Below are 72089 nucleotides of genomic sequence, written 5' to 3' on the forward strand. Positions count from 1 at the left end.
CTGAGGGACTGGGATTAGAGGCGTTTGCTTCTCCTGCAGTTCTCATGAGACCTGCAGGAAAGGGAAATCCTCTCCTGGCTCCATGTGTCACCTCCAACCCCATATTTTCCTGACTCTGTGCAAGAGGAATCTCCTTGGTGTTCCTCAGTGGTCTCCAGCCATGGGGAACCAGGATTTTGGGAACCACCTCCTGAGTCAACCCAGGGCTGGCCACAGTGCATCCAGCTGCCCTCTCCAGCATCCCCACACTGAAATGTGTAGCCTCGCTGCCCTGCTCAGTCTTTGGCTTAGGCTTTGTGGGGCCTGGCTGAGCTCCGAATTAAGTCAGCAGGTATTTTTATATTACAACTTTGATTTTTTTGGTGCTCTCATTTAGCTGTTTATTAAGACACTTAATGCAAATGTAGGCACTCAAGTTATGCTTACGCATTGTCTAGATCTGTACTTCTCACTTGAAAATGTGTTGATGTAAATTACTGGCATCTTTCTACATCTCTGATAGCACTGCCTTACACAACCAGGTCCCCGGGGTTCTGCTTAAGCCTGGTGTTCCAGATGTGGTATAAAAATAACTACATTTTAAAGCTCTGCCTTTGTAATTTAGCCCACTAGCGTGATTGTCCAGCTATGGCTTATAGCAGGAAACCCTCAGTAAAAAACCCCACACTAAACAGAGATTCGTAGTGGCATGCTCTAGTCTTCTCTCGTTCAAACAAGGAGAGTGAGAAATGTGTTACCAGTGTGAAACGAAGGCGGATGGAAGTGTTTGATTATTGCTTCCTGGCATTTTGCGAGTGTCCTGTGTCATGCTTGTTCTTGTTAATTTTTATTCAGTATAAAAGAAACATGACAAACTATGCACAAACACCTTATTACAAGGTAATAATTTACCATCTGATGCTAAGATTCTTAAAAATTTCAGAAAACTCTTGAGAATATTATACTTTCTTAACTGGTAGCAGCTTAATGTATTTCCTTAGGGTAAATGACTTTTCATTTCTGATGTTAAGAGAAACTTCTCTGGAAATCTTTCTCACTAGCTAGAAGCAAATACTTTGCAATGCTTTATTATAATTGAGCATCCATATTGTTCAGTGTACAAAAAAAAAAAAAAAAAAAAGACTTACAAAAAATACCCTATCAACCCTATCAATACTAAAAATGATTAATAGGAAAGCATCACTCCCTTAAAATGCTTCACCATATTTGCAGTGCAAAAGGCAAGTTAGATTTTGGAGTCACACAAAATTTACATTAGTTTTTGGTGCTACTGTGCTCTGCTCTATCTTATTTTATACGCACTCCTATCACTCTCTAATTGCTTTCCAATTGTTCAGTAAGGGACCTAATTGATGTGATTTGTTTTTTCTTACCCTTTCCCTTTTATGTGTGCAATGGAGTATTTTGGTTGGGTTGATTTTCTTTAGGATACACAAAACTATGTATTGACATTGGAGAAAAGAGGGAGAGAAAGTGTACCTCGCACTTGGGGCAGAGAGCTGTGAGGCTGAACGTCTCCAGTCCCTGTGGGACTCTCTACTCCTGGAGCAACTGGTCTCTCTGACTTCCAAGGATGCTGAATCGAGCCCTTTCCAAGAGCTGCATTTGGGTCAGCATATTTAGGTTTTCACATGAGTCTAACAATTAAATAGCTCAAACCCTCCTGCCTCCATGAGATAGTATCCTACCTCTGCAGTTAAAATCTTTCTAGAGAACCAAAGCAGCACAGATTTAAGTCAATTCAGAGCAGCTTTAATTAAAACTCAATTAAACTGATTCAGATTTAAACACCCAGGAGGTACATGCACAATCCACACTTAATTACCGTAAGACAGCCTAATGTCCTCTTCCGTGCTTACGGGTGGTGGGCTCGTGTTTGGAGGGTGACGAGGAGGGCTGCGGGGTGCAGAGTTCTGCCGGACTGCTCGAGCCCTCCGCTCCCTTCTCCCCTCATCCGCCGCTCCCCAGCCCTCCCCACCCTCTCCCTGCACCTTGCTGAGGCTCAGCGGCCCTGGGCGAGCAGCTGCAGAGCGTAGGGAAGGCAGGCGGGGAGCCCGCTGCCACCCCAGCAGGGCCACTGCCGTGCCGCTGAGAAGAAGCTGCTTGTATGGTCGCAGGGGCAGGGGAGGCTGGCGGTGCCCGGCACTGCCTGCAGCCATATGGCTGCTCCAGGGGCTCCCTGGCACAGTCCCCAGCAAATCCTCTTAGTTCAGCTTCACCCTCTTTCTTGCCTCTTTGATGTCGGTTTTGCCTTGGTCCCTGCTCTAGCCTCAATTCCCACCGCAAGCTTTCGTGGTCAGACGGTGGTTGTGCCCCCGGAGCTCTGACGGCCCAACCACAGCTCAAGGACAGGACATTGCAGTTACGTCTGCTCTCTGCACAGGGTCCTGCCTGGTGGCGAGGCAACAGCCATAAAATGGCCCACGGTCCTGCCATTAAACCCTCTTGCTCCCCAAACCCAAGCGGGTGCGTCCAAACTACCTTGCCCGCTGCTCTGATGTCTGTCAATCAGAGCCACCTAATTGGGATGAACTAGCCTAAGCAGAGCAAAAAGGGCATTTTGTAACGAGGGGCACTGCCTGGCAGCAAAGACCAGGCATGAAGAACCTAAATCTGCTGCTAACATTGATTCTCCTCTTCAATATCTCAGTAAGGTATCTGTTTGTCTCCATGTGTCACAGGCAGACAATAAACACAAACCTACTTTCCTAAGGCTGTTACAAGGATTTTTTTTTAAAATATAGATCAAGAAAACGAAAAGCAGTAAATAAAATGTTCTTATATAGAGTGGAAGTCGGTGCACAGCCTTATGTACCACACTAACAACAGGTTGTTGCAATTTATTCTGTTCCTCAAAATCTAGGTAAGAAAACAAAATCCCTGCTGATGCCTTTTCAGACTTGAAGCAGCACGATAAAAAAACATCTGCTAAAGTTAATGCCTGCATTTGCATAGATTACATGTGACAATCCAGCACACAACAGGGTGTCCTGCCATGTAGACAACGAGACACAAGGGTGATGCACTTCTTTGGCGTTTATTGCCAGAAGTCAGCTACACTCCTACAATAATAGCGTCAGCTCATTTCCAGGAGGACTTTGGCTAACAGCGCCAGAGAAGATTACTGATTCCCTCTTGCTTTCCAAGCTGAAAGGTGTAGGGCTCTTCCCTGCCAACTGTGGAGGAGAGGTGGAGGAGGGAAAACAGCTTTCGTGACGGCACCCAGCAAAACCCCTCGGCTCTGGAGTGGTGGGGGGAAGGAGCCCGATTCTGCTGGGCTCAGGCTGAGTGAGGCTGAGCCCCGGCCCCTGGCAGCACGGGTGACGCAGGGTGGCTGTGCACAGCCCTGCAATCCGCCAGGCTGAGGGAGGGCCGGTGCCTGTCGTGGGACATCATGGCTGGATGCCATGTGGAGTTGGAGGGGAAAAAATGGTTCCTTTGTGTCTTCAGCACAGTGGTTGAGTTTTATGGCATCGTCTTGTTATTCTTGCAGTGTTGGCTATGGAAAAATACAAGATGACAATTTATATCCCAAGGCAAACTGGCTCTGATACGGTGCTACTCCTTTTCGTTTTGCTTAATTGGGCTAAGAGAAAAAGACATCAGCTGCAATGGTGGGAATGAAAAATGCCTTTGCTTGTCCTGGTTTTGGCAGCAATCAGCCTGACAAGGGATTATCAATTGATCTGAGATAAGTGTTAGTGAAGGATGCAGTTTCTTGTCCATTTATACCCTTTACTATTTCATAGATACAATTGCACTTCAAAAAAACTAATACAGAGAGTTATTTTGAGAGAAAGGAAACTCTTAGGCATGTTTAAGTTAGACCAGAGTGTGAAAAGGAGAAGAATATCTCTGAAAAAAATGCTTTGGGACTTCTATGTGTTTAGATATGTATATGTGCATGCGCATGTGTGTCACGAAGTGAGCAAGTAAAAAGAGAGACTGGGCATAGCCATGTGTTTTTGAAAAAAATCAGGTCATTTTCTCCAACTTGTGTCTTCCGAGACTGCAGATCTGACAGTCACAGGACGCTTCCTTCTGGCCTGGTAATCCACGAGTTCAGGCAAAGCTCTGCGACCACCTGTCAGCCTATTTTCATGAAGCTCCATGGAGGAACTCCACGAAAGGTCTTGACTATCCCATTTGATACATATGACATCTTTTGGATTGGCGCATGGTTTTTCCATTGGGTTTTGCTGGAAGTGGGGGATGATGTACCCTGGCCAGGACAGAAGAGAAATGGGCTTTCCCCAACCAGCCAGTGACACCAGACAAACCTGTGCTGCTGGTTTCCAGTTTGCTCACCCCTGGCCCCGATCCAGCACCATGGAGCTTGGCGGGAGTTTTGCAGTTGTCCTCGGTAGATGCCGAATTCAGCTATGGTGTGTGGAAACACCGCTGAGGAGAGACCTCCAGGTCCCAAGGGGCCGCGGGATGCTTGCTCTGCATCCCAGGTACCCTACCAGCCAACTCAAAGGGCCTAACCCTACATTTCTTACACGATCCTTGTGCAAATCATGCTTCTCTGGAAACCTGTTTTGTCCGAGCAAGAAGAGCAGGAGTGGAAGCCCCAGCGATTATTCCTCTTGGTACTAATCTATTCTTAAACTGAACTGTACACTTTTGATATTTTAGTAAAACTGTCATAAATCAACACCCACTGCTTCGTTTTTCTTAGCGATGAAAAAAAAAAGGAAAAAGATAAAACTGAAAAGCTGTCCTTTAGCTGACATTCAGTTAGAATTGATCGAGCGATCTGCTGTCAGAGCAACAGCTCTTGTCAAAAATAGCCCTTCGGAAAAAAACCAACCCCTCTGGTGTCATTTGTATCACATGTACCACACAATGCTCTTTCGTGAGAGCGGGGCGTCAGAAACCAATATTAAAAAGAGATCAGTGGAAGTGCCGTGTGGGAAATGAATCACGTGCTTCTCTACAAGCTACCAGCGTCGCTACGACTGCCTCCAACTAACGAGCTCACTGATGTGTATCGAGGCATCATTTTTAGAAAGAACAAGCGGAGTCAGGCTCCTTTAGAAACTCCCGCAGCTCTGAGGGACTGATACAACCAAAATCCAGGCTGCACCAAGCCCTTCCCACGGTGTCAGTCCAAGTCCCGCAAAATCCCAACCATCTTAGTAGCTCCCCTGGTGCAAGAAATAGGCATCGCCACGTGCACATACATTGAGCAATGCGCATGCTTGCATTAGAGATGATGGAAAATGTTTTATTTCTGTGTAACAATGTTTTCCCCAAATGGGAAAACTGAAAGCTGAAAAATGTTGGCTGGTATATTTGGGAAAAGGAGGAAATAACTTAAAATCCACGCATGCTGAAACATTTGGAGAGGGGCTGTTTTGAGCAAACTTACGTGTTTTTCTCTGAACATTGAACTTGGGCTCAGAGCTTTTAGGATAAGATTTACCTCATCCAGCCTTAAGCTGACAGGTCAAACAAACTGCACCCTAAGAATACCTGTCTTTTGCCATGTTAGCGACAGGGGATTTAAGCTAACTAGCTGAGATGCTGCTGTTTACCCTGCAGCTGGTTAAAGCCCGGGGAGATGAAACCTAGCCTTTGGTTTGAAACAGATGGAAACCAGTGGTTCCTGCAGGTTTGCAAGGCATGTCCTAGTTTTGTATAGCATCTTATATTTAACCCTTTTGGGAGCTGCTGGGACATACCCTATTTCAAATACAAATTATATAGTGTCTGTCTGCTTAAGAGCAGCTCATATAGGAGTAGTTGTAGTTTTGGGGGTCCTGAAAAAAAATCCTGACAGTGAATTCTGTCATTAGTTTTGGAAACTTGTCATAATGAAAAGCATGATTATTTCTCTCTTCTCCCATCATGGCCCAGATTTAGCCCCAAAGCTTTTCAGTAATTCCCTCGCAGCCTGTGCTCAGGTTTATTTTCCGTCTTTTGCATTTGGCCTCTGAGTCCTTTCACCTGAGCGGAAAGATTCCCACGTGCTGCCACGGTGCTGGCACCCAACCGCTCCGACTGATGTTCTGCCCAGGAGCTGGTTGCTTTATACACAGTGAAATGAGGGGAAAGAAGGAAAGTGAGACAGAGCCCTCCTGAAATCAAATTAATAATGTATCTATCAGTAATTGCAATGAAAGGACTTTTTTTTTTTTTTTTTTAACCTGCAGCAGCTGAATCTAGCAATAGCCTTGCTGGTCAATTGGAGAAGTATTTCTTATTTTAAAAAAAAAGCACAAGTAATATGATCACATCTATCTAGGTGGAGGGAGCCTATTTAGGGAGGCTGAATCTTTAATTAAGATCGATTCTGACTTTTACATCCACTAATTAGAAATATTTCTGCTGAAGTCAACCAAAAGGTCTGAGATAGTACAAGGGGGAGGAAAAAACTCAGGCATTCCCAATACGATGAAAGTTTTTTGAATGCTTACCTCTCAGTAAAAGTGTTCTTATCCTCCAAAAATCATTCTCAACTATTTGAAAAACACATTCTGACCCAGTATTCCCCATTGTCCCCCTCATCTGCTTATACTCTTGTTTGGGCTTTTCACTAAAGGTAGTGGAGAAGACCCTTCCCTCCTGTCAGGTCTGCTGGCACTGAACAGCCAGGATTTTATTTTCATTTGTTTTCAAAGTAAAAAATACTTAACTAGTACAATTAGAAATTAAAAAAAGTTATCATGTCTAAGGTATTGCAAACATCAAAAGAAGAAAGTGAATGGCTGTATATCCACATAAATCCCCCATATTTACAGGATTTTTTTTAACATTTCTCTTTTCGGTTCAATATATGAAAGAAAATAAACTCTCCACATTTCCAGTAATTACAGTGCAAGTAAATCTGGGATTGGGTTGGGTTAATTCTTAGAGGTTCTAGCTACGATGTTACAGCAGGATTAATCTAGAGGGTTTGGGGTTTTTTTGATGCAGAGGGCTAGGGCACTAACATATTATTAATTAGAAGTAAATCTGTCCCTTGGGGGACTACATGCACTGCCTGCATTTTTAATTTGGATTTAGCTTTAAGACAAATGATGGATATTTTCCCCCTTTCAGTTCCTCAGTTGCTTCCTTATTTCTCTGTAATTCTTTTATTTTGCATTGGGAAGAACAGTTGGATAACACAGAGATCGTACGCAGACAAGAAAAAATAGCTGAACTGGAAAACATTCAATAATTTTCTTTTGGGCCAAACTCGTGTTTTGCTTCACTTTGGGAGGGTTACCGTTATTTTCCTATTTTGTTCTTTGAAACAGTAAAACAAGCCATTTATACAGAAAAGTTGTTTCAACAACCAAAAAACCCTACAAAAATCTTGAAGAAAATACTGTAACTTCATCCTTTCTCAGCTCAGATTGATTACTTGGTTTCAGAAACTTCACGATTGGTTTGCTCAACCTGAACATCCATTTCTTCCTGAACGTTGTTTTTTTGGTTGTTTTTTTTTCCCCTATAAAATTGCACCCAGAAGGGATGCTGGGGCTGAGCGAGAGTAATAAAAGGAAACCTCACAGTGGCGACAGGATTCCTTTCACATGCAAAGGTGTAGCTGGCCTTTGCTGCAAGGATATTACCGGTGAGAACAAGAAGTATTCCTCCTCATGAACTCCTCACTAGCAGGTCTCTGGTCTGATACAGTCTTCTAGGCTCATGAAATGGGACTTCTTCACATTTTGGCTAGACTGGACCAGTGTTTAAATACGTGACAAGCCAGTGGTTGTTTTGTCTTTCCTCCACATTTATGCTGCAGAAGGGCATGATCATTTACCTGTTCAAGGATCTGCACCTCTGCTCTCATTTGGTGTGATTTCTTGGAGATTTAGAAGACATTCTGGTTACTTCAATTGCACAGTTCTGCAGCGAGCACTTCCAAATTCTGTAAGTTTGTGGGGTTCAGACATAATTTTCTGAGAATAGAGTCCAGGTCTCTATTTTGAGAAACAGGTCTTGTTCTGCTCACTGTATACTTCCCAGTACTGCAGCTCTTCAGCCAATAAACCAAAGTAATGACAGTTTATTATCTCCCAGGAGATTGGAGATATACCTTACAGGGACATGTGCATCTCCCAGTCATGATGATCTTTGCTATCTGTACATTACACTGATACCAGATTTTCCCAGTGAGTTTTTCATGTGTTAATGGGGCAGCTTCTGGTGAGCACGAAGCCTGTGCGGAGATGGCAGTCTGATAGAGTGTAGGAAACTCACTTTATCCCTCATCTGCTTGCCACTCTTTATTTTTCCATCCATATATTGCATTTTTTAGATTCTTTTAAGAACCTTTTCCCCGAGACATCCCCAAGTTGGAGCTGCCTGAGAGAGAGTTGTCAGCAGGCTCTGGGCACGCTGAACTGCACATTTATGCTCTTTATGTCTCTGCAGCTGGGGAGAGTTTGATTTGCAGAAAAGGACCTGGGAAAACAGAGGGAGGAGTAACAAAGCAAATGCCCCCCAGTTGGTCCTAGCTGCTGCAGCATGGGCTGGAGAGGGAAAAAGGAAATATGCAGTATTGGAGGACACGGATCTGTTTGTTGGGAGGCAAATGCAAACAAGTGGCACAAGTTAGGAATCCAGATGCTTTTCCCCTGTACCTGTACGGGCAGACACTTCCCACTGATATGTGTTACAGCAAGAAGGCTCATATGGAAAACAAGAGGGATTCTTTAATCCCCCGTTTCTTTTTCTGAGTTTTCTTTTGCTGTTTTTAGCTGTTCACTTTTTTTTAAGTCCCAGTGGTTCCCTAAGCAGATCTTAAGGTATCAACAGACATCTGACATTACTTATGTCTTCCTTAATGAGCCCATTGATTTTGTAATCCGGCAAACAGCATCTCTTCCATTTCCTGATACTGTAACGCATTGAAGAATTTATCTGTGCAGTAGCACACTTAACTATGTAAGAAGAAACTGCAGTGTTTGAAGTAACTTTTCAGGTAGTGGGTCTGTTCTCCCTCTGGGCCTCCCTATACTCATCCTTAAATTCTAGACCCCGGCATGGTAATTATCTATGGCTTTTTAAAAGCCTACTGACTTTCTCCCATCACCAGCTGGGGTCTAGATGCAGACAGTGTGCCGGCCAAAGTGTTGCAATTCACTTTCTGCAATTTAGATTCACTGCTTATCATTAGGAAGAGCTACTAGTTTTAAATTGATGTAGCATCTTCGAGCCCCATGAATTATATATACACTATAGTATATGTGATGGTAGAAACACAGCTATAGAGAATGCTAACAACAACAAAAAAGGTAAAGAACTGCAGCAGAAAATGGGTAAACTCTGGCTTAAAACTGAACATATCCTGGGTACTATATTGAGAGGGCTGCTCCCGACTCTCTGGAGTCACTGAAGCTACTTAGAAATGAAGCATGAAGTGAAAAATTCCTGCAGAGATTTTCAGACACTGCTGTCCTGTCACCCTGTGCTCGGTGCTCCCATTCAGCACGTGAGGGATCCTTGAAACACCAAAAAACTCTGGGGCTTCCATCAAAATGAGGGACAAGATGGTTTGCTAGCTGTCACTTCCATCACTAATTCATACTCGGTGAATCCTAGGATTTTTATTCCGTATTCATTCTGTGCCATATACTGCAGTCTCCGGGGAAGCTGAGAGCGCCTGCCTGGTGTGTCGCTGGGGAAAAGCAGGGTGAGGCTGTGCTGGCTGGTTTGTAATTATTGCTGCTGCTGCTGCTGCTGTTTCAGGGGACGCTCCAGCTGCGGGGATGCCCCGTGGCTCCAGCACTCTGTAGGGAATGAGGCTGGGACAGGACTGCAGCACCTGTGGGTCACTGGAGAAGGCACCCTCGGCTGAAATGAAGCAAAGCAGTGGCTTCCTGAGGATCACAGCACAGGTCAGTGGTGGAGCCAAGGCTGGGAGCTGGACTGGCAGTCTGTGACAGGAACTTTCAGCAAGCAGCCCAAAAAAGGTGTAGGGTATGTCCAAGGAACAAGAAGAGGATAGCCAACAACTCAAAGTCCTTAATTTCTATAAAAAAGTGTATACCTGTAAATGATACATGTATTTTAAATTACCTTTTCTGAATAATTTTGTTATATAGTGTTTCTTGTCTGTTTTTCTTCATTCATATTGATTCTAAAGATGAAAAAAAAAAGACTTTTGAAAACATTTTTTCCACAGACCCTTTTTGATATCCCCTTCAGCTGGAATAAACCTGCTGGTGTGGCTGTGCCATGCAGCTCGGCACGGGATCTCTTCCACCGTGCCAGATGCCCCTCGGGCTAAGCCAGGTCGGGGGGATGCGGTAGAAACAGCTCTCCCACCACAGCTGCTCGGCTGCCCATTGCCTGCAGGTCACCAGGAGCTCCCAGCTGACTCTGGAGTCTCTCTGTGCTTTTAAATCAGAGCTCCTCACTTGTTTTCACTTTGCAAGGTGTCTGTCAGCCTTTCTTCCCCCTTGCCAGGAAGGCAGAGTTATGACATTTTTTCACTGTCAGAAGCTGACTTCCATTTCAGACCTACAGAGATGAAGGGAAGCCAGAAAGAAATCCCTACCATAATTCAGGGAACTGAGTTTTAAACTTCTGAGAAAACCAGTAAGTAGTAGGTATTGCTTACACAGGCTTTGCACAAGCTGCCTAGAATGTAAAACCAGAAAGAATTAAAAAGGACCGCATGGAAGAAAATATCTCTGGCTCCTTTTCATCCAGCTCCTCACCATCCTTTCCCAGAAACCACCCTCGCTCACCTCGGAAGGTGGTTCACACAGCTGATCCCGTATCCCTTGGCAATGTTAAAAAAATAACACCGTACCACTTGCTTCCAGGAGAAATCCCAGCTGAAAGCAGGGGGAACCAAAAGGCCAAGGGAACGCCACTCAACTCGCAGTGTGAAGTTCCCATTGCATGTGACGACATGGGCACAACGGATGGGGCAGAGAATGTTTTCTCCCATCCTCCTTGATTGTACAGCACTCCAGTGTCCAAACATCCCTAGCTGTAAGAGCTATTTTGCGTGAATATAACCATCTCTCAGCGTTGCTCTTCTTCACTTAGAAGTTGGTGAATGTTTTGTCTAAAGCCTGTTGAGCCCTGCAAGGGCAGGTTGACCAAAGCATGTCATGAGTTCATGATGAATCCATAGATGTCTTCAGGTTAAAACAAAATAATAAAATAAAAAAGAAAAGAAAATATGGGAATGTTTCATTTGTCACTTTCAAAATTCAATGCTTTAATATTTCATTTTAGAATGACTATCCATTTCCGGAGGTACTTCAAGATTATTTAAATAATGTTTTAAAATGTGCAAAAAAGATCGAAACCAAATGTGTAGGAAAAAAACATCAATTTGTCAAAACATTTCTAAAGTAGTAATTTCAGGTTAACCTCAAGTAACTTTCCTCCATTAACACCTGGATTTTAAGTTGACTGAAAAACAAGCTGAAAGTCTACCCTTTCCGTCATGGCTGCAGGTATTCACACAAAAAGAAAGATAGCACAATAGCTTGTCTGTTCCATACAGGTGTGAAGCATTAAGTCATCTGTTCTCTGCCTTTTGTATCTCTGTGTCTCCTTCCTTTGGACTCAAGGCTTGTGAGAAGAATTGGTGAAATGTAGCAAAGCACCAGAATGAAAGTACAAAGATTGGTAAGTTCAGCCATGTGGCCAAGTCTTACTTATTGGCATTTTTGCCCACTTTTTCCCAAGATAACATGACCAAGTTCTGTTCTTTCAAATTTCCAAAGGATGCCCGCCTCTGTGTATTTGCATTTGTACAAAAGCATTTGGTATTTTCTCCTTTTTATCAAATTTCCTTCATCTGTCTAAAAGAGCAGAAATAATACTACCAAGTGATGAGGGAACTCATGACGTCACACAATAGATGGAGGCACAGTCAAGGTGAGCAACTTACACCTATGGGTTGAGGTTCTGCTGTGACCTCCTGTCTCCACGGCTTCTGGGTGCTGGGCATGTTTATGGAGTGCACTCTGTGCAATGTAACTCACTCCTTCTCCTCCAGCCAAAGTCTTGGCTCCTGTCTTGTCTGGCCTTTCCTCTGTCTCTTGCAGAAGGCAGGAGAGACCTGTAAGTTGAATGATGTGCTCATATTGCTCTTATTGAACGCTTGTAATTGTGAATGCAAATGGCACTTTTTATACACGAACAGAAAAAGGACTAAATTCACTGGATAAATTATTCACAACAGATAATTCAACCTGCTCTCATGGGAGAGTGCAATGAATGTCTGATGATGTTAAAAAAAATTCCCACAACTAATTCCTCCAACCAGTGAAGTCAATGGCAAAACCTTTTACTGACTTCAAAGGGAGCGGAACCTAGCCCCAAGCCAGAGGGCCCACATATGACTTCTCTTTAGTGGTTCTCACTTGCATTTAGACCTAAAACCCAGACAAGCGTTTCTGTTTTGAGGAGCCCAGACTAATGCTGTATAGCAGAGTCAGGCTGCCAGGGTACATGCATTACTACAGCTCTGGCTGAAAGCAGGTCTGCAGCCGAAATAACCTGGCCCCAAGAGAGCCACGGTAGAGGTGTTGTCTAGCGAGTCTGGAGCTCAGGGCAGGTTAATTTAGCCAGGTTTGGCTCTTTTGGAGAAAAGGAGGTTGAGGGGCAACCTCATGGCTCTCTGCAGCTTCCTGAGGAGGGGAACTGCAAAAAGAGCTGCTGAGCTCTTCTCCCTGGTACTCAGTGACAGGACACGTGGGAATGGCACAGAGCTGCACCAGGGGAGGTTCAGACCGGACATTAGGAAGCATTTCTTTACCAAGAAGGTGGTCAAACACTGGAACAGGCTTCCTAGAGAGGTGGTCAATGCCCCAAGCCTGTCAGTGTTTAAGGGTCATTTGGACAATGCCCTTAACAACATGATTTAACTTTCCATCAGTGCTGAAGTGGTCAGATGATGGTTGTAGGTCCCTCCCAACTGAACTACTCCATTCCATTCCATTCCATTCCATTCCATTCCATTCTATTCTATTTTGCATCTGGGATAGATTTGCAGCCAGTGAGGGGATTTGTGGACAGGGTGCCACTGGCCACCCCAACATGGCAGTGGTGCTGGCCATCATCCCCAGTGGCAGCACATCATGGCCATGCTTTGGGTGCCATGATGGCGTGCAGGGGATGCAGGGCCTGGGAAAAGGCTTGTGTGGGGGCTGCCACCAGGCTCCCCCTCCCTGGCAGGGGAGGCGAGCAGAATGAGGGCTGGGCTGTGCCCCAGCTCGTGCCACTGATCCCCTCCGGTCACCGATGGGGACATGAGGCCTCGGGCACTGGCGAGAAACAGGGACATGGGGACTATGTGAGTCGTCCTGGTGAGGCGGGAGAGGAGGAAGTGAGGAAGGGAAGCGAGGCTGGCATCCCTCACCTCTGCCCCCCGGGGGTACGGACCTCCTGGGGTCAGCCTGGGTGTCCCATGTTTCCACCCGTCCGTCCCTGTGCATCGTCACCTGCCGAATGTCGTGTGTCCCCCCACCCCACCGCCCCCCGCGTTCCCTCGGCGCTGCTGGTGCGTCGCTGCATTTCGCATCGCATGGTTTTAATCACGCAACGTCCGTGGTCTAAAGCGCTGCGTGACTGTGCCGGGAGGACACAGAAGCGAAGTGAGCCGCTCCTGTAAATGAAAGCTGAGCCCTGCCTGCCCGGGTTCCCCTGTGCGGAGCCGCCGCCCCCGCGCGGGGCACCCGAGGACCCGGGTTTGGGTGGCAGAGGGGAAGAAGAGGCGGCGCGAAGCGGCGGCGGGGCTGGGCCGGGCTGCAGCCGGGTGAGGAGAGCGGGCCCGCTCGCCGCCACCGCGGCCGGGCCCCCTTGGGGACGCTCGGCGGGCGTCGGGACGGCGCGGCCCTCGCCCCCCACGCGGGGCGCCTCCCCCGGCGGCAGGCAGCAGGCAGCGCGCGCTGACACGGCCCTGCCCACGCGTGGGGCGTGGGGGAGCGGCCGCAGGAGGAGAGGGGTTAAGTTATATAAGCCCCTCCGGGGAGGGGTGGAGGCAGGGGCGCTGCCGGCGGAGCTGCGGCGGCTCAGGTTGATTCAGAGTGGGCGACGGCGGCCTGGCGCAGGCCCGCGGCGGAGGAAAAGCGGCTTATCCCCCCTCCGGGTTGCCATGGAGACGGGCGGGCGGCGGCGGCGGCGGCGGGGCTGTCAGTGAGGGATCGCACCGGGCACCGGGGCGGCGGCGGCGGCGGCGGAGGGGAGGCCGCGGCGGCGGCAGCGGCGGCGGCGGCGGCAGCGGCAGACATGGACTCGCACTGCGACTGTGCCGAGCCTCCGGCCGCCGAGCAGCCGTCGGGGAAGATTAACAAAACCGCCTTCAAACTGTTCAAGAGGAGGAAATCCGGGGGCACCATGCCGAGCATCTTCGGGGTGAGGAGCAAAGGCGGGGAGGGGAAGGGCGCCAGCAAAGCGGGGATGGTGCGGAGTCGGACGCACGACGGCTTGGCCGACGCCGTGCTGGAGAGCAGCAAGAAGGAGGAACCGGGCGGCGGCGACCCGCAGAGCAAGGAGGCACAGGGCCGCCCGGCCGGCAGCCTCGGCGTCTCCGCCGGCAGCTCGGTGGCCAAGTCTCACAGCTTCTTCTCCCTGCTGCGGAAGAACGGCAGGCCGGAGAACGGCAAGGCGGAGAGCGCGGATCAGCGGGCTGGCGGCAGACAAAAGAAGGGGCTGAAAGGGATCTTCAGCAGCATGCGATGGCATAAAAAGGACAAAAATGGCAAGGAGGAGAGGGGGGAAACCTCGGAGATCCAGTCCGGGCTTATTATGCCGGGGTCTCTGACTGCCAGCCTGGAGTGCATCAAAGAGGAGACGCCAAAACCTTTGTCTGAAACTCCCAACAGCGCAGGAGACATCGGGCTGGAATCGCCGCGGGAGAAGCGCAGCGGCGAGGCGCACGCCTCGGCTGAGAAGCCCGAAGCGGGAGGTGGGGAGCCTCGGGACAGCAGCCCCCCGCCCCGGGAGGACCCTGCCGCTGCTGGAAGGCGACCCGAGGAGCTCAGCCACGAGCGACCAGACCCGGGCGCCGGAGAGGTTGGGACTGCGAAGGATGCGGCCATAACAGGTGACATTCCAATAACGACTATCCCCCCTGTTGAACCTCACTGTGATAGCGGTCAAGAGACGGCAGCCGCCCCTGACCCTTCCTCTATTGATCCACCCTCAGAACAATCGATTGATCGTATTTGTTTGATGTTTGCTGACGTGACTTCACTGAAAAGCTTTGACTCTCTTACAGGCTGCGGAGATATTATTGCGGACCATGAGGAGGATGTGGGCAGCGGGAGTGGCGGCTGCGAGAAGAGCACCCCTGGGGCCGGCAAGCTGGGTGCCTCCAAGAAGCACCCCACCATGGTGGCCTACCAGGGAGGAGGGGAGGAGATGGCCAGCCCGGACCAGGTGGACGACACCTACCTGCAGGAGTTCTGGGATATGCTGTCGCAGACGGAGGAGACCCAGACAGAAGGAGGAGGAGGGACAAAGAAGCCCGAGGGGTTGAAGGAGAGCCGAGGTACCGAGGGGGCCCAGAACAGGGCAGCGGTGAAACGTGGTGGCCTCCACCAAATCCCCATTCACCTCAACCACAAAGAGGAGCAGAAGGGCAGGGAGAAGGAGCAGCATGAAGGAGTCCCAAACAGCGACGAGGGCTACTGGGATTCCACCACCCCTGGTCCTGAGGAAGATAGTTCCACGAGCATCCAGAAGGAGACCATTCCTAGGGACAGCTACAGCGGGGATGCTCTCTATGACCTCTACACTGAGCCAGATGAGAACCCACCAGCGGGGCCTGCAGATGAAGAGGTCACCTGCATGCCACGCTCCAAGCCCGTGTCTCCAATAACGACCACATGCTCACTAAAAACACCCTCAAGCACAGTGAAGGACTCCAAGATACCCATCAGCATTAAACACCTTTCGTCGCATCCTGCCAGCCATGGAGCAGACACCAGTAACAGCCATCACGTCGCACACCATCACCTGGCCAAAAGCGAGATGCACAGAACAAAAATCCCTGTCTCTAAAGTGCTGGTACGCCGTGTCAGTAACAGGGGCTTAGCAGGGACAACGGTGAAAGCTGCCATGTACCAGGACAGTGCCAAAAAGTAGTTGAATAAGAGGTGGAGACAAAGACGGACAGCAGGGTCGGTATGTGAAAGGAGACCACAGATAATGAATTAGTTTTGCATCACCTGAAGAAAGGCACCTGAAAGGCTTACTTCACTGTACTCCATGGTCCTGCACTTCTGAATCCCTTCTTACTAGACTGTATGGTGATATAGAAAGTCAACTTCTTTTTGAGCACTTTTTTTTACATTTGTACCTTTTTTCTGCAGCACTAAACACTGGGGAGGTTCATTTTTACATGCCTTTTTGGAAGCAGGACTTGGATTATGAACCTAAATGAGCATCCTTCCTCATGCAAAGCAGTGCCATGAGTTCTTCAAGGGAACAGAGTTACAAAAGGATCGACATGAGAGGTTCTCCAATACACTTACCTTCTAATCATTTCTGGGGGAGGAGTGGAGGGTGGGCGCCTGGCTCGGAAAACGATGTTTGCTCTACAAGATGTTGGAAAAAAAACCAAGCAAAAAACAACCAACCTAACAGGTATTTTACCTGCTGTAGGAACGAGAGCACTGCTCAGCAGCAGACTTGATTGACTTGTGTGCAGTAGCTAACTAAGGAGTTAGGTGGACTTGTCTAACAGGAAAACATATGTTTGTTTGTCTGCCTGTCTGTCTGGTTGGTTTTGATCTGGTCTAATGTAAATGGGTAACGGAGACACCTGACATAGATTCAGGTGTTTACATCAATACTTGTCCGATAATGCATACAGTCAGGTTCAGGGAAACATTTTACTAAATGCCAATATATACACACAGTTCACATTTATACAATAACTTGCTTGCCATGTGTAAATATATACATATTTTAGCAGATTTACTCAATGCTACAGATTTTTTATAAAAAAACCCCACCCGTCTGTATTATCTAAAGTTTACGCAAGAGTTAGTTTTTATAGGTAGATAATTTTAGAGTTCTAAAATGATAGAACTTTGTGTAAGTACCTTAAATTAGAGCAAAACTCTGTTTTGTATGGGCTCATGCATCCCCAGATAAGTAAGTCTGAAGTGCTGATTTTATTCCAGTGGCACATTCCGTGTGTCAGAGCTGAGGTTCTGACAGCATTGCCACTGCAAACCCCTATTTTCAGGGGTTTAGACAAAGTTGCTCTGGGCTTAAACCTTACAGAGAAGGAACCCAGGAAAGAAACATGTTTTTTAATTATTATTTTTTAAAATATATAAAATTAGTTTTTGACTATTTAAAGAAAGTTTGGGTTCTTGTTGCTTTTTATTTTCATTCTTAATAACGTCAGAATAATTTTACTTTAAGAGAGAAAAAGAAATATGCTAAGCTAGTGGTACATAAAATGGTCTGATGAGCTTGGATCTTATGAGATTATGTGTTAATGGCCAGGACATTTTTGAATAGTGGCTACTGTACATGGGCATTGACAACATTTCAAAGAAATTTAATAGGGTTTTAATGTGCCTGAGGACATATTTTTATGATACACTGAAAAAGCTCCAAAAATCACTGAAGTCTAAAGGTATATGTTATGTATTTACAAAATATTTTGGTATAAGTATTTAATCATCAGACCACAGTTAATATAAAATATATGCTCCAGTGTATCTGAAAAATAATATACATTTTGAAAATATACATGTCTATATTATGCAGAGAATCCTAAATTCACATCAAGGAAGCTAATGGGTCTGATCTTACATAGCAGTTGGTTTTATTGTCTCTTAAATTGAAAGAAAAAAGGAAAATAAATATACAGAATATACATTTGAAGGATATTAAGGTTATAGATAAACCATAAAAAGCCAGGAAATTAAATAATAAGAAAGAATTGTATATATGTATAATACATGTCGTTCACTGGGGAAATGACCTTACAGTCACAAGGGTAAAACTGGCATCTAGTTCTGAAATTACTGCAGGATTTAATACCGAACTGCAACGCCCCAGTGAACAGGGAGAAAGTGTTAGTTTTCCTGATCAGTCCCTGTTTTCATGGTTTGCATAAGAACCTTAATACACTTCAAAGAAGATTATTTTATATGTTTCATTTCTAACATATATGTGTGTGGTTTTCTACATGCTTGCTCGCACAGATGTGTTGTACATATGCATGTGTAGTCAGAACGTACCTCCTCCTAGAGTCCACGCACCCGGGCGAAGGTGCACACTCGTGCACACTCGCACTTGTGAACATGGCCATGTGTGCGTGCTCCCACGTACAGGCTGAGGGGACGTGCTGTAGATCTGGCGGTGATTTCCTTTGCCTGAGAAAGGGATTTGCATTTGGCCTGACTCTGCTTGTGCATTTTAGAAAGTTAAAGCTGAAATACCCTCAAAAGGATGAATGTATAGAACATGGAATATTATCCTGGTCCTCAGCCCTAAACATAACATTCCTTTTTGTGTTCTTTTGTTTTCGTTTGACTGTAAGGGACACATCTTTCCTTGCATGACAGCTCTGCAGGAAAATCATAGTTCCCCATTTTTGTTGTAAGGACAAATTGTGCAGAGAGATTCTATAGGGTACTGGAAGTTGAGAGGGAGGGAGGATGTGATGAGCTTGGGGCAGTACCGTAAAAACTGGAAGTAGTGAGTACAGGTAGTAGGAGTAAACCCCTAGAAGGTATCAGCTACCATCTCTATAGGACTCGTGTGGCCAATTATTCATCATACGCGTTTTGTTTGCATTGTGGCATGTCTGTATTGAGAAACCAATAGAGTGACATTAGACTAGCTCCCTCTCACGTAATGACTAACACGAATCATCATTAAAATGCTTTGGCTTCCCTTCGTTTTTCTCTCTCTCTCCTTTGTTTTCTGCCCCGTTTTTCCTCCGTCCTCTGCATGCTCCGCGGTGCTAACCCCTGGTGCGGAGCGGGGAGCCCCGGGCTGGCAGTCGAGCGCGGGTTGGGAGGGTGGCCGCGCTGCCTGCCGAGGCCAGGTGCTCCTCAGTCACTCTCTCGAGCTTTCTATCGCATACCCAGCGTAAGTACATTTTGCAAATCTCTTGGTGGTTCGTTTGGCTGCTTGCTATGTACATATTTTAAGGACAATCATATCCTTAAAAGGAAAATGGGAAAGTAGCTTGTAGTAGGGCGTCAGTATTTTGAATCATTGCGACGTACTGACGTTGATTCAGGGTAATGGTTGTGTGAGAGTAAAAATACAATTTAATGCTCAAATTAACTTTGTATTTATAAAACTCACTTTTGTCTTTAAGCCATCTATGTTTTTTATTTCGAAAAGTAACAGAATATTTAATATTTACTAGGGCTTTCAATTTTCATAGAAATATATTTGTATAACTCCACACAATGCCTAAAACAATCATTGGAAGGAGGTTCAAAGGCTTTCTTTAGACCTATATTTAATTCCTTAAAGATCCCTGTAAAATACTGTGAGATGCCTAAGAACAAACAGTTAATGGCTTGCTGGATTTAAAGGCTGAGACCGAAAGAGGTAATAGTCCTGAGGCATTCTGTGGTGGTTTGCATTCTTATTTATGTTACCCTGTTCAAGCATATATTTTCCTTGGCTTTGGTAGGTGTCAAGGTAGAAATGGTGTTCTGAGTCCCAAAGGTAACATTCCCAATGCTGTCATCATTTTGATTTTCTTAAAGAATACTTTTCTTTCATTGTTTTATTTGTTATTTTGTGGTCTGAATGATGCTTTGTAATTACCAGCTTGTATGTCGTTCATAAAGGATTTTATAGATCAGGACTTGGCATTTAGTTACATGTACTCTTTGTGCTTTCAGGTCACTACTGGTAAATTTTGTATGTTCTTAGGCTATTTCTATATATTACGTAGTGTTTTATAGCTATCTACAGTGATTTCAGTGGTATACATTCCTGTCCTATATATCAGCATAAAAGATTTCCTTTCGGTAGCATGAAGTGATGTTTTTGTGGACTCCTTTTGTCATGATAGGAGTTAAGTTTCCTGTACTATATGTGTGGCCTGCAACAGACATAAAGGGACTTATTTTCTCTGTAGTGCGTATGCATTTTGCTCTTGCCAGTAATAGGACTCAAACACACGTAGTAGATTTCAGAAGAAATTCCATGACTAGAATAAGAAAAATCTATGTTCAGTCTTATTCCATCAATCACCAGCATTTTCTTCATCCACTGTGAATATCCTCACCGCCATTCAGGGTAGTAGAGGACTGAATTTTAAAAATTACATAGATGTACACTATGAAAATTAATTCACTGATTATTTTTTAATGAATCTTACTAAATTATTTATCTAAGCTAAGTGAATATTGCACCAAAGTCTTCAAAACGTCTGATACAGATGGCATTTTCAGTAAGATGCTATAAGCGTGGATGAGCCAAATTAACAGGCTTTGCTTAGCAAAGCAAAACCTTGTTGTTTCTTAATTTTGTAGTACTGACTGAGCTTGCAGATCAAAGGGAGCCATTGATTCTGCTACATGGCCATGCTCGGAGGTTTTTTTTTTTTCCCCTGCTCTAATGGACTACTTTCAGAAAAGACTTTTCAGCAAGATAATGGTATGAAAGGGACAGTTCACAGTAACAATAGCCACTTACAAGGCAGATGGTTATCTAACAGCCACAATGGGGGACTCTAAGCAAGGTGGCCTGAAAATTTATTTTCATAGTTATTGATATGAAAGGCTGAGGCTTCTGTCTTGAAAAACAAATTGACACCGACTCAGAGATGCTGCAGAAATGAGTCTTGGCAGAGTTTACATGTGACAGCTTCTGCAGGGTTTGTTGGTTGGGGTTTTTTTTATTATTTTGGCTGGTTTGTTTGGTTTTTTTTCTTTTGCTTTGTTTATGTTTTCATTGCGATGACATAACCCCACGTGTCCGAGCAGAATTGCACAGCAACTGACTTTTCTGAGATTCAATGGCAAGAACACACTGTCAGTTTTCTTCAGTGGCCTGGGACTGGTTCCCGCTGAACATCCCTCCCTTCCACTGAGGGATGGGAGGGATGGGATGACGGGATTCCCTTGTCATGAGTTCATGTGCTGTTTACTGTGAGCAGGAGGTATCTGAATCTGTCTTGCTGTTTGTGTTCAGGGGACAGTTTATTTTGAATTTGACTCACAGGCATTTTTTAGCTCATCATTAGCTCACATCTTGTCTTCCTTGTGAGCATCTCAGCTAGGAATGGTCAGCATTGATTTGGTGTATCCTAGGTCCATTTCATGTAGAGCCAAATGCAAGAACTTGTCATATGCAAAGGAGTAAGTGCTATAACCACTCGAGCCACGTCCTGGGGGCCTTTATTCCTGCAAAAGCAGGTTGGTAAAGCTCTTCCTGCCTTAGAGGGCTTCTCCATCCAAAACAGTACTATTCCCTGGGACCCCTCTTTTTTTTCTCTCTGTCTCTCATTCCCTCTCAGCCATACTGCAGTTGCTTGGGAAACAGATTTTTGATCTAGCCTTTCAGGACTAGAAAGAGAAGCTGCTGCCAGTGTGTTCTTCAGGAGGTCTTTGCTCCTACTTCTTGGTCTTGAAAAAATCAATTCACCTTCAGAGCAAGCGGCAAAGATATTTAAAATGGAGATCTCTGCTGTGTGATCTCATACATGTGGGCGAGGATGTTGAGTAGTATTTTGCATAGAGTGGAATGTGTCCCTCCAGTTTCCTGTTGTGGACAATTTAGCAAATCTGGCAAGGAAGTATTGTCACCCTTGTAGGAAGGCCCAGAAGCTGTTTGTTATGGAGACTGTGCCCAGATTATCTTTGGTAGGAATTGCTCTTCTTATTCCTTTCTGTACATACTTAACTAGAACCAAAGTTGTAGTGGAGAGAGGAAAAGGTTATGTATTTCACAGGGCGAGCAGTTTAAACTGCTAGGCTGAAAGGCTTCTTGTAGCAATGGCTAAAAGAAGAAGATTGCTTTGCCTACTTTAACATCACATCCAAGCAATGCTCTGCAATAGAAGCTAATCTGGCTATGGCCACAAAGTTAGAAAACTGGCATTTGCCAACATGACAATCTCTTTCCAAGGTCCAGTTCTGCTGTCACAAAGCTTCCACTGACACCGGTAAGAACTGGCAAAGGTCCTTAATCTCTTAAATTTAAGGAAATAGGAAGTGTTTCTTGAATAAGTCTTCCCTTTTTTTCAAAGATTAACATTATTCAGGTGATTGTGCAGTCTTTTATATTACTGTAGTAGTATTTTCACTGATCTGAATGCAAAACATGTCTTTCCATTGTTTTTCCATCTTAACAAGCAGCCACTCCCGCACATAACTCTAGTGCTCAGCATGTTTAAATTACAGCTAACACAATCACTGCCTTCCTTAATTTAACTTGTGGTGGCAAAAGCAGGACCAGATCCTTTCCAGAGTGCTAAAACCCCTGCTTATTGTGTCATTTTTCATGTTTTTTGATATGGTAACTAATGATGCCTTCCTTTAATTATTACACAGCCACATTTTAAATCCATTTTTAGGGAAGAACAGTATGTAGGGACTGAATGGTAAGATCTTCAACAGATTTTTATTATTTTGGATGATCTTGCATCAAAACAGTTGCTATTTCAGTATCAGGTTGTTTCCATGGGCTTTTTATGCAGATGCATTCGAAGCTTTGAACATAATGTGCTCGTAAAAGAAAATTGGCTACATCTGCTTTGAATTAATCCTGACCTTAAAATGTAAAAGCTACACATCTGGTGATGTTTCTTGGTTAATGGCAGCAAAGGGGAAGGTTGGCCCCAACTCACCTGTGCCCTGTGGACTGGGGGAGCAAGGCACTGTCACTGGGAGAATTGGCTGGCTGACCTTGCCATGTGGTCCTGGCAGAGGGGTGTGGGGTGTCACCATGTGGAGGTGTCTGCCAGAGTAGACAGCAGCAGGAAAAGCCAGGGTGGTGATGGTGCTGTGCTGGGAGGGCTGATAGAGTGACTGGGAGATGGGATGAAAGCGAGGGCTGGACCTCCTTTCCTTGTGGAAAAAGAGAGTTAAACATACACCTATAAAACCTGGCTCATGTTTGTCTTGCACTGATGCTCGGATTGCTCACACTGAGTCAGGAGCCAGATTGTGTGAGTCTGGGGGTGCTGAAGCCAGTGCTCCTGCCGGTGGACTGCGGTGTGAGTGCTCTCATCAGCACCTGAGCAGTGCCTTTCGTTTCTGAAGGCACTTTTAGCAGAGAGACTTCACAAATCCCCTGTAGCCCAGCACCGACCTGTGGCATCTCACTGCTCTTCCATCCTCATTTTGCCAGGGGGATGCGAAGACCCAAGCCCTTGGCAGGGGGGTGAGCACTGGCTGCACCCTTGCAGCCCAAGGGCAACTGGGGAGAGTGTGAGACACGCTGTGCAGCAGCAGCACCAAGTCCTAGGTAGAGTGGGAGTAACTTTCTGGGAGTAACGTGGCTTGATATAAGCAATGTTATCCTGCTTTTCAAAAGAGCAAGCAAGATTAAAGCTGTTGCTTTTGTGTAAAACTGAAGTAAATCCTCTGCCATGGGACAGATTGCAACAGCTGGGCAATATCTCGGTCCACCAGTATTCCCTCTGAAATCAGTGGATCTGTTAGCGGTGTCAATTGAGTGAAGATCCCATAATTTGGCCCCATCTGAATTGTCCTTGCTGTGTTTGTCAGCAGAGTCTGTCTCAGAAAAGCTCTAGTGTGGAGGCTTGTGGCCCTGTTGAAATGGGGGATAAGGTATGAATATGGTTGGTGGAAAATGAAGCCTCAGTAAGTCCAGAAAACACAGCATGGCTTCAGTCTTTTATCGCAGCCCAACTCTGCTTAAATACCGTGGTGTTGCTGAGGAAAACGTAGCAGGGATTGCTCCACACTGCATCTGTCAGACCGATGCTCTCGGGGTTTCCTACGTGCTGAAAGGGACAGATGTGTCCTGTTAGAAGTCGCTTAACCTGTTTCTGTAAGACGTGTTATAGCTGACAGATCACTGTTAATTACAATTTTCCCTTGTATTTTTTGTGTCAGCCACCTCCAGTAAGGTAGCATATGACCTATTCAAGATAACAAGCGAGTAAAGCCAGAACTCCCCGCTCTTCTTATCTAAATGGGTTGCTAATAATCTGGCGAGTCTGTGTGCACCAACTTTTTCTGAGTGAAAGCTCACAACAGTCCAGGGGGTGTTTTTATAACAGACTGTTAGACACACTTTGCTCCTTTCCACTTCTACAAACTTGGATGAGTATGTGTCTCCTCAAATCACTGTATTCTTAACGTATTTACAACCTAACTGATAGCAATAGATGTCTTTCTTCCCCGGCAGTTCACAAGGATATACTAATCAGTGTTTATTATATTTTTAATTCTGTAAATATTTATTTTGGTACTCTGTGTATTTATTGGCACTGATTCTGGTGTTTGCTTATGTGTCATTGTAAATGTTGATGGTTTCAATAGTCTTGCTTCTAATGAATGTAAGGAACTCAGACTAACTGCACTTTTCTTCCATTCAAAAATCTTACAGTGAAAAATATTCCCACTGTCATATTATGTGTTATAATGAATACAGTTAATAAAATCAGTTGTCACTTTTCATTGATGAACGTGAAGGTTACTTTTTGATGTTTGAGCGAGAGACAGAGCCAATCTATTCAGTGCACTGGAAAATGCTAGGCTTTTGAAAGCAAGACATTAGGGAATTATGTCCCCAAAACAGCATAAAAGAAAATACTTGGGAACGCGTGCACTTTCGTTTTTACGTAGAAATGCCTTTAGCAGTTTTACTAATAACATCATACAATAACGAGACTAAATTCATTACTTAGAGGAGGGCTTTCATAAATGAGAGAGTTTTGGTCTTCTGTTTCATCAGCATGTTGGTTTGTTGGTTTTTTTCCCCTTTAAACTCTTAGACAATGGAAATGGACTGAGTTTCATTCTGTTTCTCAAATCAGCTTTGCTTCCTGGTTCTCCTGGTCAGGAAGCCAGCAGGGAAGCTGGTTCTCTTGGCACAAATTGACTTTGGAGTTGCAGTTGTGGTGTTACAGCTACAAAAAGCAGTCTGCTGGAAGCTACATTTCCCACCTTTAAAAGTGGGACTTACTGCTATGACTATGAAGTGACATTTATTAGAACCTCTGTTTTGCAACCTTCTCTAAATTTCTTGCGTTTAGCAGATGCATAAAGCATTTGCATCAGTCTAGTTTTAATCCTTAAGTTTATTTACTTCACTTAGCTAAGTAGCACTGCCTTGCTAAGCGTTCTTCCATGTTACTACTTATCCATGGAAGATACTAAACCAGCAAGAATAAGAACTGGAATAAAATCTGCTCAAAAGTTTTCAAGGAACAACAAAGCACAAGGTATGAAAGCTCATTATGCAAGTAAGGAGCAGGACATGGTGACACAGTATAAATTGATCCTATGTTTGCAAAAGCTTAACTCCTCTTTCCAGTAGCTGGAATGAGGCTGAAGAAATGTTTTCCCAGTGATTTACTGCACAAGCCATTTTACATTCAGGCCTTCTCAGCCTATATCCCCTATTGCATGTTTATGTCTTTTATCCTATGCATCGGGAAGCAGAAGAGTTGTGGCTTAAATTATTCCCTGCTGCAGAAGATTGGCTAGTGATCACCTTGCTTGTGTCCATGTATAGCTACTAGGATTTTTTTGGGCAAATGGATTGCAATGAAGTGCAGGGCAAAAGTACAGCAACCTCACGAATCTTGATAACTGTAGATCTGTGTGATGCAGCTATTAACACCTTCCACAAAACCAGACTACAGTAGCCTGGCAGATTGACTGTGACAGAAAAAAATGGAAAAGTCTCCTGAAACCAGGAGACTTGGCCCAAATATTCTTTTTGAAATCAAGATGAAGAGGCTGAGTTTCTAATATTGAGCTAAAAGTCCTTTCCCAATTACAATCAAGATCAATCATTCCTAACAGTACATCTCTATGACTTTCATGGCCACCTTACTGGAAAAGTGTTTGCAATGGGAGTGGTGACCTGGAAATCTCCCTGTGACCCATTCGTTGAAGATGAATGCTCCATCCAATTTGCAAATCTATCAAGCAAGAAAGAGAAGAGAATATTCTTGACTCCTAATAATTGGTAAGGAATATTCGCAAGACTAAAAGACCAGTCAACTGACTGTATGTGAGTACTAGTCTCATTTTAAATCCTTTCCCTTGAATCATGGTATTTTTCCCTTTCAAAGTGATTGTACAGGAGTTATTTACTAGGAGCTCACATTGAGCGGATGGCTGCTCCTACCTACCACGTTGCACATCTGCTTCCAATTAAAACCATTCCAGAGTGCCCTGGGGGGGATGGGGAGGAGGCTCAAAGGTTCTGCAAAGGTTTGTTTCAGCAACCCTGGATGCTGCGGTGGCAGCTGAGGACTAAGAACCTGCTTCATTTCTAATGACACATCACTCCTTTTGCTCTGCAAAGACCCTTAGCACTTGGCTCAGATATTCAGTTAGACCCTGGAAATATGGGATCTCCTGTTCTGACTAATGAAGGAGAATTGTCCTTGACCAATATGTGTATTTTTTTCCAGCTTAAGAAAAAGCAATATTTTTTTAAAGATATAGATGGAGTCCCATAGCTACTATTCTAAATAGAACAAGGCAAATGCAAGGAGTCTGTCAAAGTACAACTCCCCACAGCTACTCCAAAGACTAACAACAAACCCATGCCGATGCTGCATCACAGATTCACAGATTGGTAGGGGTTGGAAGGGACCTCTGGAGATCATCTAGTCCAACCCCCCTGCTAGAGCAGGATCACCCAGAGCAGGTTGCACAGGATTGCGTCCAGGTGGGGTTTGAATATCTCCAGAGAAGGAGACTCCACAAACTCTCTGGGCAGCCTGTCCCAGTGCTCGGTCACCCTCAGAGTGAAGAAGTTTTTCCTCATGTTGAGATGGAACTCCCTGTGTTCCAGTTTGTGCCTGTTGCCCCTTGTCTTGTCACTGGGCACCAGAGAGAAAAGTCTGGCCCCTTCCTCTAGACACCCACCCTTTAGAGGTTTATAAGCATTGATGAGATCCCCTCTCAGTCTTCTCTTCTCCAGGCTAAACAGACCCAGCTCTCTCAGCCTTTCTTCATAAGAGAGATGCTCCAGTCCCTTAATCACCTTTGTAGCCCTCCGCTGGACTCTCTCCAGTAGTTCCCTGTCTGTCTTGAACTGGGGAGCCCAGAACTGGACACAGAACTCCAGATGTGGCCTCACCAGGACAGAGTAGAGGGGGAGGATAACCTCCCTCGACCTGCTGGCCACACTCTTCTTAATGCACCCCAGGATACCATTGGCCTTCTTGGGCATGAGGGCACACTGCTGGCTCACGGAGAGCTTGTTGTCCACCAGGACTCCCAGGTCCTTCTCAGCAGTGCTGCTTCCCAGCAGGTCAAGCCCTAACCTGTACTGGTGTCTGGGGTTATTCCTCCCTAGGTGCAGGACCCTACACTTGCCCTTACTGAGTTTCATATGGTTGCTCTCTGCCCAGCTCTTCAGCCTGTCCAGGTCTTGCTGAATGGCAGCGCAGCCTTCCGGTGTGTCGGCCACTCCTCCCAGCTTAGTCCTTATGCAAAGACCCTTCACAAAGTGGCTCTATGCAGCACTCCCACGTGGATCCCAGGTGAGGTGACCTAGAGCCAAGGGTTTGCCACCAGAAGGGAGGGAGGGCTTGTGCCTTCCGACAAAAGCGCTGGTCTGGACCAGGGAGGTCTGAGTCCCACTTCCACTGCTTCCTTTCCAGGCAGTTGTGACCTGATTTACAGAAGGCTGCAGGTACCACATTTTAAAGTCTGATCCACAAGATCAGCTGCACCTAGCTGTGGTGGTGCTCAGAACTTGTGGTCTGGGGCTTTATGATAAAATTTTGCTGTCACTTAAGCACTTGCTCTGGGCAGACTCAAAAGAGTCGTGTGGCTGGGTCTGCTCCCCCCGTGTGTCACGATGGAAGTCATGGACAAGGCTCTTTCTCTGGCCACATCAGCCTTCACTGTTGGTGTCACATGAAATTCATAGGTCCCTTGGGCAGAGGACTTGACTAAAGATCCTCTGGGTGAAGGTCACAAATGAGCAGAGGTTGACTGGGTAGAAGTGCGACAGCACCACGGAGGTGTTGGGAGAGGTTGAGGCAGCTAAACCTAGGGCAGCCAGAAGCCCTGCGGGCAGCAGTGTCCTCTCCTGCTTCACAGGGAGATGATTGCCTCCAGGGCACCTATGTGGCTCAAGGTGCTTCAAGAACATATTCAGCTGTAGGCTACCGCAGCATGGGAACAAATGGTGCTGAGCTCCTTGCATGGAGCTGGGAACATGCAGGGTGACATGCAGAATGCAAAGTAAATAAAAATCCTATCACTGAACAGTATTTTAAGGACAGAAATTATGCTAAATCTGTATGTCATGTAAAGCAAATCTGTTCCATTCCTGGCCAGCTCCATTTTTTCACCTGTAAAGATGAAAACACAACCTAATTTTGCAACAAAATAGGTCTGAATAAAAAAAGGCAAATGTGTCTTAGTAAATATGAGTAGTGAAAAACCTACTCCTGATTGATTATGGCTGTGAAGATACTGGCCACAATCTAAAGTGGACATAAAAAAAAATCTGTTCTGCTAAAATGATGCAGAGAATCGGAAATATGATGGTAACAAACATCAAATGGATTGTTCTGAGTATTTCTTAAGGAAAATAGAGACAGAAAAGAATTCAACTAGTCTTGGTCTGTCTTTACAGTAGGGATATATTACATCCACATCTGTCTTTCTCTGAGTTTCTACCCTTCATGTTTTGCACTAATAGATTTTGTTTACTGACAGATAACAAATGGTACAAAAATGCAGAACTTGCAGTGAAAAAATCAGTCCTGCTACTCTTTTGCTTATAGATGTCTTCTTTTTCCCCATGTTAACAAATTAAGCTTTTGATCTTTCCAGTTAGACCATATCCAGTCATTATCATGCCACAGTTAGGGTCTGCTTACGCAGCCGCTGTGTCTGAACAGCTTCATTCGAACCAATAAGAAATGCTCACATGCAGCAACTGCATAAATGGTGCTTGCATCCTTCACAGAGCTGCCTATCGCCGCTTTCTCAGGGGCTTAGAATATTTATGTCTGTCATCACTACATGATGTTGAATTTGCCTGTATTTTTTTTTTCCTAGGGTCTGATAGAAACTCCCTTAAATCTGCAAGTTTTATGAAAAAACATTTGGACCAGATTACACGGTTAAGTTAACTTGTCTATGCCAGATCTTAATTCTCTCTCAAGATGTAACATGTATTCAGACCAATTTAAAATAAATGACTGTATCGGAAAACAAAACAGACATAAGAGCACAAGTATAAGGCAAATGTCAGTCTCTGGCTCTGAAGCGACCGGGACCTTCAATCCGAGGTATGAAACCTTACATTTCTGCCTCAGTGCAGGCAAACACACAGCACTATTTATAGCACAGCCTTTTACTACCCTTCTGTTAGAATAGGCTTCATCGGAGGATTTACATGACTAACCAAAAGCAAAAGCCTTTTGTACTTTGTTACCATAAAAGAAGGCCAATGTGAAGCTGGTGTTCACTGGGCTGAATTACAGAAAATATCAGTTACTAGAAAACCTGTTACTAATTCAAAGGCATCTGTTACCATGGCATAGGTCTCCTCTTCCCTCTCCATGCCCCAGATTTAGCACCGATGGTGGGAGCTTAGTGAAAGCTCAAAAAGAACTCTTCTTACCTCTGAAAAATAAAATGCATAGTCAAGGAAGACCACGTGTTTTCATGGCAACTAGTAAAGGGTTAAGACCTAGGAGATGGCTCTGAACCAATAAACAGCACAAAAGACTCCTATTAGCAAATCAAGAGCCCAATGTGCTCTCATTTCCCCCCTTGTATCTTCAATTAAACCCTTTGGGCCACAAAGTTACTGTTCCTGCCAAGGACAACAATCAGCATGAGGTGATTATTTTAGATTCTGCTACATACCCTGAAAATGAAAACCAACCCTCCCTTCACCCTCTGATCCGATTTCCAGGGCAGGGCAGGCCCATCAGCTAGTCCCCATCCTTTCATGTTGCTGTGCCAGCTGCAAGCACGCTGCCCTTCCCCAGAGATGCCACGTTCTCACAGATGCGTGCCTCTTCCTGCCTTCCAGACGGCAGCAGGCTCCTTAACAAGCTCCCTGATTTCTCTTTCCCCCTCGGGATTTCATTTCGACGTTATCTTGTCACATCTGTTTTTCTCTAGTCGGATGATGTGCAGGAGCACGAGATGTAATGCTTCTTCAAGAGGTTACCAACCTGCAGCTCCCATGGCCGTTTCAGACCTCCCTGCCCCAGAAGTGTCCCTGTGCAATGAGGATGTTCTAGTGCGCCAGTGACAGCCCCTGCCCCAGCTGCTGAGCAGAGGTAGGGACCACTTTGTTGAGGTTTGCAGGCTGCTTGTTTCCTTGTCTCATTCTGCATCACTGAACTTACTCTTTGCTCCCTAGAGTCTTTCCACGGGGATTCTCGAGGCTCCCCGGTGCTGTTATGGGGCTGTTTAACATGGCTCGGGAAGGAGGAGAACGACAGGAGAACAGGGCAGGGAATTGGAATCAGGCTGTGATATCCTTTCACATGTGTCCTCTGTGACCTTCAGTGCAAAACTCCACCTCTTTGGTTTTTCCACCTCTCAATGGGGATCATGATCCTTCTACAGGAAAGGTTTCATGTGCTAAATCTTTCATGTTTTACCCCACTGTCTGGGAAGTGATTTGAGATGTGCGTAGGGGCATGGTGCAACAGCAACACTCTTTCATTCCCCCCATCCTGCCCAGATTCCCCAGGGGCAGGTGCGACCATAACCTGAATGAGAAGAGGGGAGAAGAAACCCTCTTTCCCATATTTTTCGCATGGGAAGGCAGTGGTAAATCCCAAGGGTGAGGATTTGGCTGAAGAGGTGCTGTGGAGCTACTTTCCCCTCTTCCTGATGATGATGGTGCCCCCAGGGCAAATGTGGGATTAAAGAGCTGTAGAGGGAGGGTGTCAAGGGGAATCAGCAGCATCATGGAGCGGCGGGAAAAGGGTGTCACAGTTCCTCAGCTGAAGCCCCACAGCGGGGACTCTTCCCCTACTAGGGGCAGGAGAAGGACAGATGTGGGGGCTAAAATGTCTTGAGCCTCTTGATATATCTGCCCTTAGACCTGGATACAGATGTTCTTGCAACCAGATGGCCCTTCTGCTGTGTCCTGCCTGCACAACTTTGACTTGCTGATGGCCACAGACTCTCCACTTTCATTAAACTAATTGAAGAAACACCAGACTAGGAAGTAATACCAGTCATACAGGGATGTTCTGCTGCCTCCCTCACTTCCAGTTTTCCACTACGGATGACAGCAGGAGTTATTTATTCATTGCTCCCACCATGCAGCCAGGAGACAGCCATCCTTGGGATTTGATGAGCCAGTTGTTGAGCCTTGCAGAGCGATGTGGTGCAATGACTCTGGAAAAGGGCAATGTAGGAACTGATATATTGGTTGAACTGGTGACCCACCTGATCCAGCAGTCTATTGCAGCTCACAGACACCAGCAGAGGAGATATTTTATAAAGACACATGAAGATGCTACTGTGGATAACTATGCAGTATTGGTTCAGTAGAAGAGGTACCTTTGTAACTTCAGGTAGTGATTTGTCTCTGTTTTGATAAAAAACATTTGTATCACTTGTTACCACAGAGGAAAATAATTCCCACTTGCATAAAAATTCACTTTTAGTGAACCTTTCGAGGTTCTTTGCTTCAGTAATATCCTGTGGCCATGAGTTCCACATATTCATTACACTTCACTAAAAGAGACAAAAATACCTTATGAGATGTAAGGGAAATGTTGGGGAAATTTTAGGTGCTAGGTAATCAATTTTTAATTGGGTAGACTCAAAAAAGAAAGAAAGGTAAGAGAAGGAGAACATCCTGGTGAGGTGTATTATATTGCCATGAGGTTGTTTGAAACAGCCTTGTTACTCATGCATGACTCATGCATTTACAAAGGAAATAGTATTTTTATTTTTTTTTAGGGATATTGGTCTGATGACAAAAGGGATCTCCAGACCTTCAGCCAGCAGGCCAGGCCTGGGGATGATGCTGACCCAACACAGGTTCCCTCCAGGGCTGGGCAGGGAGGGCTGTGTCGTGCCGCCCTGGCTTTCACCTTCCCTTCCAGCTCAGCAGGCAGCAGGAGCAGGGCATTATGAAATGGAGGTGCTGGGAAACCTAATCCAGAAAGCATTTGTTTCCAAGTTATGTGGTTCTTTGTGCTCTGGTAGTTTTTAACCAGCTCCTGGCTGGGTTTAGTCTCGTTCTGTGTTTCAAGGGTCAGCATTGGAGAGCTGGGCGCTGCCACGGCTGGGACATCAAGCAGCTGCCTCTGGGAAGCTCAGCAGGGGAAAGCTGCTGCTGTAGCTTTCTGGTAAATCGCCCTGTGCCAAGGTGTGCTCATTAGATGTGATATCCCATGGGAGACGTGTTGGTTAATTTAACAAGGTTTTGCTGCAGGCTCTATTTCAATGCAGCCCCATAGCAGTGTCCTGAGGGATCCCCAGCCCAGGCCGTATCTGCCTGAGTGTGGCTTCTGCCTCAGCGAGCCCCGTCCTCTTGGGTCTCCTTGGATTGTCCCTTACAGAGACACAGAATCGCAAAGAGGTTGAGGTTGGAAGGGGCCTGTGGAAGTCACCTGCTCCAACTCCCCCTGCTCAAGCAGGGCCACCTATAGCCGATTGCCCAGGACCATGTCCAGATGAGTTTTGAGTATCTCCAAGGATGGAGACTCCACAACCTCTCTGGTCAACCTGTGCCAGTACTCGCTCACCCTCACAGCAGAAGAATGTTTCCTGATATTCAGAGGGAACCTCCTGTGTTTCAGTTTGTGCCCGTTGCCTCTGGACCTCTCACTGGGCACTACTGGGAAGACTCTGCCTCCATCCTCTTTGCACCCTCCCTCCAGGTATTTATATACATTGATGAGATCCCCCTGAGCCTTCTCTTCTCCAGCCTGAACAAGAGAGATGTTTTCTAGAAGAAGTGTCAAAGGTCACAGCACTTCCAGAACCATGTTGGAGAAACATGCCATGGTTGGGGACTGTCTCTGCTCAGCCCCACACCATGCTTTGCCCCACAGCAGGCATGCAAAGGTGTCTGCCTGGAGCCCAGTGAACTCGGAGAACTTTTGGGATCATGTGCTGTCCCAAGAGGGAGAGAAGGGACACACAAGCCCTAACACTGTGCATGGTGGCTCAGGGCTGGGAGGTGACAGAAGGAGGGTGGAAGGGGTGGAAGGATTTATTCCTAAGCAGCAGCACCAGCTTGTTCTGCCACAAACTGGTGCATAATGGCCTGAACGAGCCCCATGCACCTCCTCGCAACAGGTACGGCAAAGCTACTGCTGCTGGCAGTGCACGTGAACGCTGCTGCTTTTCCCCAAGCCTCAGCTCACCCTTCTTTTTCCTGTTAGATACTCCCACGAAGAGATAATTTCCTTTATGAAAGGTGAAGCACTAGCACAGCAAGCTCTCGACTGTGAAGAGCAAACGATTTATTTAAGAAGTCTTTGTACTTTGCTGAGGACCCCCAGCTGGATGAGAGTGTCTCCTGGCTGGTCTGTGCTGGAGCCACTGCTCCCATGGCTTTACAGCACCGATAGACCAGAGAGGAGGCACGGACATTTGGGGAAACTGAGTCTGCCCTGAGGAAATACATTCAAGTGTAAAAGGCACTTGCAGGACCAAAGGACACCTGTGGTTTAGTCCTGCTTCTCCCACTCACCTGCTGCCTGCCTGTGTGTGAACCAGCCCACCTCCTCACGGGGTGCTTGCACAGCGCAAATGTCACTTGGTGGGGGGGATCTTCCACTCCAGCTGTTCAAGTGTGAGTGCTGGAGAAGAGCCCAGTTTGTGGCTGCTGTGTCTGTCCAAGCCTGCGCTGGCTCCAGGGACCATCCTTCCCTACAACTTGAAGGTCTGGAAGAGCTGATGCAAATTAGCTCCACGATACTCTTCATGGGGAGAGTTCCATCACCAACACATGTAATAACTCTCTACCTCTTATCTTCCTCTGCTGCAGCTATTATCAGACCCTCCTGTGCGGTTTTAACAGCGTACTGAGGACCTACCACCCGCGGAAGGGCTTGCACGCTGCTGAGGTGCTCTGGCTCTCATTAGGCTCTGACCCTGCTCTCGACGGTGGATGAGAGCTGTTTAGGCTGGGAGAGGATCAGATCTTTGCCGAGCGTTTTCAAACCCCTTCCGTGTTAGAAAAGCTACAGTGCTTACAAGGCACAACTTCAACTTCTGTACAGTTTATAATTTCCTTTAATTGCTTAAAGCGTTCTAATTTTTACACCGTTGTGAAAAGATCTTTGTTTACAATGATTGCAGAGGGTAATATTTCTAGCATGGGTAACCATGGCAATGAATAATTCTATTCTCAGGAACTGTGCCAGCTGCACTAATGCCTTATAGTAGCACTCAAGCAGTTTGCTAATGAGAGACTTCTCGTTTACTTTACTGTAGGAGGACATTTTTCCATGTCCACACATTAACCTGTAGTTTCTTAAAAGCACATTCTTTATCAGTAATAATTGGAGAAAAAAAACCCAAACCAAACCCAGCAAATCTCAGTTACACAGCTCCTCTTGCATGTAAGGTTTTACTGTATTTTTCTTGGAGGCTGTATTATAAGATACGTTATTTAAGGAAAATTACGGTATGCAATAGTCTGGTTTGTTTTTACTACAACCTTCTAAAATAAGGATGAGCTTAGGATGCTCTAGAGCTGCTGTTTCTTACACAAAAAGACACCATCCTGTAAACTGATCTAGTCACAGATATGTGGCTTTTATCACTAGCAGAAGGACTTTAACTATTTTAAAAGATTAGTTTTATAAAGAATTTTATTTGAGTAAAGAATAATTGAAAATTATATTATTTTATAAAAATTTATGTTACAGCTTGGAGTCGAATTACTTCAACATGAAAGCACTGAAATTGATTAAAATATTGTTCTCATCTACGTATGAACATGATTACTATATTTGCAAAAAATTACATAAAATAAATAAAATATGTATTTTTACATGTTTCATGATTTAAATGCAATTTAAATTATTTTAACAATAAATGTTCCAAATGAAATATTTTTTAGCTTATATGATTTAGAGTATGTTCAGTAGAAACACTTAAGGAATAGCTAAAACTACAGTTCCTGTCATTCCACGGACTGTGGTCTCAGAGTACAAAACCAACCAGGTGGAATAAAACATTTTCTCCTGTTTTCAGAAAAAAACATTAACAACAATTCCAAGTCCCTTACCGAAGATTGAAATCCTTAGGAAAGATTTATGGAACAACTGTTGAATTGGTCAAAGTTGTTTGGAACGGTTGTAGCTTAAGGGTTTCTAGAAAAGCATGTCTTAGCCTTGTGTCTTTGATCAGAGAGAAAGGTAAATGTGTCCAAATAACCAGCACAGCACAAACCTTCACGTTTTTTTCACATGACAAAATGAATTGATCTCTTTTCTATGGTTAGTGATTCGGTGCCCTAATTAGTGGGCTCTGTTGTCACCAGTCTCCAGGTGACCAACATCTGCCCAGAACCAGCTGTCGGGTGGCTCACGCAGCGCAGGGCTCCCTATCGTCACCCATTCCTGCTCGGCTCTCCAGAAAAGATCCTCTGCCTGTATCCCTAAAAACAAAACAAGATCCACCAACTACAGTTTCCCAACAAGTTCAGTCTGGGTTGACTTAAACAAGAAAAATTACCCGAAATTATGGTTCTGCTCAGCCTGGGATAGCTCAGTTCTTCTGCAGCTCAGTAACACCCCCACCTCTTTAGCATTTAAAAAAGTAGGTCGGTTCTGACATGAAAACAGCCTGGAAAAGTGATTTTCCACCAAACTGTCACAATTCAATAGCTGGCTTTTTTCATCCCCAGTTTCTTTTTCCAGCTTCACTAGGTTTAACTCAAATAATCAAGTCACTTGGGTCTTCCTCTGCCCCCTGAAACCACAAATGTTCATTTTTTGAAAATTTACAGGTTGTTTGCTTCTCTCCCTCCATTTTGTTCTAGTGTGGACAGCCACTGAGAGAACTGGTCGTCCCAGACCAGGACCTCCATCCCAGCAGGGCTCTCCCCCTGGCTCTGCTTGGAACGGTGGTGGGGCACCAGCCCTCGGGCAGCTGAGCTGTCATGGTGGAACCCTAGCCAGCACCACACAGCCGCTTGCTAACTCCTCCCCCCTGCCCCCAGTGGGATGGGGAAAAGAATCAGAAAAAAAAGGTAAAAAAGGTGGGTTGAGGTAAAGACAGTTTAATAGGACAGCAAAGGAAGAGAAAAAATAATAATAATAATGATAAAAGAATATACAAAACAAGTGATGAACAATGCAATTGCTCACCACCTACCGACCGATGCCCAGCCCGCTCCTGAGCAGCAATCACCACCCCCAGACCAATTCCCCCCAGTTATATACTGAGCATGACATCATATGATATGGAATAACCCTTTGGCCAGTTTAGGTCGGCTGTCCTGGCTGTGTCCCCTCCCAGCTTCTTGTGCACCCCCAGCCTTCTCGCCGGCAGGGCATGAGAAGCTGAAAAGTTCTTGACTTAGCATAAGCGCTGCTTAGCAACAAATAAAACATCAGTGGTTAGCAACATTATTCTCATCCTAAATCCAAAACACAGCGCTATACCAGCTACTAGGAAGAAAATTAACTTTATCCCAGCCGAAACCAGGACTCAAGCCCAGCCTGAACACATGTGCCAGGGGTTGGGGTACCACAGATCGATCTGATACTTGCTAGCCTGCAGGTTTCCTCCTGTGTGTATGAAGCCGTGCTGTCTCCTCTCCCTGCTTTTGCTGGAAGCTTAAAGGCGATTTTCCAATGGGATGGTGGCACAGGAATAGTTTGTGTGCTTCTTTGCACTGACCTGATGAACCCTGACGGACCTGATGGCAAACTTGATGAACCCTGCAAAAATTGCCTAAAAGAGAAATGGTGGCTGACCTTGAGCCATTGACCCAATCTAAACCCCGAGCTACCCAGCACTTGCTGCTATTTTCATGGCTAGTCCAGATAGCTACTACGACTCAGGAACGCTCTGTTCCTGGGTTTGGTTTTTTTCTTTTTTATGAAAGATGTACTGACACAAAAAAAAGAGCTACAGAAAGGGAAAAGAAAAAAAAGGGGAGGGCGGGAGAGAGAGGCACTTCATACAGCTCTTCCAGATGGCAGATACCCAAGCCCAGGCTCCTTCTTGGAGGTGTAAATCCAGCATTGGTTTACGCTGATGTGCAAGCAGTCCTGGCTGGCAGAGCTGCTGCAGTAATGCAGGATAAGTGCTCAGGGAACAGAGAGGTTGCATCGGGATTAGAAAATAAGGCTGTCCTGAAAGGTGAGATTTATACAAATTCCTGCTGGGTTTGGGAACTTGTGAGAGGACCAGTGTTTTGCACAGTGCTGTGACCATTCCTCCCAAGCGAGCCGGGCTGGGATCCCACCTCTCACTTTGCTGCAGCAACAGACCTCTGCAGAAATCTTCTCTCCTCCTCTCATTCCACAGGGATGTGGTGCCCAAAAAGCTTCCAGCGAGGGCACTCACACCACAGAGGGTTAAAGTGCTGTAATTTCCGAGGCAGTTGAGTTCATCCTTTTCTGAGGGCTGCAGTGCTGCTCATTACAAGCAATTAATCTCCAGTGCTGTGCACTCCTGTCAGCTCGTGCCACTGTCACGGGCCAACTCATCCATGAGGAAGCAGCCAGGCATCCCATGCTGACCAGCGTCGCCTCCGATGTCTCACTTCACTCTCATCCCTCACAGGTGGTTTGGGTAAATATGTGCATGGACATAATACATTAATGGCAGTCACATCTAAGCCCCACAAATGAGGGGAAACCTGGACAAATTCTTCTGCTGCTAAAATTAGGTTTATGATTGAATTAGATGCAGTTGTTTGAGAGATGTGAGCCATTCCCTCTGTAGTTGCTCTGTGGGAGGACTAAAGAGGAATCAGTGCACTGATTTGGGAAGTCTTGTCTGATAGTTCTTTTCCTTAGCGTTGGTGCCAACTGTAAAAGATTGCCATACCTCTCCAAAGACCCCTCTTCTTGGACAAATTGTCACCAACCTTTGGCATCCATCCCTAAGACCATAGGAGAAGGCATTACTCAGCCAGGTGAGGGATGGTGTTCAACACCCCTCTGTCACGTACATTATTCTTGTATAATGTGTCTGTATAAACCTGTTTTCCCTTCAGCACTATCGCTGATGCAAAGGAGCTTGGGTTAAGGGTTTTACTTGTGGTTTCATAGGTAGCACTGTCTGTCCAAGCAGTTCCCAGCACGTGGGCCACATGTTGGAAGGCAGCTGCCAGCAACCATCCAAGGTAGTAGGCCTCAGTCTAATTTGTTCTCTCTCATCTACTGATTGATCACCTGTAATTCAAACCCCAGTCAGAGATCACAAACATCACCTGAGACATTACAGTTATTTCTTTAGCAGATCTCAGTTCTCTTGAACACCCCAGAAACCCCCCCACAAAACACGTAGGAGACTCTGGCAAAAAGCCCTGGGTCAAAAAGGTTGATATTACCATGCAAAAATGCATGTTCCCATTAAACTGCACACTTCCTGCCCCAGGAGGGACCCAGGGAATTGTGGCATCCAGTGCTTGCTTGCTTTGTCAGCCATGACTTTCATTTCTTATTTTCACTAAACTAACTGGTTTTTCCTTTTTTTCATAAAGCTTTCATTCACCCAGCTTGCAAGTCATTGAAGAGTGTCTGCATTAGATGTAAAGGCTACAAAAAACAGGTATTAGGACCCTGTTATATGCTAAAGCCATTTTACCAACATTAGAAATCTGCCTGGAGGTGGCCCATGGAGAATCTCTGCTGGGCACAGGAGCTGCACAGGAGCTCCCAGCACAGACAACCTGAGGGAGATGACGCTAACTCCTGGCATCACTGCGCCTTGTGTCACCCCTTGGAGTGGTAACCCTTAGACCTGCACCGATACAACTCTAGTTTGTCCTACATCCATGTGTCTACTGGTGCTCCCATCTCTTTTTAAGACAGGATGCATTTCAAGTGCATTTGTGAGAGAATTTCAGATTATTCTTGAAAACTTGTGTAGCCCAGAGGATTGCAGTAGGGATTTCTACTGCGGTCTGCGGTGTGTCCGCTGTTTCCCCTGAAACCACCACTCTGGGGCTTTGCCAGGGCCTGTGGGAATTAAGGGGGGAGCTGCAGCTCTGACACGACCCTTTGGCTGCCTCCATCCTGCTGGTGGAGCTGGCAGAGCTCACTGCTGCCATGCAGGTTAAACGCACTGCTGCCCTGCCACGCTGCATTGCCACGCTGCCTTGCCACACTGCCATGCCACGCTGCCGTGCCATGCTGCCGTGCCACGCTGCCGTGCCACGCTGCCTTGCCACACTGCCCTGCCACGCTGCCCTGCCACGCTGCCAGCACCCACTGGCAGCTCGGGAGCTGAGCTCCTGTCTCTGAGCCACAGAAGAAGAGCACACAAGTCACCACATCTCCCGCTTGTCAAAAGCGGAAAAACATCCTTTCATATAAAACTGTTTTGACTTGTGGCTGATGTGCCCAACACTTTCAAGCACTGAAAGGCTTATTTATTAAGTGTCCCTGCAGAGTGCAGGCTGCACCCATCGCCCAAGAGGAGGTGCCGGGGGAATGATTTTGTTGGCTTTCCCTTCCTCCCCTGCAGCCGGTGAGCCCCGGAGCGGAACCCCAGGAGCTGACCCTCAGCAGCTGGCACAGCAGGAGGGGTGGCAGACACCAGCAGACCGACTTCTGCATGCAAGCTGCTGTCTCCTCGCCTCGCTAACCTGGTCGGCTCCCTGATGCACGCTCCTCCCGGGGGCCTGGCGATGCCGCTGCCTTCTCCTGCTGCTGCCAGAGCCCTGCACCAATCCTGCACCCAGACGCTCTCCGGTCCCTCTGCAGCTCCAAGGGGCTGGAGGGTGGGGGGAGAAGGAGTTCAAAGGCTTGTCGAGCAGAGGCTGCAGAAAGAAGCGTGATGGGAAATTAATAATAGATTTTGCAATGGGGAAAAAGAATTTCTGAATGTGGAAAAAAATGCTCATCAAGTTAAACCCTTCTCAGTTTGGAGCTCTTCTGCTTGCTTGGTGGCTAAACTCCCACTCCTGCAGTTTGCATGCAGGTAGCAGTCCAACACAGTGTGTTTTGTGTTTAGGATCAGGAATTACTGCTTTCTCCAGGTATTGAACATGAGCCTGGAAAGAGGCTGAGTCTTCCAAGCTGAATCTTCTTTTTTTTTTTTTTTTAATTTAATTTAATACAGTTGCCATTACCTTCCAGCTGCTGTTGAGGAACAGTCTGGAATCACTCATGATACTCTCCAGTTGTACCTTGCAATGTCCGGCCTGAAGCGGATGGGATGATTTGCCACGATCCTGCCTGGCTGCTTGCATTTTGCAAGCCACGCAGACGAATAGGTAGCCCAGGTGCACAGAGGGGGTTAAAGCCCTTCCTGGGGGCAGCTCCTACCCCATGCCAGCCCCCCTACCAAGAGCACCTTATGGGTGGGAGAGGCTTCGCTGGGGGGGGGTTGCAATGGTGGCCAAGTGATGGACCCCAGTGAGATGATCACTCTGCTCGGTTGCTCAGGGCTGTGGCTTCTCCCCACCTTGCCCTGCCATGCCGCAGGCAGCTGTCTGCATTGCCAAGGATGCAATGCAGGAGCAGGAGGTGGGAGGATGGGAAGGGGAGGCCGTTGGGTGGGGTAAACTATTTACCTCTCCTCTGCTAGTAGGTCTGCCCAAGTGTTATGTCTGTCCAAGAAGAGTCTGCTTGAATCAGTGGGTTATGCTTAGCAATTAATTGTAATGCAAACGCAACAGAATACAGCTGGTACCCCAGGCACCACCCCTCCTTGGCTTGCAGGAGCACAGATTTTACTTAATGTCCATGCTGGGCCAAATTCTTCTCTCAACTTAGCTCATTCTTGTCCAATTATTTCCCAGACCACCTTCTTCTTTTTTTTTTTTTTAATTATCTCTGCAGGTTTCTGAGAAGTGCTGCACTTGTCTGGGATTTTTCTTTTGCCCGTCAGCTCCTGGGTCATTTGGCTTTGGAGCAGTGAAGAGCTGCAGGAGCCTGCTCTGGGCAGTGTGCCCTGTGCGGAGCTCAGGGGCTGTAAATTTGTCTGAAAACAAAAAAAAAACAGTGGAGAAATAAGGGTAGCCTGGCCATTATCTGTTGATTTCCATTATAAAGGAGCACCATAGACCATGGCAGTATTTCAGTGATGTAACCAAGTCCCGTACCCACAGGCAGAATTTGGCCCTCTGTCTCCTGTGCCAGGAGACGGGGGGAAGCCGTGGAAGTAACTCCATCAGGGTGAGTGTGTTAACTTCATGTTTTGGGATATAATTCTCAGAGTTAAAATGCATGAACAGAGATTTTACACTGAAATCTACGATTTCCTCCGAATTCTCTTCTTTTGTGCCTTCGGCATGGGAGCTTTTGTTAGTCAATTGCTACACAGCATTTTACAGCGTGCCTTTTGTGTAGTGGTCCTTTCAGCTGTCATGCTCTCATCACATTCAGCCTAGATGTATAGAGCATTTATTGTTTGCTTTGGGAGTTTTTAAATGGACGTTTCATTTAATATTCAGCCTTATTTGCCATTTGTCAGCATGATCAACATCCTGTTGAATTTCCCTCGGAGCAACCTCAGTGCATTAGTTATGGGTCCAGGTCTTGTTTCACCAATAGCTGCAAACAGGCCGCAAGACCGTCTGTGTCAGTTGTATATAAGAGTAAAGACAACAGAGATCTAAAGACAGACCATAATAGAAATTACTCTCTTTTTTCTTTCTTTCTCTTCTCAGGCTCTGACCCATTTTTTCCCCCATATCTCATCTCTAGTAAATGTCTCGAGCTCCATCTAAGGGTGTCCTGTCAAGGGGAAAAGAGAATTACGTTTGCTTTCTTCCCTTGTTTATGCAGCACGGAGCAGGCCTGAAAGGTTTTCCCCTCTTTATCAAATAATATTCTCTTGCTCTCTTTTTATAATAACTCCAGGGCTTGTCCTAATAGACTTGCTGGATAACTAGAGTAATACAGATATATACCAAAACTGCTTTGCTGAGAGAAGTAACAATTTTTCATTAAGACTATTAATGTCCTTTGGGGATTTTTATTCTGTTTCATTGAAATGCCTAAAAACATGTAGGAAAAAATATACTTTTGTTAAATGATTGGATAATTCTGCCAGCTTAGCTAAGAGTTGGGCAGCCACTATCTGAGACATGCTGCAAATTCTTCAGCAAACATAGGGAAAGCTAAAGTTGACATTTTATAGATATTTTTATTTTAGAGCTATAAGAAGCAGTCTCAATCCTCTTATGCCTTGTTTTTATATAGAAATAAAAGCACAAGCAAGAGCATGAGCCAATTTTTTTGTTTTCCTTGGTAGGTCGCTGCTAACAGAGCATTTTTTGAAATCCCAGCAACTGCTACTAATCCTGACCTGATTTGGAGTCCTTTCAAAGCACACAAATAAAACCAGGTTGACAAAGCTCAGCTCAGAGACTGGTTTCCCTTCATTTATCTCAACCGGGACTGCCACAGGGGCAGGAAAAGCACCACCAAACAGGTCAGCTACCAGCGTTGCTTTCAGGAATACTTTATTACTCTGGAGCAGCAGCATCAAATCCTATAAACTTCCCAGGATTGCTGGTGTGTTGGCCATGGCAGTACCACTTGCTGTACATAAACACTAACCTCCAGAAGCACTTTTTCTCCTTCTCTTTCCCTCTCAGTGTTTTCTTAAATTTCCTGTTTCCAATACCCCTGTGCGCCTTTAGTGCCTGCAGTAGTGACCTTCCCTAGTATTTGTTTCCTCTTCTGCACGTTCCTGCCTCTTATTTCGAGGGGAATCGAAGCTCTTTAAAAAGCCCTGGGAAAGGGCTTCCCTTTTGCTACAGAGGCTGAAAATTTGCCGTATTTCTCACACGTTACAGTAGGGCTCCAGACCCACTTGGTGTCAATCATTCCGGCAGGATTGATAACTCTGGGAAAGGAGGTCAGAATGGGCAAATAAATTGACATTGAGTACAGTAATAAACATCCTGGGTATAAACTCCCCTCACATACATACTCTATTTTCTGCAGAGTTTGTAATTTAAACATGAGGCAAGCTGTATTCAGACAGGAAGTTGGGAATGATGGGGATGGAGAAAGAAGGATGATCAAGGCACAGGTCATGACAGTGGTTAATTTAACAGCATGTGTTTGTGTGGATGTGTTTCAGGATTTTGTTGCATCAAAAAAAACATCTCAAGTAGTTTTGGGACACTGATGAAGTTTTATTGCTCTTCCCAACCCTTGTCTCTAAACACAGAGTTATTTTTTTTAAAAAAATAATGAATCTCACTAAAATACCAGTATTCTACGGCCTGCTCTCTCTAATGATCCTCCTGTAATTCACTCCTGGGTCCTTCCTCAGAAATGAGTGCTGCCAGTGTTGTTACTGCCTCCCCTCTGCAAATCATCCCTTTCACAAGGCTCTCCACTTGAACTAGAGAAAAGAGATTTCCTTCCTAAAAGAACAGAATTTTATCCTCATCACAGAGCTTTTACTACTGTGTAATACACAGCAATCATCTAATATCTATCTTCTTTATCCATAAAATGAAAGCATTAATATCCCCATCTGTCAAAGATTACATGTAAACACTAATTCCTCCCAGGATGTGATGGAGATCCACATCCCTTTTGTATAAGCACTGCTACCTCTTCTGTCCTAATGCCTGATCCAGGGCAGCAGCCTTGAAGAGCATTTCGGAAGATATTCACACTCTACTAATTCATTCTCACATAAAGGTATATACATACGTAAGCATATACTTGAGCAGGGCTTTCCACAAGTCATCATGTACTCAGTATCCGAATAATATTTTAGTGCCATAAAAGGGAAACTGATTTTAAGGAATCACAACAATATCAAACTCTGGAGCTGTTTTCCAGCAAACGGATTACACGCCTGCAGCCCTATGCTGTTTTCCCCATATATTTTGGATTCTCTCAGCTCGAAACCTTGCTTGGTGCGTTTTCCATGATGGTTGTCATTGGTCCATTAATTCTAGCAGCTCCAGGGTAAATTCTATCTGTGTCTTCCTGCAGCTACACAGCATATCATTTGTCCTCATCCACATAATCCATCTGTCCCCCGATCTGAGAGCTGTGTGCAGCCCTAGGTGCCAGGGAGCACGGGCTCAGTGCGCCGCTCTGAAAGGCACGGACAATAACCTTGCATAATTTCTGGCTTTTTTTCTTAGCATCTGATTAAATTAATGTAATTCTGTGTATGAGTCATGTAATGGGTGTCTGTTTAATGTCCGGCTTCTCAGCCGTGGCGCCTGTTTCTGAGAGATGATGGGTATCAGTAGATTGAGTTACAGGTGATCGGTTCGTCTCAGGATCTCATCTGAAGCGGTGTGATAGTTCACTGGTGTGGCCAAAACCCACATGCAGTGCCTCTGTGCCCCTGAGGATGGGGTGGAGTCCAGCCCTCGGGTGCCAGTCCACATGGTTTCCTCAGCCTGAGGACTTAAGCAGCAGCTAAACCAGAAGGAACCATCAGCTCAGACAGGAAGACCTCCAAGGCAGACAGTCCTGCATGTGGGGATGCTGTGGGCGGGGACACCGATGCAGCCGTCCTGGATCCAGCCCTCAATGACCTGCTCAAGGGGGCACCGGCAGTCTCCAGCAGATCTGCTCTGGTTCATGTGTCTGACTCCCACTCAGATTTTCACATCAAACCTCATCTTAAGTACCAGAAAAAATGGTCATTGTCCTATGGCCTTCTTTATGTACAGTTTATTACTTTTTCCTTTCAGATAATCTTGATTTACTTAGAATCTGCAAAAACCGGTGGCATGTGATCCAGATGGGCTAGAGGAGCTGACATCCACCATCACCACCGTAGCAACATCTGGCTCTGACCCACTTGGGGCAGGCATTTAATCGGATGCTTACAGTGTTTGTGTCTGTGGATGTGTTTGCACAGTGGTAACTCTCCCCATGTTCCTCAGAGCCTGGTGCTGCTGGTTTATTTTTTTTAATGCAAAATTTTTGGATATTTTTAAATTTTTGGATGTTTCCATTCAGGTAGGCATGGCTGTAGAAGGGCAGAAAGCTGAGGACAAGCAGCAAAACACAAGAGCACCCAGCATGTTGGATCTTAGGGAAAGATGCACAAAGATGCCCAGTACAATTATGCCTGTTGGACAAGCTGAAAGCTTCCCCTGCCAATATGTAACCCACAGGGGTACTCTGTAAACAGCAATCCAAACAAAGAGAGAGAGAGAGAGGACATGTTCAATTATAAGTTGACTAAAATTATTTTTGCTTCCTGTTATCATTTTATGGAAGTTGCTGCTGTTTTAAAACTCTTCCAGCAAGGACAAAACATGGGGTTTTTTTTCCCCAAAATTGTCTCCAGCACACTGTGCTTGAGCCAGCAGGCATAACCCAGAATTTTACAATCTCATGTTTTGAGGAGATGGGTTGGATTCCAATGCCGAGCTGTGTACCAAATGTGTACCGAGCTGTGCAAACAGCTCACCTCCTTGCCCCCAGGCTTTCTCTCTTCTCAAGTGGGCATGATGCTGCCTCACTAAAAGAGCTTTGAAGTCATTGCTTGGGAGTCGCTCTGGAGTTGTTCTGTGTTATTGAAATGACAGTTTTGTGTTGAAAATTTCCTTGCAACTCACTCTCCTGCTGAAGCAGGCGTTACTGGTTGGTTCCCAGGTTTGCGCATCATCAAGGTCTGTGCTAACCTTGTCTCTTCACTGACTGCTTCAACACTGCAGGGAAATGGATGTGAGAGGAGACCAAGAACTAGGACAGGAGAAAAACACCAGGAAATAATAGCTTGTAAGGAAAGAAGGCCTCTGAGGAATCACAGGGACATTGGTGTAGATCTTCTACATGGACTAAGTAACAACAGCAAAACACACCTGACAATTAAGGAAAATGAAAAACAGGTGAAATTTCATGTTGGGACATCTTCTCCTAATGCCCATTCCTCCTGGGAGCAATCAGCCCTTGAAGCCATCTGCCCTGGATAATCCCCAGCTCACAGTTTCCTAGCTACGAGACCCAGCAAGGGATTTGGTTTATAATCAGGCCTGTAGTTTGCAAGACTTTTTTTATCAATAAATATTTGAGTTTTTCTTGGTGGCAGAGAAACACAACTCTGGTCTGTCCAGACCCTCCCTCCCTCACCCACGCATGTGAGGCCACGTGGTGTCCATGTTCTTAGGATGGCACTAGGGCACCACGATGTTAGTCTTCTAATGGCCTGCTTACCTCATGTGCCTCATAAGCAACACAGCTGCCGAGGCACAGCAGCAGGACCACCTCTCTCCCTCCCTCACCATGTCCCCAGGGACCAGCTTGCACCACACCAGCATATCAGCTAATGGGTAATTGGCCTGTGTGGTCTGGGAGAGGGTGCACATCTGACAGCAGGAGAGTTTGAGGAGGAAAGAGCCAATTTTGTGGGTCACAAAAGAGAAAAGACTGGCTTATTTCCAGAGGTGAAGAAGAAAATGATTTTGAAAGGACAGGTTGGAGTCAAATGAGAAGCATATGCAGTCCAGTGCTCTCTTCACTGGATTGTGTAGGTTCAGGGTACATCTGTATAGCCCCATGATGGACCCCAGTTCACATTGAATATATATAATTTTTATCTCAGATGCATCTCCAGAGCAATCCAACTGATTCCCTCCAAGATTAAACCCACAGCCAAGGGCTGGCATTCCTCTTACTCTACTGATCCATTTCCCTCAGAAGAAAACATGTTCTTGGGCAATATCATCCCATGGTGGCAAACCTAGCACAGGGTCTTCTTTTCTTCCTCTACATCCCTGCTTGGAGGACAGGACACCCCCAGCTCTCCCCTTCCCACTGTTCCCATGGCTCTAGGACACAAGTCACCTCTGCTCTTCTTCAGACTTTCCTTGAAGGGGTGCCAGAGAGTCCTGCAAGGCACAGTGTTGGCAGGAAGAGGTGTGGGGGACCTGGCTGCATCGCCTCCCCATCCCCACTGTGGTGCAAAGAAGCAGGGCATGTTTTGGCACTGGAAGGGGAGGGAGTGGATGCCGAGACAGAGCAGGGCCAGACCCTGGGCAGGGAAGGGGACAGAAGGGAGCACAAGGCTGCTGTGGATACAGTGGCAGTAGCTCTCAGCTAATAATACTGCTGGGTTTAGGCATTTTATGTGTTTTGGATTGCGACATTAACCACAGTATTGATACATTCCCCATCACTAAAGATAAAAGCATTGCTGCAGCTTCAGCTCACTGTATTTGTAGGTGTGTTACCCTGCTTTGGGGTTGGGGTTTTTTCTTCATTTTTAGGATGGTTGTGCTAATGTTTTTCGGTCAACCTGCCCAAATTCAAGTTCCGCTGCTGTACCGCATGCTTGCTGGGCTTCAGCCAATGCCACGCGTCATGACCAGTGCCTGTCTTTGTGCTTTGATTTTAGGAACTCTCGTTACCAGAGGGAAAACAGATGCTTCCCATCCAGATTAATCAGGGAAGAAGTTTCGCCCAGGGGATGCATCTGTTTAAAGATAGTTTAAATGTAATAAAATTGGTCAAGTTTGAGGACCAGCAGAGCTCTGCCATGAGGGACAAAACAAAGGGACCAAATACAAATATTAAAATCTGCGCTTGCACGTGATTCTGGGACTGTGCTGTGCACTTCACTATGAACTGAAATACCCGGAGGATAAAACAGCAGCTGGGATTAAAACAAAGCTGGCATCAGTCCAAAGTACCAGTAAATCACGTGGGATTATTACTTTGCTAGAGATTTTACTGGTGTGGAGAGAAAAGAAAGTAGAAACTGATTTCTGCTAAACAAAGGAGTTGAGGAATCTCCAGCAAACTAACCCCTCATCCTGCAAAATCTCTACCAAGTTCTTAGCCCTAAAATTAACAATGTATGAAACTCTAAACCAACTGTTTCCAAACAAAATTGGGCTCTGACAAGGGCTGTGTCAATCCGTAAGGGATTATTTCCTCCATGCAGTTTGTAATATGACATACAAAGGGTGGGAAATAATCCAATGTGCACAGATTTCTTATCTACAAAATTTTCTTTTCTGTTTATACAGATGCTAAATGTGAACACAAAGGAAAGAAAGCATTTGATATGTCAGAGGAGGAAGGCAGAAGAGGTAAGGAGGAAGGAACACGTGGTAAAAAAATAGCGTATAAAAGACAGCCTTAAAAATACACTGAAGCAGAAGTGCCAGAACAGTCCCTAAAATAACCTGCTGACAAGCATGACAAGTGATACAGAGCTAGTGCTTGCTGTAATCAGGTGTCCAGATGAAGCATCCCCCTTTGACCACATTACCTGGGAGGCTCCAAGCTGAACCACTTGCTAGAAACCAGCCAGAGCTCATAGCTGTTACCATATGAAAACAGATGTTTACCAGCATCCTCCAATAAACGAATTTGTGCAAGCCAAACTCCCAGTAAACACATCATGATCCCCAACAGCATCAAATCAGTGGGAAGACTGGGTTTTGTCATGGAGAACAGGACTGAAGAGAAATTAGAGGTGGCCCAGTCCTGTCTCCCTCCACATCGATGTGAGGGCTGACTGAAGCCTGCCCTGCTGCATGTCAGATGTGCTGCTGCCTTGTCTCATCGATGAAACCAGAATAACTTTTTTGAGAACTGCAGTAACTCTTTTAAAAGTGAAAACTAAACCATCCCCACTTATCTCCATCCACCTTTGCAAAACCAAACACGTTTTCGAGGTTATGAGATGAGCTGCTCTATAGGTATTTGGTCACAGCTATGGTTGAATGTGCCTTGGGCTTTGGTTTGCTGAGAAGCATGGATTAATCCCACACTACTCTTTCTTCCAAGGCTCCAGCACAAATTAATGAAAGTCTGCATCTATATAGCTGCAGTGTCTAATCATGAAGGATATTTCAATGTAATGCCATTCATATGAAATTCACACCAGCTATGCCTAGCTTAAGATTTCTTATCATCCCTTATCTGAGGTAGAGTATCTGAGCCCTACACAGTCAATACTACTTGGAAACTCTAGTAAATATGTGTAGTTAATCCATGGACTTTTCCCCTCCCTGTGGTAGGAAGGCTTCAGCTTTTCTGTTCTTTTTTCTTCTCCTCTTTTAAATCCTTTGTTTGGTGAGTTGGTTTTACTGAGTAGTTATGCTCCCCGTCGAGAAAAAGCTGATGAGACAGGTTGATGATCAGCAACTAGAACTCAGCTTCTTTTAGAAATGTGTTCAACAGCCCAACCCTTTGACTAAGAAGGTAACTTTAGATCATAATGATTAAAAAAAAAATATTTAAAAAGAGTACATTAGACTCTCTCTTTCTTTGTAGTTTCATGATCCTATTGTAGTGCATCTAACCAACAAGATTCAGAACAAAATTCAAGTTCTGCCGTTCCCATCTTGGAGTCTCTGGAGCATGTGAGTGTACTTGTCCAGCCACGGTTCCCTTCGCTAAATATTCTGTGCAAGTCAAAGGCATGTATCTATAAGCCTACTCTGTTTTATCACTGATGTAATGACATTTACTGGAAAGCATATTAGGAACAACTAGTCTGAGCTAACTTCATTCTTTCAAAAGTCTGCAATTTAACCTGCGTGTCAGAAGATGGCAGCAGTAAAGCACAATTAGGGCCTTTTTTTGTCCACAGGCTTTTGTTTCAAATCATATTTTTGTTCCAAAAAGAGGCAGATTTTTTAAAAGGTGTCATTTTTAACAGTGGCATCAAGTATGACAGGTGTTCTTCCAGTAAATGTGAATGCATAACTGCCTTTCATCCTAGTGGAAAGCAGTATCAATAGCCAAATATACCTTATGATATGCAAGCACACTTTCAGAAAAATCATGTTGCTCTATTATCTTCAGAAAACTAGTGTTCCATCTCATCCATAAGAAAAGATAACATATTTCTGTAAATGTCCATATCTATATAATTATCCAATACGGTGAACATTTACTGAATTTCAAGGATCATTTCTTTTAAATAAAAAAAGAAATCTATTTGTATTGCAAGCATTTCTCCCAGTGAAGACTACATTTTAAAGCTCAGGAAAAGCAGAGAGAGTCTGCAGTGGGAATATTCACCAGCTGATGAATGTTCAACAGTTTCACTCCACCTTGACGCTCTTTGGCTGTGAGTTTGTCAGCTTCACCTTCACCCATAGCTTAGCAGGGCGTCAGCTACCAAAGGACACGATGATGCCAAGAGAAAAGTGTGCTTGATTGAGGCTGTTATTGCAGAAAGAAAAGCCAAGAAACAAGGCATTGTCACTGAGTCTGTGTTCCCTTCTGCAATAATAGCTTCATATGGTTACTAGACCATATTCTCAAGGTTTACTGTCCTCCATGACTGTCAATATTCTTGCTGAGCTTTGGCACAACAAGTCCTGCCCTTCAAGGTCTGACCTAACCAGTTGCCTTGCTTTGCTGTATCCTCACGAATGTCATTGCGTTTCACCCTCACTTCAGAGACATTTGAAACCATTCTATCTACTCTTTTCCACCACTTTAAGGGGCCAGTTCTGGAAACACTCCTGTATGATGCAAACCAGATGCTGGTTTTGACAGTGTGTGATTGTCTATGGTATAAAACCAGCGCAATATGTCTATAGATGACGGTGTGTATCCCCTCAGCCATGTACCTCACACTCTTCACTTCGAGAGGGAGGACTTGCTCCAGGACATCTTTCTGTAAGTACTACTGAAGAGCCAGGTGCCTTTTTCTAGCTAGAGCTCCTCAAGTGCTCTGGTTGCGCAATGTGTCATTGCAGTGTGCCCTTCCTCTGCGAACGATGAACTCTGGACAGTCTCTTCTCCCTGGGCCAAGCTATATGCTTTTGTCTGACAGACAGGATTCATATGTCTCCAGTAAACAGGTTCAAGAGTCCAAGTAATTTCTGTTTTTCACTGGATATAAAAAAAGTATGTAATGCAAAACGTGCCAGTGTTGCCTTTATTTTGTAACATTCATTTCTTCCAATTTTATTCATGCCTGTGTCATGGAAATAGCTTGGGATAGTTATGTAATAGTTTCCACCACAAGTTTTTAATCTTGTACAACACACTTCTGCTTCTCAGCTGATATCAATGCGTGTTTCTTAATTTCTTCAATGAGCCTGCGCAGATTGACACTAGTTGAAGATCAAATTCCATGTGATTAACTGTTACAATAACCACAGCTAATGTGGTCTTACCCTGTATACCTCTAGTAATCCATGTAAGACCTAAGTAATCTAGTCAAAATAATAATTCGTGAGGTGTCTGTCAGTTGTCAGAAAGGGAGAAGAACATCTGTGATTCTTCTGCCTGTCACAGTCTCAGGGCTGCTGATGATCCGAGCTGCCCCTTCCCACCACACATATAACCTGACTCATCATTGACTTACTCCAGAGTTATGACAAGATGATTCAACTAATTTTACAATGATCTGTCTATTACTTGCTTTAATGAACATACAGTGGATCGTGATGACACAAGCTATAAAAATAACTGCCATGGTTTGAGCAGTCTGTTGACCATGCAAGAGAGAGAAAAGGCTGTTGAAAAGCTGATACCATCCTAAGTTCTGAGAACCAACTGGATTTCCAGATGATTTTAGAGAGGTACCCTGAACTAGTATTTAAAGAAAAAAAAAAAAAAAAAAAAAGGTTTGTAATCAAAAAAACAACTTAGGTCAGAGATGTGGAGACTTTCAACCTGTATTTTTTACAGGGTGTATTTTACAAGCCTAAGTTTTGTAATCCTGCAATACAAATTTTCATAGAACAAAAACATCTAAAGGTAATGAATGCATATATCCCCTTAGAGTTGGGGAGAGGGGAATTTATGAAATCAGGGTAGGCAGCACTGCAAATACAATTCAGTCACACATCTTCCTTAGATACATTGGCTCTGCACATGACTACAGGTAGGACTGAATGATCTTTCCTGTTTTGCTGCATTTAAAAACAAGCTTCAAATCACATTTTCTCAGTACAGAGACCTTTTATGTAATACGTGATTGTTATCAGTTATAAAACAATTGAACTAATGCTTTTTTTATTCCACTCAGCCAGTGGGGCCATACAGTAAAGTAATCTGTCTCCCTTTTAATTTAATTTTGCCATGGGAATCATTGGTGCTACTTGGCAAAATCCCTGCACAGAAGGAATATATATTGTTGAAAAAATGAAATAAAATCCCTGTACGCTGATGCTATCTTGATAATGCCTAAAAATCCATCTATGATGTGCCAACTTTCATTTCCTGATAAAATCAGAATATGTAAACATTATTTATAAAAATGTCTGTAAAAACTTTGATAGAACCATTTTGAGTTTTGCCTGAGAAAACCACGCAGTCACTCATGACATTAAGGAAATATATTAATGGACTTTTCCTACCCATCCAATCATAAAATGATTTTCTTCACTGTAGGTGGTTGTACTTCCATTGAGGTTCAAAATAGAAAATGATGTAGCTACTCCATCTGAGGTATGGCAGATGTTCCCATATATTAAATGGATCCCAGTGCCCTCCAGAGAGAGTACTTTATTCAGTACAAGCTGGGGTGTATTACAACAGCTTAAACCACTCTTATTTATATTGATGTCCCTGTGGAACAATCAAAAGTTCAAGTTCATGGACCAATTGGCTTCTCAATGTGTATGCACTCAGTCTGTAAGGACTTGATCCATCCAGCTCTATTTGAGTGCCAAGCCCCTGTATCTGCAAGTGCTGCACTGGAGTCAGTGTGTGGGACACGGTACACGCAGGAGGCTGCTAGTTTGATTTCCCCAATTCCTTCTGTTTCCACAGAACATGCCACTGCCCGTTCCAGCAGTGATGCTATGGGTGGAAACACCCACGGGTGCAAACCATTGTGCAAGTGCAGGTTCAGCGAGGCAGGGGCTGTCTTTGAGGCACAGAGGGATCAGCTCTCTTAGAGCCACACAAATGCTGAGCTAGAAAAACCCTCAGAGAGTTGCTCATGAAGTCTGGCAATGAAAGTTGATCTTTGGGTATTTGTCTCAGGCTGAACTACTGACCATGGTAAAAAAGGGATTTGAGATTCTTGTTAATGATCAGACAATTATTGCAGACTGTCAGTAGTGCCACTGGTTCTTTATTTCTACAAACTTTGAGAAAAATGTCTTTAACACTGAAAGATACTATTGCAGAAAGTTTATTTATTGGCACCAGGGAGAACTTCACCAGCAGCTAGAGAGCAGCTGATAACATATAATCAAGGCCTTAGGAAAATATCTGTGGCAGGCACTTGATTATAGAGTACAGTGCAATGATTATAAGCCAAGGTACCCCCAGATCAGAAATCTGAATTGGTACTTTTTAATCTCTAAGAATAATTTAAGATATTGATCTGAGCCCATTTCTACATTCAGTGTCTGGAAATAAACTCCAGTTCTCCACATATGGCTAAAACTTCAAAGTGTTAAGAATTTACAAATGTAGTCCTTACCTTGTTGCTCAGAAGGACATTAGCTACACGCTTACGTTACTGTTAAAGGTTAGACTTCTCCATAACATAGGGGAGAATATTATAATTGGTAGTAACACAGACTCCACCTGCAAGGCCTGGAATATTGCATGGAATATTGCATTTTCCATGTTTGCCTTGATTGGATGGTCGGAGTTGGGAAAATAGGATCTGACATCTGCCTGGGCTTGTGTGTGCAAAATAGCAGCTGTGTGAGATGTGATAGGCAATAATTGGCTGCCTGCAGAGCAAGAAAACACCCACGTAAATGACGTCTCTCTCTTCTAAAACATTAGGCAAGGAAGCCTTTCAACAAGGGGCAGGCAGCCTCTCAGGAAAGAACTGTCAAATCTGCTTACATCATTGTGTCTCATTAAATTGGGAAATGTAACTCTTCTAATCATTAGTTCAGACAGCGCATCATCCCACCATCCATCAGGATGGTATTATTATAATGTATTATTTGTGTCAGTGTTCACCATAGCAGAGTTCTTCTTAGAGACTCCCATAACACTCCCATTTTTTCTTTTGCAGAAAGGCAGAGAAACTATTGAAAATTAGGAATTCTTAGGAAAGAAATAGAAAACAACACGAAAAGCATAATTACATTGCCAAATAAATCCACAGTGCACCTACACCTTGAACACTATAGGCTCTTCAAGCCCTTCTGTCACAATGAGGATATGGAAGTCAAAGAAGAGAAGCAGAAGAGATCAAAGGAAAGGCATCTCTATTAGGAATGAGTGTATCATCCAAGTGACTTCAAAGTAGAAGAGAGACAACTTGGGGAGGGAGGGCAATATCATATGGGTCTACAAAGTCTGAGTGACAGGAAAAGGCTAAGTAGGGAATGTTATTCATCATTTCTCATCATTCAGAAATCAGAGCTATAAAATCAACTTATGTTCAACACTATTCAATTCCAAACAGTCAAAATTATGTACTTTTCGTATAGCACACAGCCAAGTGGTGGGACTCATGCCATAGAGTATTTTGGATGCTGAATGATGAGTTCACTCCATGAGTTTGTAGAAGATAAAACCACTGACAACACTAGATAAAACCACAACAGCCACTACTATTGCAACTTCTTGATGAGGAGCTTCTCTGGACTGCTGAAACCTGGAAGGCACAATGGATGTCCTATTCTTACACTCTCCCTTAAACACTGACTTCTAAGAGCTAGCTGGATTTTTATTGTGAGTCAATAGACTTATTCTTACATTCCAGTGGTGTAAATGGATTTTATTATCGTTGCTATTACTGATAAAAACCATGCTGTTTTCACTAATGTAAAAAACCTCAAAGGACTCTTTGCTTGGGACTGAAAACTAGTACAGAGGTAGGAAGAACTGGTATTACAGTCAAGGACAGTACTGAAGGCTGGCAAGAAGTCAGTGTTTTCATGACCCAATTGTAACTCAGATATGGAGGTGACCCGACTGCCAATTTATTAGTGAGACTACTGTGGCAGCTCCTGCTTTAGTTGCAATGGCTTAAAATGAAATTATTTTTCTCCAGATTTTCAGATTATTCCTGAAAATTTTTTTTATTTTTAATTTTAGAATTGTAATGTTTTCTTTCTTTTGATCTGTAGCCCTCACCTGATTTCAGCTTTCATGTTTAAAACCCCAAACTAAACCAGAATCTAGAAGCATCTAAAAGTTATATTTAAGAAAACTACCTCATCATATTTTAGTTTCCAGCTGTGATGCCAGGCCAAGGCATGACAATGACTGTGACTCCTTAGGTTGTTCCTCAGGGGTCGGTACTTGGACCAGTGCTGTTTGTTTAACATCTTTGTCAGCAACATGGACAGTGGGATCGAGTGCACCCTCAGCAAGTTTGCCCATGACACCAAGCTGTGTGGTGTGGTCGACACGCTGGAGGGAAGGGATGCCATCCAGAGGGACCTGGACAGGCTGGAGAGGTGGGCCCGTGCGAAATGCATGAAGTTCAACAAGACCAAGTGCAAGATCCTGCACGTGGGTTGGCATAATCCCAAGCACAACTACAGGCTGGGCGGAGAATGGATTGAGAGCAGCCCTGAGGAGGACGACTTGGGGGTGTTGGTGGATGAGAAGCTCAACATGAGCCGGCAATGGTCGCCTGCAGCCCAGAAAGCCAACCGTATTCTGGGCTGCATCAAAAGAAGCATGACCAGCAGGTCAAGGGAGGTGATCCTGCCCCTCTACTCCACTCTTGTGAGACCCCACCTGCAGTACTGCATCCAGCTCTGGGGGCCCCAGTACAAGAAGGACATGGAGCTGTTGGAGAGAGTCCAGAGGAGGGTCACGAAGATGATCAGAGGGCTGGAGCACCTCTCCTATGAGGACAGGCTGAGAGAGTTGGGGTTGTTCAGCCTGGAGAAGAGAAGGCTCTGGGGACACCTTAGAGCAGCCTTCCAGTACCTGAAGGGGCCTACAGGAAAGCTGGAGAGGGACTGTTTACAAGGGCATGAAGTGATAGGACAAGGGGTAATGGCTTTAAACTGAAGCAGGGTAGATTTAGATTAGATATTAGGAAGAAATTCTTTACTGTGAGAGTGGTGAGGGTGCTCCTCTTCACTCATAACATCAATGCTGGCTGGAAAGTAGGGACCACCTGCTGGTGAGGGAAGTGATGAGGCTTCTCACAGGAACTGGTGTGAGATGGCATGGGGCTGGGCTGCATCAGTGTAACATGTGACTGTATCTTGGGAGGTAAGAAGCAATGATATAGTGTATTTTTGGAAAGTGGAGAGATATAAAAAGAGAAAGGAAATATCAGAGAGTTATTTTCCTCTAGTACTTGGAGCAGAAAGAAATCACTTTTTGTTGTGCAGCTGAGGAACCCTGGACTGGCTCTTAGCTCTGCAGGAAATACAGGGAGAGTCTTTCATGCTCCTTACACAGAAATCTGAACAGCAAACATAAACTAAACTCTGAATCTAAAACTAATTACCTAATTCTGTATGATGCTGAATATCACACACTTCCGTGGGGTTGTGGATCTTAGGAGGCACCTCAGTGTGTCATGGTCTTCCAGTACTGAGGCAAGCTTGTAAGACTGCTAGTGTAAAGCAACACAAGACCTGGGAAAGTGCACTGAACAGGACCTAGGGGACCTGGATGCATCCCACGTGGTCACTGAATGACTGAATATGGGTGGGAAAATCTCTTCCCCTTCAAGTGCTTCTTTTTTACCCACTCTTGTAATGGGCATAAAACTGCTCATCTCCATCAGAAAACTCTTTGAGAATTATGACCACCAAGTAAAAGCAAGGCATTTCAATGAGTTCTCTGGGGTTTTTTGTGTTAAATATATTTTATATTATTCCAAAGTCACAGTCAACCATAAAATTAATACATTAATAATACTGCCTGGGACCTGTGACTGTCAAAGTCACTGTGTGGCACCGGATACCAGGTCTTGCATATCCTTCCTATTAGAAAAGTGTGGTGATAACATCTCAATGGGCTATGGCAGGGTGTGATGTTAATGATTATACACTGTTTTGAAAGTTCAGACTTGCTATAAAAGCACTGATATGGGGGTCTGGGCTGATGCAAAATGAAATTGGGCTCTCAGTCTCACTGCCAGAGGGGAGCAATAAAAACTTACCCAGGAGCCACTGGCAGTTTCTGAAGGAAAGGCATAGGCTGTCATGAAAGCTGCCCCACTCCTTCAGCTCCCTGTCAGGTCAGGGGCAAGCTGGTGGTGCTACCTGGGAATACCTGTGTTAAATGTTCCTGCTTTACCCACATTCAGCAAACACTGTTGTTTGGGGTTTTTTTCCACTCCCTTCTTCCCAGCACAAAGTTCACCTGGAAAACAGTAAAAAACAGTCAATGGAAAGTCCCTTCCCTGCAAGTGAATGCCTTTGCTAAACTTGTACTCCCAACATACAGGCCACGTGCCTTAGCTCTCACAAGCAATGTAGGTTGGTGTAATGCAGGGATCATGCTAAATATCCCTTACCTGTCCTCCCAGATGGGCACGTTATTTTTTCCCAGCTAGACTAAAATTTGGCAAGAAGACAAAACAATCATACACAGGCTGGTAATGATGATATCATTGAGTGTCCTGTAGCTTTGAGTTATTAACAGCACAGCAAAATTCATTAGCATGTCAAAGCACCACAGCCCAGAATGCGTACAGACCAGCATAAAGAATTAGGGCATGAAAGACAGCTTATGTGGAGAGTCACTGACAATGAAAAAGAGAGAATACTGTGCTTGGGGCATATCTCATTCATCTGAGTCTTGTCAGTATGGTTAGAGACTACAGAATAAATGTGTCTAACCATGTTTTGTTTGGCCACACTAGAAAGCAAAGGTTATGAGGGTATCCTCCATTTTTTTTCTATTCAGCAGATGCAGATGTGTATAGGACCCTTTCCTCTACCTCATCAGCAATTTTCTTTCTGCTGTATAGTACATGATGCCATATCATATAGTAAAAGGTAGAGTAATTGATCCATTTTCTGACCCTCTAGATTGATATATTTATACTCTCAGGCAGTGTAAGTCACTGCAACCTCCCTGAAGTCATCAGAGTAGTGTTGATTTACAGTGTTAGGTCTCCAGACCAAAGCCACATGTAGTCATGCTGCAGTCTGCCAAGCTCTTGCAAGCTGGCTCAATAAGCGTGCAGGTGATTTTGAGAATATTCTTCTGCTATAGATACTGGTGGTGATAATAACTAGACAACAGTCCCTCTGAGTCACTGGTCTGTCAAGGGTCATTTCAGTGTGAAGGTGTCCTCAGGTGTTATGTATGATGTTTTCCAGGCAATACATAAAACTGTGATTTTGCATTTACAATAACTGTTCCATGAGGAAGTGTAATGGTAGTGAGGTCTGGTGTCCTACTTAGATCCCAAACTAGAAAATTGCTACTCTGCCTGCTTGAAGGTTTGTTTGCTTCCAGTGCACAGTTCATTTTGAGCCCTATGCAGTCACACATTGTTGCTGGGTGTAGTTAGACAGCTGCTTTCTTTTTCCCCTAATTTGATGGCAACTCTTCCTCCCATCAGGGGTTGAGAATAGGGTACATCCTGCTTTAAAGCTCATTGATTACCTCTGAATTCTGTTTGCATGGCTTTGGCAGCACTACCATTTTTATCTTCAAGGTAACATGAAGTGAGAGATTGTTTTACTGACATTAATGTTCAGTGGAATCGGAGCAGGCAACTATGAAAAATGGATGTTAGTTAACTAGCAGGTGTTAGGTATGAGTAATGAAAGAAATGTGGGAGGCAAACTTTGCCCACTCACTTTGTGTAATACTTGTATCTCTACAAAGAATGGCCTCTTTGTGCAGGCATAAGCCTTGCATTCATTTCCTGCTCTGATCTTATCTAGAGAATTTGAGTGACCCTGATATGCCATTAAATTTGTGCCCCTCTACACTGAACTACTCCTTCCATTTTTATTCATGTCTTGGCATTACTGGTCATCCCATTTTTCCCCTCCACAAATAGCTCAACACCCTGTAATATCCTTGGGCTAATTTTGTGTGTAAGTCATAATACAAAGCAAACGTGATCTGGTAATAACAATCACAGCTTTTGAAATGGAGCATACTGTAATGCGATCACACGTGTAGTCAGACGTACTCTGCTCTGAGCCTGCAGTACCCTCAGAGGTTCGGTATTTTCTTTTAAAGATACAAAGACCGTCTGTCCATAGAGTACCTATAGTCTGTAGACCTTCTGTATTCTAAATACTATCTATCTGTAGTCTACCATACAATAATTCTAATTGACTTCTGCAATATAGATTTCCCAATGAAGCAGGGCCATGATTGTCAACTATTTGGATAGATATGCCAAGAAAGAAAGAGTCCAGACTCTTCAGTGTCAGTGTATGCTGTTAGATATAGCATATTTTAAGACCAGAAATTATTTTGATCATTCAAGGTTATCTTCTGCATTACACAAACCATAGTAGTCTCCCAGGATTTAACTTATTCAAATGCTAAGTCATTCTTTTTGTTAAAAAGTGCAGCTTATTGCTACTCCAGCTTTTTTGAGCCAGCTATTCAGTCTTCTTTTTTTATATTCTATTATAAAGCTGTCATCTGCTGGAAAACATTTCTGCATAAACTTGTAGGACTGTGAGCAAGCCATCTTATCAGTAAACCAAGCAGAAAGAGTTCTGATTATGAAATATGGTGGGGTTTGGTTTTTTTTTTTTTTTCAAGTGATTAATCATCTGTGTACCTCTTTCTGAATCCATTCCAGTTTTTGAACATTGCTTTTGAGGTTGGGATTCAGAACAGAGCTAAGAATTCAGGTACTTATTTCATCAGTGCCCTACATATTTCCCTACTCATTCATGGTGTTTTATTGCTTTTGCATCCAGCCACATTTACATTAGCAACAGCATCACATTGGGACCTACTGTGAGACAGTAAATCACCATTATTCACAGAATCACAGAAAAGCTGTGGTTGGAAGGCACCTCTGGAGATTGTGTAGTCCAACCCCCCTGATTAAAGCAGGGTCAACTCCAGCAGGTTGTTCAAGGACATGTCCAGGGTTTTGAGTATCTCCAGGGATGGAGATTCCTCATCTTCTCTGAACAACCAGTTCCAGTGTTTAAACATACTCCAGTATAAAAAGGGTTTTCATGTGTTTAAATGAAATTTCCTGTATTCTCATTCTCTCATCGCTTACATGAACTATTTGTTCTTAGATGAATGGCTTTCCCTTTGACTTAGCTAAAATGCATTTCAATGATCTTCTATATCATTGAAATATATCAATGATCTTCAAATATCATTAGAAGCCAAGATAAACTTCTGTGTTCCTGTTCCATGTTAAAACTGAATACGTGGCAGTAATCTGATGTATTGCGGTTAAGTAAAGAGGCTTAGATTAAACAGAGGGATATGATAGTCATCATCTTGCAGTTCAGCAATATGCAACATTTGAACTAGTAAAATTATTTAGAACTTTGTGTTCTCTTTTTTTCCCCTATTTGTTTTTCTAGTTAATTCTCAGATGCCATGATACCTTACGTTTAGCCATTGCCATTACTGTCTGCTTTGTCTAATTTAGATCAATGCAGTCATACATCACCATTCTCTCCATTTTCATAACATATGTGGGAATATAAGAATAAAAACACATTATAAGATGCTCTGTTTACTTATAATTTTAATATTCACTAATGTTCCTTTCATTCCTTTGCTAATTGTTATAATTAATTCCTTTATTAGTCTCTTACATAGATTTAAAATGGTGTTTGCATTCCAACAGCTAAGACTCAAAATTACTTGTCAGACTGTATCTATCTTTCAGACTATGCTTTACAGGCAAAATAGGCCATTACTCTGAAACGCAGAAATAAAATAAACACACACACTGAATATTGCCATAGACGGTCATGATAATGTTTCCCAAAAAAGTATCTTTTATAATATGTAGATTTAAAGTGCTGCTAATAATGTCAGAAAAAGAAAACTTCAAAGTACCTCATGGTTTCCACTGACAGAAATGAAAAACTGCTGGCTTCATTGACAGAAAAGACAAACTTCAAAGTGGATAGTAATCTTCAAAAGCTCAGAACAAGCCAGATGCTCCCAATGAACCTGGTCTGTGAATGAAGAGAATAGCCATCTTTCCTTGGCTGTCAACCTCTCTCTTCTATAAGTACTAAATTATCTTAGAAGCAAAAGTACTAAAAAAAAAAAGTACTACACAGATGCTAAAATAGCAAAAACTACATTTTTTACTCAACCACCTCCAAAACATTTTTAATAATATATTTTTAATATTTTTTTTCACTTGTCAGGTGCAAAATATTGACCTGTTCACATGAGCTGTAGCAACTTTCTCTATTAGTTAAAATAATAAACCTATTCATCAATAGTATTGATCACGGGCTCACATTTTTCAAGCAAAAGAGCAGGGAGTCAGATGCTCTTAGCTTTTCCTTAAAAGTCACACACTTTGATACTTCTGTGTAGATGATGGCTGACACACACTGCTGCAGTCCATGTGTCACCTGGGCTGCACTTCGCTCTTCAGCAGAGCCTTCTCTCTTCCATTCAAAGAGATCTTTGGCTGCAATCAGCAGTAAGTAGCCAGTAAATGCCCCCATTGCTCTGGATTTACAGAAAGGTAGTAAGAGCAGAAGTAGATGTTATACAGGAAATGGACCCTCTGGAATTCTTGTAAAGACACATTTCTATTGATAAAGAATAACATCCCAAGAAAGATGATTCATTTTAAGGTATGAGCTTCCACTAGATCCCAGAAGCTGTATTAGCAAATTTAACAGCACCTGCGAACTGGCTTGAGCACTACCCTGTGATCATCTATACCATTTAGTTGTCAGTTGTTGGCCCTCTTTCCTTATTTTGCCAACATCTGCTGTGTGGGGTGATCTTTCAGCTGACCCTCATATGCCTGTCATTCCTTCTGGGATGTTGGTAGATCTGTGAGCAGAGTATGCTTCTGTCTAGTCCTTGTGCCGACAGTTTGTGATGAATCTATGATTATGAGGGGAAACAAGATGGGATGCTTGATGTGGCCTTGACTTTATTTGTCACTAATCTTCACTCACTGCTAGAGGAGGAGAAGGAGAAGGAGGAGAGAAGCAGCTTCCTTCTGAATTGCAGCAAGATATAATCGTTTTCTGTAAACCTGACAGGAGAGGGGAGAGCTATCTGAGCTGGGGGATAATGTTGGCAAAAGAGCAAAAGAATATCAACTGCAGGAAATTATAAGATGATTTTTAACTGCCAGAGCAGTCTGACTTTAGAGGAACCTCCTTCTAAGAGTCATGCAGGCAATGAACAAGTTCTAAGACTGAACTACATATACTTGCGAAAAAGTCTTGTGGTGTCACGGTTTCCTGTGACAATTAACAACTGGAAACAGTGCCTCAGGAGCTCCATTTTAATCCTGTGTTGTGCAGATATAGAATTAGTCTATACTGTCATGGCATGATCCTCGTGAGTTTCTTAACCAGTATCTGTGACCTTCACCTTCATGTTCTCACAAGGCTGCAGGAGGAAGTTGCTTTGTGCTGTTCTGTTCAGGATCAGCTTGCAGAGGCACACCGTGCTTTCTTTCAGGGAAAGTTTATAGCTGTTCTTTCTTTTACTTGTTAAGATCACAGCAAGCAATGTTATTTATAACTTATACTTGTGAAACTTGCTTGGAGAGCTTTGATAGCAAGGGGGGTTTTTTTGGAGCAAGGCTCCCAGATCTTGCTTGTTTGCTGAGGTGAGGAGATGCAATGGGAAGAGTAAGACCACTTTGGACAGTGGCAGTTTTAACAGTATGTCAGTCCAGGGAGTTGCAAATTCCAGCTCCACCTTCAGAGAATTCATCTGTTTCTGGCCCAGAGAGAATATAAGGAGCTTCTGATGCACAGAAGCAGGTTTGGAAGAGGCAGTCAGTAACTGAAAACCGAACAAGTGTCTGTCATGCTCCTGGCTTTGTTTAAGTGTGGAAATGCCAATGAGACGGTCAGCAAAGGCTTTTGTGTCCCACTCAAGAATCAAATAAAAATCTTACAGCTCAGATGCTTTAAGGATGCTTGGCTTGGCCTATGACATTGAGTGCATTGTATGGAAAGGTTTTCCTTCAGGAACACACACGCAGAAAGAGAAAAGAACTGCAAGAGTACATACATTGACCAAAGCTTCTAGGACTCACTAAGAGTGAATTTACTGAGCATGGCTCAAACAAATCAGTAGGATTCCTTCTCCACCCACATATTTTTCACAGTTCATGAGTTATGGTGCAGATAGATTTATGTATCTAGTGCTCAATGTTCTGTTTGCATTGTATGCTAGTGCAGCTGATGGAGCAGCATCAGAACACTTTTGGAACCTTCAGTTCTTCAAGAACTGCTCCAGCATGGGTCCCTTCCACAGGGTACAGTCCTTCAGGAACAGACTTCTCCAGCATGAGTTCCCTGTGGGGCCACAGGTCCTGCCAGGAGCCTGCTCCAGCATGGGCTCTCCATGGGCTGCAGGGGGACAGCCTGCCTCAGCCATGGTCTTTTCCACAGGATGCAGGGGAATCTCTGCTCCGGTGCCTGGAGCACCTCCTGCCCCTCCTTCTGCACTGACCTTAGTGTCTGCAGAGTTGTTCCTCTCACATTTTTCCCAATCCTCTCTCACACAGCTCCTATGCAGCATTTTTCACTCTTTCTTAAATATATCATCTCAGTGTTGCTGATGGGTTCAGCTTTGGCCAGCAGTGTGTCCATCTTGGAGCCTGCTGGAACTGGCTCTGTCTGACATGGGAGCAGCTTCTGGTGTTTTCTCACAGAAGCCACTTCTGCAGCCCCCCTGCTACTAAAACTTTGCCATGTAAACCCAATACAAACTGCCTAGGGATATATTTCAAATGTACAATATCTGAACATTATAAAGATCGTTGTCAAAGAAGTGTGACTTTTTACATCACTTACAGAAGGCTTCTGGACACTAGAGCTGTCCAGGGCTGCTGAGGTGTGCAGGATCTGCAGGTCCTTTGAGTCTGGCAGTGAGGCAGTGCCATACAAAAGCGTGACTCTCCAGCCTGAACAGGGTTTGCTGCCCCATGCCCTGGGATCTCAGCAGGTTGTGATGCAGAGCTGTGCTGTGCTCTGCCAACATGCTGGATGCTGTTCTTCCCGAGCAGTAGCAGCACCTGCGTGCCTAGGACTAGAGCTTCCTGAAGGCAGCCCTGCGGAGCCCCGTGGTAAGGTTTGTGGAAGAGGCTTCAGCTCTCCATGGCTTGATTTCCTCATCTATGCATTTATGGCTGCAATAGGAAACCTGTGAATGCTTGAAGGACTGAGTTCCTAGAATGAAAGCTGCTGTACAGGCAAAGGCTTAAGTATAAATTCCTCAGGGCAGGCATTACTGCTTATTTGTAGAATGGCACTCCTGTGAGCACTCTTCAGTAATAGTGGCAATGACAACGGAAAATATACTTCAGGGTCCATCAATCTTATAATTTGGTTTACCCTGAGGCAGCAAATTTCCAATGTGAGCTGGGAACCTGCAAGCTGCTTTGCACAGATCCCTATATCCACAAAGAGTAGTTTGCAATCCTGGGGCCACATATACTTAGAAATGAGGGAACAAGTTTTTTGAAAGTTGGAATAAAAAGGTTATTTTTCATGGGTCTCGGCATGCACTTAAATAGTAAGTGTTATAGAAAGAGTACTGCTAGGTGGAGAAATTGTATGGAGCAGTTTCTTCCCCAGTATGAAAGGGAAACATACAAACCAAATGTGACTTTTTTGCCATATAAATCTTTCAAAAAATGTATTCTGATGAAAATTGTAATTTTGTGAATGGAGCACAGCTAGAATGAAACCTCCTTGAAACTAGGTCCTTGGCAAGATGGAAAATAAGTTTTTCCTTTCTATGTGTTTGGTCAGGATAGATTTACTTCTCAAAAGACCATCAGCACCATTTCCAATTCAAGAGTAATCTCCGATTTCCCATCCCTGAGGGATTAATAAGGATGAAGTCTGGCTCCACCTTTCGATGCATTATGTATCAGCCCTGGAAGTAAGGAGAGGGCAAAAGATCAGGCTTTCAACCTGCCTCTGAGAAGTCCTCAGTGCGTGCCCTCGACTACGGGCATGTGGCAGCTGCCCATTGTGGAATCCCCTTCCCGTGTGCCTACCCCTGAGCGAAGGCTGGAGCCCGGGGTCCAGGGCTGCCAGGGCTCGGACGGGCACAGCTCTGGAGATGGTGCCCTCTGCATCCTGTCCTGTCACCATGCAGACGACAGGGCCCGGGGATCCCACTGTCCACAGGGACGACGACATCTCCAAACAGTTCGCTTCAGCCACAAAATACTGTCTTTTATTGCATTTGTTTTCTTGGTTGGGGTGGTATTTTTTTTTACTCTTTGTGGGATGGCTTATCTGCTCCAGGAACCAGCCTGTATTGGGAATGCTGGGAAAGGTAAGATGTTGTTTTCTTTTCTTAAGGCAGATTTTTAAAAACCTGTGGAAAGAAAGAAAGAGAAAAAAAAAAAAGAAGAAAAGTGGGGAGAAATGGGTAACTTTGTGCATGCAGTGGCAGAAGTTATGGGGCACAGATGGGAGGGAGCCCACCACACAGAGGTGGGATGGCAGGCAGGCGCCCTGGGAGCTGCCACCCCTGCCATCCTCCCAGCCGCCACACAAAGCCTCTGGGCAAGAAGCCCAGCCATGGAGTGGGTGGCCATGGAAACCCTTCGGCAGGGCTGCCAGCCAGAAGCCCTACCGCATCGCTGGGGCCTGCCAGAGGGTTGCTGGGGTGACTGGGGGGGCGGGAGGCCCCAAGGCCTGCCAAGAGGTCCCAGGCTGGTCGGGCTGCTCTGTCTCTCTGCCCAGCTTGATCCTGCTGAGGAAAAGCCCAAAGCTGCCACGTGATTTTCTCAGTTAATGGAGTTTCCTGTGACCTTAGGTTTAAAACAGCACAACTCCTTTCCAGGGTGCTAATTAGGAAACACTAAAGGACTCATGGGGGGAGGCAGGGAAAGGGCTTTTCCTGGCCAAGTGTTATTCCAGTGCAGGCTGGATGTCCCATGGTAGATGTTAATAGTTAACAGGCAGACCTCTAAACACCAAGGGACCCAGGGAAACGTTGCCGTGCTCTTCCGTGAAACTGGGGTATTTCTTCTGCTTAAAGAGCCTTTGTTAAACTGCCTTGGAATAACTCAAGCTTGACAAAGTGGAACTAATTGGCCTTCATCTTCCCAATCTTATGCAAAACAACTTTGAATTCAGAAGAATTTTTGAGGCAATGATATCCAGTATAATAAGTAAAGCATAAATCTGGATTTTAAGGCATTGAGCATAACATAAACCTGAAGTGATAACTGCACTCTGGGAGATGCCAAAACATCTGCTAGAAAAGGAAAGTAGGTAGGCCAACTCTCTGTCAAGGGTGGACGTCACCTCTCAAGCGGTCAGCACAACTCTTAAAATAAGAGACTGTCTTGTGGATACACACACTCTTCCAAACTCTTCAGTGTATCCCACCTTGCTTTGGTTTTGAATGACATATTAAGAACTGGATATAAACCCAGATCTCTCCCTGTTCAAACGCTACTGTCAATACCAGCCCTGATCTCTTTCTTCCATTATCTAATCTTTTTTTTTTCTCTAGAGGACAACTTACTCAGAAGATAATTATTCTTATTTAGAGTTCCTTGGTTGAGGTTACTCTAGTTTAGCCCTTTTCTTCACAAACTGTAGCAAAACTGATGAAGGTTCACTCTGCATAGTTAGTATGCATTTCAGTAATTAAAAATAAAACTTGTCATTATTATTCATTCTTATGCCAGGAAAGGATATGTCAAATCAAGAGAATCAGTTCAGCATTTGGCTATCCAAGACCAGCTCCCAAACCAATCAACCTTTTCCCACTATTGAAAACATGCTCAAATCACCTTATTTGAACTTAATTAAAAGTATCCACCTATTTTTAAGCAGTTTCTAAAAACAAATACACTGTTATTCTACATTCCTAATATGGACCACATCATTATTACGTATTTATGTCATGCGTCTTGGAGGCCCCAGAGAAAACAGGTCTATACTAGTGTCTTCTTGTACTTGACGACACAGCATGAGAGAGAGTTCATAGCAGGTCCCTGTTCCTAAGAGCCTACACATCTCAGCAGGTAAAGTGTAGAAGATAAAACAGGAGAAGTAAATGACTTGCCCGAGATGATCCAGCAAATCAGTAAAGAAATTCAGGTTTCATTATGTACAGATCTGTACTGCTCCTGGTACATTGTACCTATTTCAGTTCCTTAATAATAGTATGGCTTTAGGTCAAATCATTCCCTCAGCGTACTTGGTGGCTGAAATTACTTGAAAAATATCTGATTGAAGTTCTAAGATGGAAACATCTCATTGAACACCAGGTAAACTTATTTTAGCCTTTTCACGTAGAAGCAGGGTGGCACAGCTGCACATACTGTTATGTCAGGACTGTTTGTTTTTTTCCTAGAGAGACATCTCTAATTACATACCATGGCTTCTTATTTTTATGTTTCCTATTAGGTGGGCTATAGGGCCTAATTCTACTGCTACAGAAATAAGCAAGAGTTTCCAAAGATTTAAAATTACTGAACTAAAGCCAAATCATGGAATAGTGTGGCCTCAGTGTGCAGTTTGCAAAAAGGAAAGAAGTCACAGACACACAGCATTAGATTCAGTTGTCAACACTAAAGTCGGGGTGTTGGCTTCTGCCACCATGCGCTGCAGCACTGACCCTTTGGAATTCAGCAGTAGTGAAGAGATGTCACCTCTGTAACATCCCTCGTGCTGCAAAGAAAGGTGCAGAAACTGGTTCAACGCTGTCTGAAGAGGGGCACTGATCTCAGGTGAACTTCCATTCTCACCATGAATGATTCAAGAAGGATCTTCACAGTTAGATCTCAGGGGTACAGAGCACTCAGGGGTGTGAACTGGAGTTAAGATAGTCAAGGAGGGTCTCCGGTTGGGGTGAGGTTTTTTTGCACTTTCTTAGATCACTAACCCAATGAATGATGAGAAAACAACTTTTTTATCTGTCACTGACGGGAGAGAACCTCTGGCTTTCGAAGCTGCAGGGCCCTCCAGCCACTTAGCTGCTTAACTTACACATTTGCAAGTTTCTGAGACACCTTTGGCAGCAGTATCTGTTCCATGCTTGCAGTTTATAGCAAGGTTTTTAATAAAAGATTCATGAGCAATTCATGTTTGTTAAAAACAAGTGTAATGTAGATGTTAATAAATCAAAGAGTAGAAGCTTTTGCAGATTACTGCAAGCAGCATGCTGATCTATTAGCATTTACAACATCCATGAAGCACACAATAAAACAACTACTGATTGGTTATTAATTCTTGGGGGAAAGAACTGTAATGTCAAAGGTGGTCAGTATGTTGTTTTCCAGAAGAAAACCAGAAGTATCTGTTTTGCTGATTAAAATGGCTTTCTGAGGAGGAATTAAATCTGGCAAGGAGTTGCGGAAGTGAAAGGTTCCCTCTGAATTAAAGTGTGACAGTTTTCAGGAGTAACAAATCCTTAATTAATGTGGGATGGATGCCAGAGGCAGTTATTTTAAAAATAAACTTGAAAGGAAGTGCAGGAATTCCCTGGAACAAAGGTTTTATGTTGCCATTTTCTGAGAACATGTTGTCTTATTGGCCTATTTGGTAGGCTATTGGGGCTGGCATCACAGAGGGGTCATTCTAATTGTCATTTAATAGAAGCTTTATTTTATTTTATCCTAAACCACTTCCATGAATCTCCCATCACCCAAGCCTGGCATTAAAGAGAATTCAAAATCAAACAAGCTGTTCAAGAAAGAATTGTCCTTTGACAGAACTGGGGCTCCCAGTGCATTTTAATTTTTCCATAGACTGCATGCGATGGAGACAGGGGCTTCTGTGCCTTGATCTGTGACAACTGGCTTCTTACCAAATAATAAGCACAATAGTTGATGTAAAGATTCAGGGTAAATATGCACATTTAGCATATGTAGGGATAGGTGAATTTACATATGCACTTGCTGCAGAAGACAGATGATGACAGACTATTGCTTTTGTAAAAATCCATTTTTCTAATGTAATTGTACCAAGTATGAGTAGATAAGCAAACAGTTCTGCCTTTTCGTAGTCATCATGCTACAGAAGCACACAGAAATTGGCAATAGTTGCATTTACCTTTTGCTCATAAACAGCTCATGCAAAGTTAATTAAATATCACAAGTAAATTAGCCACTTTATTTCCCTTACTTAACTATGAGAATTAATCCTGGATTTGGTGAGGAGAAAGGTTGCTATTAGCAAATGAGAAATGCAGTGGTGTAAGTAGGTAGTGATCTGTAACATTCTACCTCTTTAAATTCAAAAGTAAAAATAGAAAGGTCCATTAGTTCCCTTTACCTGAATTTCTGGCTGAGCAGCTGCTGTGAAGAGGAACATTATTTCTTTTCTACGGATTTCATTAGGTCTCATTTCTATGTCATATTACAACAGAGTACCTTAATGATGCTAACTACATTTGACAGGTACTGTAGGCAGGAGCGCATAATGGCATCAGCAGAACCAGTCCTTACTCATTAATTCACAGGCTTTTCTGGTGTGCTCATTCCCACAATATGTGAAGCTTTCTAACCTCTAAATGGGTTTTTCTTCACAACACACTCATGAGAGGTACTGTAGCAGTTGTTCAGTTTTATAGGTGGGTGACAGAAGCACAGGGAGATTAGGTGATTAGCCTAAAGTCTTTTGCAAAGCTAAGCCCAGGCTACAGGTCTCTTAGTTCCACTCTTGCTCTGGAGGTGCCTGTGCCTTTTCCCTGGTTCCACAGTGATGGGTGATGTAGGAACCCACAAACCGTGTGTCACTAGACCTCTTCACAGATACCTCTTTATTACAATTTGATAACTTGTCCTGAGATTGCAAAACATATTTGATGCAGACCACTAATATCAGAAATATGATATAGAAATAGCATGGGACAATATAGAAACGTAGATTAGTCTGTCTAGTGTAGTCTTTTTATAAGACTCAGCACCAGTTGGTCATAGTGCGAACATGCTGCAGTCTCTTACTCTAGGCAGGGAAGGGCTGAGCTACAGTATTTTGGTGGTACAGCTCTTAGTTTGATGGTACTCTGGCTCCACAGCTTTGCTTTGACCCATGGGAAAGGTAGAGACCAGGGCAAAGTCATGCTGGGAATGAGGAGCTATGACTTTGGCCCCCTCAGGGCTAGGAGCTCCTGGAACCCAGTCAATTGCTGTAACCATCGGGTAGGGCGGCAGGACCACTGCTCAGCCAAAGGGGATTGAGCAGAGGTAGCTCTTGGGACCTCTTAGGTGGTGCAGAGCCTCCCTGTTTGTCTTCCAATCCCAGGGGAACTTTAGCATCTACAATCTTAAACGAGGAAATTTCAGATCTTGTCTGAAAGCCTGTATTTAGGAATACAGGGAACTTTGTAATTTAAATCCAGGTTTAGGGGCCTTCAGGGTTCAGCACCCATTGCTAGTACATGGTTTAAATTGCTTTCCTGAAGCTATGTGCTTACTATGGCACACAAGTCCCATAGTCAAACATCGTGTGTCCCCAGAACACAGCCTGATAACTGCAACTTAATTAAAGCCAAGTCATGTTAACAGCTCCTGCTTTCTTCTTATCCACTTAAGTCAGCTACTTATTAAAGAAGGAAGTTAAAATGTGGTGTCTATCAGGATAATAATAATTTTATTGTCTTCTGGGTACTTAGTTGTTCTGAATTCAATTATTTAACATGCTCTATATTAAATACACTAGCTATAAATTAAACATATGCTAATTTAAAATATAGTGATACCATTTATGTATAATAATAGAAATAATGCCATATTTTAATACAACATTTACTATAAATTTTTTTTCAGGAAAAATGTGTTATATTTTCAATATGCTATGCTCGTCTTTTCATCTTCAACATTTTTTTATTTTAGATAAGCATTAACTGACATTTTCATTGATCTTTGTATCTGCACGGATGTCAGAAGAGATACTCAGCCAGTGAGATCAGGATCTGACCTATCACAACTAGGTCAGTTGCTGTTAGCTTAAGAATTTAGTTTTGTCAGTTTTGTAATGTTGATGTAAGGCATACCAGTCACACTGGTAGCTTGGAGCACAGAATCATATATGTAATTTTAATTAAACAAGCAAATGTTCACATAGTTTTTGTTATGAATTTTAATTTCTGTAAACCAGGTGTAAATAGGATTTACATGATTGAATGACAGAGCTTTCTGATGAGATGTCTGCAATCCTTTTACTTTGGAACATATTAACGTTGGTTTGATTACAATGAATGAATGCATATCACTATCAGGCTGCTCTCCTCCACTAACAGGCACAATTATTTGGCTTTCTGTGTATGTGTATCATCTAATACCAGTAATGAATTTTGGTCCTTAATTCTGGGGAATCTAAATTCCCCATTACTACACACTTCTTTTACTCCATATCTTAATGTGCCAATATGAGTGCAATACGATTTGTTTAATGTGAATCAATCCAAAGGGGACTGAATAAACTTCTAATATATTCACATAAACCACATGGAATCTTTTCTTAGATTTATATCACCAATATTCATGCCAGACACATCTAAAAAACTGACTGGTACTGTGTTACTGAATTATCTAGTTATCCATTCTGGGATTAAGGGTAGCTGTCTTTGATGTGCACAGTCCATGGGCAGAACTAGAATATTTTGCTCTTGCTCATTTCCAGCAATTCTGATGTCCACTAATATTTAGGATTAACCTTGAGGTTGCCCTCAACTAACATGAGCCTTATGCACTGCCCTTCTTTGTCCCGGCTACCTCTTACAATTCTGCCTCAATGTAAACACTTTCTACATTTAGGCAAAGTTACACGTTCTGTATTATGGCATCTGCAGATGTCTTCTTTCCTTTGGGAATGTAACAATATCCTTTCCCATTGTTCTCCTGAGCTGTAAAGACACTTGCAAGACTCCATCTCTCATGGGGTATGAAGGCAAATGGAGA

At 44.2% G+C, this 72089-nt stretch overlaps 1 protein-coding gene across 2 annotated transcripts; it reads left to right on the forward strand.

Annotated features, from left to right (window-relative positions):
• Positions 1-13747: 13747 nt before the first annotated feature.
• On the forward strand, positions 13748-47621 carry AMER2 (APC membrane recruitment protein 2). 2 transcript variants are annotated; one of them, XR_012833385.1, is made up of 2 exons: positions 13748-19032; positions 47553-47621. XR_012833385.1 is itself a non-coding variant. In XM_075742150.1 (2 exons), the coding sequence occupies exons 1-2, from the start codon at positions 14200-14202 to the stop codon at positions 16057-16059; spliced, it is 1686 nt and encodes a 561-aa protein (XP_075598265.1). In that variant the 5' UTR covers positions 13750-14199; the 3' UTR covers positions 16060-24548. The 2 variants fall into 2 exon arrangements, 1 of the variants encoding a protein (XP_075598265.1); XM_075742150.1 differs by lacking the exon at positions 47553-47621 and having other exon boundaries at positions 13750-15016; positions 15191-24548.
• The last annotated feature ends 24468 nt before the right edge of the window (positions 47622-72089 follow it).

Source organism: Balearica regulorum, chromosome 1, assembly GCF_011004875.1.
Source record: "Balearica regulorum gibbericeps isolate bBalReg1 chromosome 1, bBalReg1.pri, whole genome shotgun sequence".
In the NCBI taxonomy this organism is placed as follows: Eukaryota; Metazoa; Chordata; class Aves; order Gruiformes; family Gruidae; genus Balearica; species Balearica regulorum.

What these genes read in the sequence shown, in the direction of transcription:
- AMER2 (XM_075742150.1), top strand. Translation starts at nt 14,200, where the DNA reads ATGGACTCGCACTGCGACTGTGCCGAGCCTCCGGCCGCCGAGCAGCCG. An exon ending in GAAGGATGCGGCCATAACAG is followed by an intron (nt 15,017 to 15,190) that starts GTGACATTCCAA and finishes ACTCTCTTACAG; the next exon opens with GCTGCGGAGATATTATTGCG.